Source organism: Schistocerca gregaria, chromosome 3 (genome assembly GCF_023897955.1).
Source record: "Schistocerca gregaria isolate iqSchGreg1 chromosome 3, iqSchGreg1.2, whole genome shotgun sequence".
Taxonomy (NCBI): Eukaryota; Metazoa; Arthropoda; class Insecta; order Orthoptera; family Acrididae; genus Schistocerca; species Schistocerca gregaria.
The window spans coordinates 865005920-865078008 of NC_064922.1; the positions used below are offsets into that span (position 1 = coordinate 865005920).

Here is a 72089-nt window from a genome sequence, read left to right on the forward strand (position 1 = left end):
GACGTATCTTACACTTTTTAATGAAAGTCTGTAATGGATATGGGAAGTTCACTCACATTATCTCTTCCTCCCACGCTGGTGTGTATCTTTCAAGCATAATAATTTTACTATGGTATTTTTATAAAAGAGAATTTTATTGTTAGTTAGAAATTCTTGCTCCATACGACGCAGTATTGCATGTTATAGGTGGGCTTCTTCGTCCAAAATTATGGTCCTGTGTTAGTTATGTTCTCGTTCTAGTGATATATGATATGTAATACCTGTTTAGGCATCGCATCTGTGTGTTGTATTACACCCTAGTATTATATTTTAAATTTACCGCCTTCTTTTGTATTTTTACTCCGTCATACTTTTTGGATAAATTAATGCTTGGGTGTTGCTTCTAGTAATTCTATCTTATTAATGTTTAGAAACAAAGATTCCAAGCGGGAAAGTGCCGGTAGATAGGCACAATAAATAAAACACACACACAGAATTTCGAGCTTTCGTAACCGGCGGCAGCTTCGTCATGAAAGAGGGAAGGAAAAGGAAAGATGAAAGGATGTGGATTTTAAGGGAGTGGGTAAGGAGTCATTCCAATCCCAGGAGCGGAAAGACTTACCTTAGGGGGGGGGGGGGGGGGGGAAAGGATGTGCGTGCGTGTGTGCGCGCGGGTATATACCTATCCTTTTTTCCCCCTAAGGTAAGTCTTTTCGCTCCCGGGATTGGAATGACTCCTTACCCTCTCCCTTAAAACCCACATCCTTTCATATTTCCTTTTCCTTCCGTCTTTCCTGACGAAGCAGCCGCCGGTTGCGAAAGCTCGAAATTCTGTGTGTGTATTTGTGTGTTTTATTTATTGTGCCTATCTACCAGCACTTTCCCGCTTGGTAAGTCTTGGAATCTTTGTTTTTAATATATTTTTCCCATGTGGAAGTTTTTTTCTATTTTATTTACATCATTATTAATGTTTTATGTGTATTATACTTATATTTATTTATTTGTCCATATAAAACTCAATTTCAGTACATATATTGTAAACAGGATATTGGACAGAAAACCTTTTTAGCTATTGGTTTTTCAAACGTCAAACATACATTATTTAAATTTTTATGACAAATTGGATTTATACAGTTAATAATTATAAATTTCTGAAATACTGTATATTTATAACTTATTTCTAAAATTAAAGATACAAATTACATTTTTTCTTGCATAAGATACTGTGAGATTGAATAGTAGCAGTTTTTCAGAAGGGAGGCTGTCACAGACTTTTTAAAGCTTTGTAGTTCAGAAAGAGATTTTATATGTCTTGGTAATCTATTGTAAAGTTTTGTTCCTGCATAATATACACCTTTTTGGCATAATGTTGTGTTACAATGATTAACATGTATGTCACTATCTGACCTGGTACTGTAATCATGGACACTTTTGTTTTGAGGGAAAAGGTTTCCTTTTCTCAGTATGCTTTTTTTCACACGCCTGACTACTTCCAGTATATACATTCAGGGAAGGGGTAGGATCTTTAGATCTTTAAAGAAAGGTTTGCATTGTTTTCAACTACTCGCTCTTTCCATTATTCTTATAATAAAAGTTTTAGTGGCAATGTATATTTGGTTTACGGTCTTTCATTCTTAACAGCAGCTGTGTGGCAGCGCCATCTAATGAAGTGATTCTGTATTAGGCATCAGTACTAGCACACGACACTGTGGTGCATTATGCTATCTACTAAAGCCCCATCTTATTCTGTAATTTGCTCCTGTGAATGAGTATGCGTTTGGAGTCACTCATGTCCATCTAGAAAGGTAAGGCCTTACTTATCTTAAGGCTTCGGCAATATGATTGTATTTCTGAGTGTCCGATCATTGGTCAGTTTTCTTATCTGTTTTTATTATTTTATATTTCTAGTATTTACTGAGGTTAACGAAGGCGATGTTGGCCTGATGTACTCGACAATGCCCTTTAGCTACACTGTCTAAAGGATCATCGTAAGAAATACCAAATTAAGGTATTTGCTCTTTTAGTATTTGATCTGTTTATACATGCTTTTAGGTTATCCATGTCTGCACAACACGATGGAAATCCTTAAATAGATGTACTTGTTCTCTGTTTTCTATGTAAATCCGCCTGAAGATGAATAAATGAAAAAAAAAAACTAAAATTGCAACCAAGATGGTTTTCAACTAATAACACCACAGCCTAACATATGTTAGACTGTGATAACATGACAGTGCAGCTTGCAGTGATACATCGATATCACCGTGTAGATCGACTGTGCAGCCATAGATCTATTTCTATGCATGTGCCATACCTCTTTGCTGCCGATTAACGTCTCTGGGGCCTTCTGTATCTGTGCCGCATGCGCAGTGGTGCGGTCCATGTCTTTAAAAGGACAGGGAAGTGCTGGAGCGGTGCTGCAGCCACCTGCCCAGCTGCCCCTCCAAAGTCTGTCCATGACTACCACCGTACCAATTGGGATGCCTACTGGGAATCCATTGCCTTACAGGTCGAAAGCCGCCCCCTCACCTTTCACCACCCTGATGACATCACCCATGCCTCTTCCTTCTTTCAGAACACCATCACTGACGCTGTGGAGGCTAATGTCCCTACCAAACTCATCCACCCTCACCGCCCTATGCTTCCTCCGCAGGCCGTCCTTCTTCTGTGTGAATCCTGCAGACTCTACCGCTCCTTCCTCCGCACTTATGACCGGGATACTCTCACACGCCACCGGCAATAACAGCGACGTATTCAGAACCTCCTTACAGCAAAGAAAAACCGGGACTGGCGCCAGACATGCACATGCCTCAACTACACCCTCCCTGTCAACTCCTCAAAGTACTGGTCAGCCTTCCACTGCCTTACTGGTAGCCATCCCACCCCGCATTACCCCATCCTACATGACGATCAACCCTTTCCCGACAACCTCAGTAAGGCTAACCATTTTGCTTCCCACCTATCCGAGGTCTTCTCCATTCCTGACGATCCCCATTTTGATTACTCCCTCTTCCCCACCGTCCTTGACTGCACTGACACCTCTGTCCCCCCACTCGCCCCTAGCTTCCAGTACTTGGATCGGTAACCCCCCTCAGACATCAACACTCCCATCACCACACAAGACATCACACTCGTCCTCCGCTCCAAATGCAACACCGCCCGTCATGATCGCATCACCTCAAGGAATCCCCTCCACCCTTCCTGTCTGTCCTTGCTACCCTGTACAATGTCCTCCTCTCCACTGGATTTTACCCTGACCTGTGGAAGACTTCCCGTGGCCTGCTGTTCCCTAAACCTAACAAACCCCCCTCCGCTACCTCTTCGTATCGTCCAATCTGCCTCACCTCTGTGTTCAGTAAGGTCTTCGAGGCCATCCTCTCTCGCCGTATTCACTGCCACCTTAACCAGCACCACCTCCTTCCTCTTACCCAATGTGGCTTCTGGCCTTCCTTCTCTGCCGACAACCAACTCCGTAACCTTACCAATCTTCTTTCCCTCCAACTTAACTCCCATCGGTCCGCTATCTTTGTTTCCCTTGATCTCCAGAACGCCTATGACCGTGTCTGGCATCTCAGGCTCCTCTTCAAACTCCAGACCTATGCTCTCCCCATCAACTTCGTCCGTCTCATTGCTTCCTTCCTCTCCCATCGTCCCTCCTATGACTATCCACAATTCCAACTCTCATACTTTCTACCCCTCTGAAGGTGTGCCCCAAGCTTCTGTCCTTTCCCCTCTCCTCTATCTCCTGTACACTGCTGGTATGTCCAAACATCCCCCTCCTGTTCATCTTCTCCAGTTCACTGATGCACCGCCTTCCTAGCCCTTTATCCTACCCTTCAACGGTCCCAACATACCCTCCAAACCCACCTTGACCAATTCACCGCTTGGTGCAACCAGTGGTTCCTCCTTGTTAATCCCTCCAAGACCCAGGCGATCATCATAGGCCACACCACCCGCTCCTTCAGCCTCCATGATTTCTACTTCACCATTTATGGCCGTCATATCCACCTCACACCTACCCTCAAATACCTTGGCCTCACACTCGACCGTCACCTCACCTGGACTCCCCATCTCCTTACCATCCAAAACAAAGCTCACAACCGCCTCCGCCTCCTGAAACTCCTGTCCGGCCGGACGTGGGGTCTGCATCCTTCCACCATCCTTCACACCTACAAATCCATGATCCGCCCCATCCTTTGTTATGCCAGCGTTGCTTGGATTTCTGCCCCTACCCGGTTCTATAAAGCCCTCCAAATCCTCGAACGCCATGAACTCCGCCTCGCTTTCCACTTCCGCCTTCCGTCCCCCATGTGCATCCTCTACGACCTCATCCCTTTCCCGCACCTTCTCCTTTTCCTTGAACACATCTGCACACTATATATTGTCTGCCGCCTTGATCTCCCTCACCCTCTGGTGTCTCCCTTCCTCTCCACCTGCAACCAGTTGCCGCGCCTTTACCGTTGTCCCCCTCCCTCTCTCCATCTCCTTTCCCAACACAACTTCCACCATCTACCCCTCCCGGATGATGAGCTTTGCCCTGACATCTACCCTTCCTACCAACTCTAACCCCCTCTTCCTGCCTCCTTCTCAGGGCTCCCTCTCCTTCCCCTCCCTCCTTCTGAGCGGCTTTCCCCTCCTACTCCCCCTCCATCTCTTGTGCCTCCTTTCAGTGTCTCTGCGCTCCCTCCTGCCTTATCTTCCCTTTTCCTCTCCCGCCACACGTGTCTCCTGCCTCTTTGTGAACCCACGGTTGCACCTCCTCTCTTCATCCCGCCGCTTCCCCAGCTGCCCCATGCTCTCCCCTCCTTTTCCATCCTCTCTGACCTTTCCCTCGGCACGTCCCACTTGGTAGTTTTATTCTTCGTCGTGTGTGCTCCAAGTGGGTTTTAAGTGTATTATTATGGAGTGTTTTTAATACTGTGGCCAACTTTTAACCTGTGCATGCACATTCAGTGTCTTCTCTGTGTTATAAGAATCGCCAACTGTGTTTTTCAGCTTTCTGGTGACTTTTTTTAACTGTCCCCCATGAACGTCTACATGTCAGTGTATTTTTACCTCCATTTTCTCCCCTTACTGTTTTATGTTCCCCTTTTTTTATTTCTTTATGTATGTATCATTTTATTCTTGTTTTAGTTGTCGTGTCACTCAGCTGAAGAGTGGCGGATTGTGCCGCTGACAGCCCTCCCCTGCCCATATGGGGCAGGGGAATGAAATCACCATAAAGAAAAAAAAAAAACTGCAGCGACAGTCACCTCGGCTCACTTTGAAGATGGGTGGAGTGTATTCAGCTGGAATATTTGAAGAAGAATTTGAATTTATGTGGCTGCACACCCAAAATTTTATGAATTGGACTGTATTTGCGTGCGTCTGTGGAATGGTTCGGAATGGGGTCAATCTGTTGTCAGGATATAGATTTAATTTAGAATTTCAATCCTTTGGATAGCACTGAAATTGTCGCCTCATCCAGTTCCTTGCTGGCCAAGTTGACGATGGTCCTCGAATCCTCGGTGGCAGCCTCCTGCCGTTGAACTTTGCACCGGTTCCGAGCACATTACCCTAACTAGAGATCATCAGCAGCGTCGAACAGGCCATACGTGGGCTGCCGTCTGAAGTTGCTGAAGAGGTGAGAAAGGAGACCTGCAGAATCCTGGACAAAGCGAGAATGCCGAAAACCAACATCTCGGCGGCGGAACGCAGGGTGATACTCAGCCTCAGAGAAGATGAGGATACTGTCGTCCTACCAGCAGACAAAGGCAACGCGACAGTGCTGCTAAGAGCGGCTGATTACTGGAACAAGATTAATTTGCTGCTGCAGGACCAGGCATACAAAGAAGTGGACAAGGACCCTACAAAAGCTGTAACTAGAAAGACCATCGCTCTTCTCAACAACTCAGGTCTGGACCAGAACCTGATAAAAAGGCTTTACCCCAGAGCTCCGGTTCCACCACGGTTATACGGCCTCCCCAAGATACACAAGAGGGAGGTACCATTACGACCGATATTAGACACGATCAACTCTCCCACCTATGGTATAGCCAAACACCTGGCACTACTGCTTAAGCCTCTTGTGGTTAAATGTCCCCACCACATCACGAATTCTACGGAGTTTGTTAAGACACTCAAGGAGTGGCGTCTTGACAAAAATGATATTATGGTCAGCTTTGACGCTATATCCCTTTTCACGAGGGTACCGTTAGAGGACTCCCTGAAACTACTGGAAAATCATTTCGATGAAGACACAGTGGAATTATTCCGCCATGCACTCACGACCACATTTTTCCAGTGTGGCGGCAGGTTTTACCAACAGGTGGATGGAGTCGCTATGGGATCCCCACTGGCACCATGTATCGCTGATCTGTACATGGAATACTTCGAGGATATCGCCTTGGAAACAGCACGCCTTAAACCCAAGGTCTTTTATCGGTACGTGGACGATACATTCGCGGTCTGGCCGCATGGCGAAGACACTCTAACGGAATTTCTCAACCATCTGAACAGCATACACGAGAACATCAGGTTCACAATGGAAATGGAAGAAAATGGGTGCCTACCCTTCCTCGATATCCTTATAAAGAAGAAAACGGACGGCACACTGGGACACTCGGGCTACTGAAAAAAAACACGCACAGACCTGTACCCCAACGCCAACAGCTGCCATCACCCAGCGCAACGGAAATCCGTGCTCACTACCCTGGTCCGCAGAGCTCATGACATATGCGACAAGGACAGTTTATATGCTGAGATTCAGCACCTGAAGAAAACCTTCCAAATGAATGGATACTCTGACACGCAGATTAGACGCGCTCTCCATATGAGCAAGAAGAAGAAGAAGGAGAAGAACCTTCAGGAAGATGAGAACAACAAAAGTCTGGCGTTCCTCCCATACACAGGACCACCCACAGCCAAGATTGCCAGGATACTGGAGAAAAACAAGATAATAACCATCTTCCATCCTCCAACAAAAATCAGAAATATGCTGGGCTCAATGAAGGACAACTTGCGTTTAAGAACTCCGGGTGTCTACAGTATTTCCTGTGAATGTGGGAAACAATATATTGGGCAGACGCAGCGTTGCATAACGCAACGCATCTCTGAACATGTGAGAAGCGTCCGCCTCGGACAAAAAGAAAAATCCGCGGTAGCGGAGCACAGCCTCAGTGAAGAACATATGTTTCAGTTTGAAGAAACCAAGAGACTGTGTAGAGCGAAAGGTTTCTGGGACTCAATTATTAAAGAGGCAGTGGAGATACGGGTTAGTGACAACCTGGTCAATCGGGACAGTGGCTTCCAACTCAGCAGCGCGTGGAATACAACATTATCAAGAATGAGACAAGAGCGCTCCGGTGGAGGTAGGTCGGTGGCGGCATATGGAATAAACAGGCTGCACCGAGACGAGACGCCAGGACCCGGCGTCCGCGGCTCCCCCCCACCACGCGCCGCCGCGCCGATTCCGCTAGCGCCTGATTGGCCCGACCCGCGTCAAGGATGCAGAGATGCCCGTGGTCCAGCGGCTATAAAGACCCGGACGAGACGTGAACCCGACACTTCGCCTGAAGATGGCAAGTAAGAAACTTACTGAAACGTCGCTGGAGAACAACGCATTGACTCGGCTGTCAACCCGAGAAGAATTTATCTTCAAGATTCGCCGAGAAAGCCTGCATTCTCATATAAATGCAGCATATTTCTTGATAAAATTATTTCCCTTTTAGAACATTGTTTTCCAAAGAAAATTACTAATTGTAACACCAAAAACTTTTCAAAGAAAACTGTATGAGACAGCAAGAACTAGTAAAGATCCAAAAGTTGTCTTAGACTATAAAAATTACTGTAACAAACTGAGAAAAGTTGTAAGGAAATCAAGAAATAAGTATGTTAGAGAAGAAATTAACAACTCCAGCAATAAAATCAAATCAATATGGAATGTTATTAGAAGTGAGACAGGAGAAGTAACCACTGGGGTAGGCAGTATTACTGTTAAGGAGACTGAGAACATCTTAACCAACAGTACACAAGTAGCACCAATGTATTTAACAATCGCTTCTTAAGTGTAGGAGAAAAAATTGGTGAGAATAGTTCAAAAGAAAAAGCCAGGCATTACATGGAAGAGACAGTTTTGAAAAATTTTAGTCAGCTTAAGTTTCATCTAACAACCTCTTGTGGAATAAGGAAAATTATTAAATCTTTGAAAAATAAATGTTCTGTTGTAGTAGATGACATCTCTAACAAGTTATTAAAACAATGTGGAACAATTACAGCTGATGTTTTGAGTCACGTATGTAATGCATCACTGACTCAGGATATTTTTCCAGACAGGTTTAAATATGCCATTGTCAGGCCTCTCTACGAAAAGGGGGAAACCACAGATGTCAATAATTACCGGCCAGTATCCTTGCTTACAGCATTTTCAAAAAACTTATGTGCTCAAGAGTGGTTAGCTATCTCAACAGTAATGGGATACTTAGTAAATCACAGTTCAGGTTTCAGAAATGCTGTTCCACTGAGACAGCAATATACAACTTCACTGTCCACATAATAAAGTCTTTAATTAGAAAAATGTCACCAGTAGGAATATTCTGTGATTTATCCAAAGCATTTGACTGTGTGAACCATGATATTATGTTACAAAAATAACAATTCTATGGTATAAATGGAACAGTATATGAGTGGTTTAAGCACGTCTACAGAACAGGAAGCAGAAAGTCTCTTTATATGCTTCAAGTGACTCAAAGGAGTTTGCCACTTCATCGAACTGGGGTGAAATTACATTAGGTGTTCCACAAGGCTCGATCATGGGTCACCTCCTGTTCTTGATATATTTGAATGACCTCCCTTCTTATTCCCTTCTTATGTGAAACAAGATGCTGGACTGACACTGTTTGCTGATGATACAAGCATAATTATTAATCCAGTAAAAGAAAATCCAATAGAAAATGATACAAATAAGGTCTCTGGAAAAGTTATTAATTGGTTTTCTGTGAATGGGCTTGCTCTGTACTTTGAAAAAACACAGTACGTCCAATTTTCTGCTGCAAAAAGTATAATTCCTTCAATAAACATAACACATCAAAAGAAGTCAATAGCCAGGGTAGAGCATACTAAGTTTTTGGGTGTACATATAGATGAAAATCTTAATTGGAAAATTCATATTTTGGATTTCCTGAAGCAACTAGTTTCAGCAACTTTTGCAATCAGAATAATTGCCAATTTTGAGGACGCAGAAACTAGTAAGCTAGCATACTTTGCATACTTCCACTTTCTGATGTCATACAGAATAATATTCTGGGGCAACTCAACACTTAGGCAAAAGGTATTTACTGCTCAAAAGAAAGTAGTTAGAATAATTTGTGGGGTTCATAGTTGCACATCTTTTAGGCATCTGTTTAAAAGATTAGGAATTCTTACAACTGCTTCACAGTACATTTACTCAGTAATGAAATTTTTTCTCAGCAACATGGACCAGTTTAAGATCAACAGCGACATTCATGATTACAATACCAGAAAAAAGAAGGACCTACACTATCCTTTACTTAACCTATCTTTGGCACAGAAAGGAGTAAAATATGCTGCTATAAAACTTTTTGATAAATTTCAGATGAAATAAAATGTCTGACAGCAGTAAGTTTTAAAAACAAATTGAAATCATACCTCCTTCTGTACTCTAGATGAATTCTTGAATATGAGTAAATAAATCTGGAGATTTAATATATGCATTTTGTGCCATTTGAGGGAATGGGATAGATAATAGAAATATTTAGGTATAACATAGTAAAAAAAAGGGATACAAGCTTGTTTCCTGTGCATTTGAAACGTTCCACATCAGAATGGTTTTCCGTGCTATTGATCAATGTGACACGTAACTAACTCTGAAGCAACGGCAACGTGTCAAAAGCATCCTTATGTGTCAGGTCACTGACACGTTGAAGTGGTGGTTCCTGCTAAGTTGCGTCATCAGCGTTAGAAAGTCCACACCCTGCTGTTCTGCCTTAGGTACTGTCTATGTCTATTCTGATACATTGTAATGTAGAGGGGGGGGGGGGGGGGGGGGGAGAGAGAGAGAGAGAGAGAGAGAGAGAGAGAGACAGAGAGAGTAACTGTGCCATTTTGCCATTAGTGTTGTTGATGGAATTCCACTTGTTGAACGTGGTAAAAAAGCAGAGTTACACCACTTGAGCTATAGATTGTACATAAATAAAGTGATGGAAAAGTAGTTAAAATAATTATCAGTGTGTATTGATTGACACTAGTTCTAATTTATTGCAAGTATACTTCCCTCAAATAGCTTGCAATGGCTTTTAATTGGATTTTGGAACACAATGTTTGAATGAATCTTTCTATGTGGAGAAATTTCCAATGTATAGCACAGTACGAACAAAAACAAAACATCATTGATGCTATTGCAGAATTTCTGGATGAGAGCTTCCCAGATAAGCTATTACTTCAAGCAGTTTCATGAAAATCATTATTATTCAGGTAGTTCATTGGGCTATTTATACACAGATTAGGAATATGTTTTTTGACACTTTCTTTAATTATATGAATTTCTGAGCTGTCTGCTAAGTTTCCTGACAACTGATTGTCAGACTGTTTGTGAACATGACACCTTTTAAATTAGAATACATTTTGTATTTTGTAATAAATCCATTCTGTGTTCAGGTATTCATATGTAATCTAATATACATGTAACTGTGTATAATTAAATCTACATCTTGGATGCAATCGTCAGTGCGTGGAATGTGAATTCAACAATCATTTTAGTTCATTATCCATTAGCTACATTTCTTGGTCAATATTTGCCATTACTTGGGCCATGTCTTGGAAGATTCTCCATGTCTGTGTAGCAATGAATGAATGAACAAATGAGTATTACTTTTGTTGATGGAATTTCAAACAAAATTCTACAGAGCTATTTTCACTGAAGTCGCTTCCTTAGTGATATATGTAATGCATAAGCAGAACAGGAAACTTTTCCAGTAAGATTAAAATTCTTAAATTGCTTTATAAAGAAGATAACTGGAAAGATTGACATAATTATTGTCCAGTGTCCTTACTACTGCCATCTTCTTTCAGAACTACTGAGACAGTAATTACCTCTACAGTAGTGTTGCATTTAAAGGTGTGTGTAAAATTCCAAGCCAACTGGCTCACAAGCCACTCACGAGTACACTCACTCACAAATTGTACATTAGTTGTAAGCCACCTCCTGTCTGCTTTGTTGGCAATTTTTTGTGTGAGAGAAAGAAAAAAAAAATCACAAAGGGAGTCTCACAAGTTTTAATTTTAACCCACTCCTATTTCATGTATGTGTGTTTGACCTCCCAATATGCCTAAAAATTAACATAATTTTTGAAGACTTTATCGAGCATTCAATTAATCCTGTTAAGACAGAAACAATGAAACCAAAATCACAGATCTACGTGAGGAACAACAGGCACCAATTACCTCAAAAGGAGGGGGAACACTCAAACATATGAAAGGAGGGAAGACACCCACAGATGGTCAGTAACTGTATCTATGATGGCAGTGCCAAAAATCAATGGAATGTACAAAACAAACCCTGCACCAAACAGAGTGATATGAAAACAAGGTACCCAATGACTGGAAAAAACAGAACTGTAATATGTGTATGAAAAATCCGGTAGAATGTAAATACTTTTGGATTACGGTATACAGCTTACCAGAAAGCAGAATCATTGATTCACCAAAAGGCACACGAAAAAAGCCAGAAAAAGTGCTAACCTTCCACAAGCTTTACTCTAGCTCAAGAAAGGATTAATTCGAAACCTAACAAGTTATCTGTCTTTTTGTGTGTGCCTATCGATGACTCAACAATTCTGCTTTTTGGTGAGGTCTCCTGTAATCCAAAAGAACTGCAATACTGATATTTAGAAAAGAAAATACGAAAAAGTGTACCAACTCTAGGAAGATCACTTTATTACTCAACTGTCCAAATATCTTGCAAAAGATTTTGAGAAATAAGTTGACAATTATCCTATAGCATCAACAGGAAGAATAACAACATGGATTTTGCTTTAACAGAGGATTAGTTGTTGTTGTGGTCTTCAGTCCTGAGACTGGTTTGATGCAGCTCTCCATGCTACTCTATCCTGTGCAAGCTTCTTCATCTCCCAGTACTTGCTGCAACCTACATCCTTCTAAATCTGCTTAGTGTATTCATCTCTTGGTCTCCCTCTAAGATTTTTACCCTCCAATGCTAAATTTGTGATCCCTTGATGCCTCAAAACGTGTCCTACCAACTGGTCCCTTCTTTTTGTCAAGTTGTGCCACAAACTCCTCTTCTCCCCAATTCTATTCAATACCTCCTCATTAGTTATGTGATCTACCCATCTAATCTTCAGCATTCTTCTGCAGCACCACATTTCGAAAGCTTCTATTCTCTTCTTGTCCAAACTAGTTATTGTCCATGTTTCACTTCCATACATGGCTACACTCCATACAAATACTTCCAGAAACAACTTCCTGACCATTAAATCTATACTCGATGTTAACAAATTTCTCTTCTTCAGAAACGCTTTCCTTGCCATTGCCAGTCTACATTTTATATCCTCTCTACTTCGACCATCATCAGTTATTTAACTCCCTAAATAGCAAAATTACTTTACTACCTTAACAATACCTAAAGGCGCTTATATTTGATACTGCCTTCTTGGATGAAACCCAATATGGAGTTACAAAAGAAATTGTAAAGTTCAAAGGGTTTGATTTAACTGTAAGTGAAAACAGAACAGTGGTAATGCTAATGAGTAGAGCACCCACTCTCTGTGGCCTGTTTGTGGAGTGGAAGGAGATTGAGAAAATGAATAATTTGACACTTCTTGGCCATCTGATTTGGGGAAGGCAGCCGGTCTTGCTTACAAGATGAAGGCAGCGCTCGCCATCTGCAGCATCGTTGACAGATTGAATAACATCGGTGAGAGGCTACAACCCTGTCTCCCTCCCTTCCCAACCACTGCTTCCCTTTCATGTCCCTCGACTCTTATAACTGCCATCTGGTTTCTGTACAAATTGTAAATAGCCTTTCGCTCCCTGTATTTTACCCCTGCCACCTTTAGAATTTGAAAAAGGGTATTCCAGTCAACATTGTCAAAAGCTTTCTCTAAGTCTACAAATGCTAGAAACGTAGGTTTGCCTTTTCTTAATCTTTCTTCTAAGATAAGTCGTAAGCTCAGTATTGCCTCACGTGTTCCAACATTTCTACGGAATCCAAACTGATCCTCCCCGAGGTCCGCATCTACCAGTTTTTCCATTTGTCTGTAAAGAATTCGTGTTAGTATTTTGCAGCTGTGACTTATTAAACTGATAGTTCGGTAATTTTCACATCTGTCAGCACCTGCTTTCTTTGGGATTGGAATTATTATATTCTTCTTGAAGTCTGAGGGTATTTCGCCTGTCTCATACATCTTGCTCACCAGCTGGTAGAGTTTTGTCATGACTGGCTCTCCCAAGGCCGTCAGTAGTTCTAATGGAATGTTGTCTACTCCGGGGGCCTTGTTTCGACTCAGGTCTTTCAGTGCTCTGTCAAACTCTTCACGCAGTATCGTATCTCCCATTTCGTCTTCATCTACATCCTCTTCCATTTCCATAATATTGTCCTCAGGTACATCACCCTTGTATAAACCTTCTATATACTCCTTCCACCTTTCTGCCTTCCCTTCTTTGCTTAGAACTGGGTTGCCATCTGAGCTCTTGATATTCATACACGTGGTTCTCTTCTCTCCAAAGGCCTCTTTAATTTTCCTGTAGGCAGTATCTATCTTACCCCTAGTGAGATAAGCTTCTACATCCTTACATTTGTCCTCTAGCCATCCCTGTTTAGCCATTTTGCACTTCCTCCCGATCTCATTTTTGAGACGTCTGTATTCCTTTTTGCCTGCTTCATTTACTGCATTTTTATATTTTCTCCTTTCATCAATTAAATTCAATATTTCTTCTGTTACCCAAGGATTTCTAGCAGCCCTCGTCTTTTTACCTACTTTATCCTCTGCTGCCTTCACTACTTCATCCCTCAGAGCTACCCATTCTTCTTCTACTGTATTTCTTTCCCCTATTCCTGTCAATTGTTCCCTTATGCTCTCCCTGAAACTCTGTACAACCTCTGGTTCTTTCAGTTTATCCAGGTCCCATCTCCTTAATTTCCCACATTTTTGCAGTTTCTTCAGTTTTAATCTACAGGTCATAACCAATAGATTGTGGTCCGAGTCCACATCTGCCCCTGGAAATGTCTTACAACTTAAAACCTGGTTCCTAAATCTCTGTCTTACCATTATATAATCTATTTGATACCTTTTAGTATCTCCAGGGTTCTTCCACGTATACAACCTTCTTTCATGATTCTTAAACCAAGTGTTAGCTATGATTAAGTTGTGCTCCGTGCAAAATTCTACTAGGCAGGTTCCTCTTTCATTTCGTATCCCCAATCCATATTCACCTACTACGTTTCCTTCTCTCCGTTTTCCTACTACCCAATTCCAGTTACCCATGGCTATTAAATTTTTGTCACCCGTCACTATCTGAATAATTTGTTTTATTTCCTCATACATTTCTTCAATTTCTTCATCATCTGCAGAGCTAGTTGGCATATAAACTTGTACTACTGTTTTAGGCGTGGACTTTGTGTCTATCTTGGCCACAATAATGCGTTCACTATGCTGTTTGTAGTAGCTTACCCGCATTCCTATTTTCCTATTCATTATTAAACCTACTCCTGCATTACCCCTATTTGATTTTGTGTTTATAACCCTGTAATCACCTGACCAGAAGTCTTGTTCCTCCTGCCACCGAACTTCACTAATTCCCACTATATCTAACTTTAACCTATCCATTTCCCTTTTTAAATTTTCTAACCTACCTGCCCGATTAAGGGATCTGACATTCCACGCTCCGATCCGTAGAACGCCAGTTTTCTTTCTCCTGATAACGACATCCTCCTGAGTAGTCCCCGCCCGGAGATCCGAATGTGGGACTATTTTACCTCCGGAATATTTTACCCAAGAGGATGCCATCATCATTTAATCATACAGTAAAGCTGCATGTCCTCGGGAAAAATTACGGCTGTAGATTCCTCTTGCTTTCAGCCGTTCGCAGTACCAGCACAGCAAGGCCGTTTTGGTTAATGTTGCAAGGCCAGATCAGTCAATCATCCAGACTGTTGCCCCTGCAACTACTGAAAAGGCTGCTGCCCCTCTTCAGGAACCACACGTTTGTCTGGCCTCTCAACAGATACCCCTCCGTTGTGGTTGCACCTACGGTACGGCCATCTGTATCGCTGAGGCACGCAAGCCTCCCCACCAACGGCAAGGTCCATGGTTCATGGGGGGGTAGAGAAGAGATGGGAGATATGATACTGCAAGAATAATTTAACAGGGCTCTGAAAGATCTACTGATAGCGTTGGGAGAGCCAGCCATGATGAAACTCTTCCATCTGGTGTGCAAGATCTGTGAGACAGGCAAAATACCCTCAGACTTCAAGAAGAATGTAATAGTTACAGTTGCTAAGAAAGCAGTTGCTACAGGTAGGAAATTACCAAACTATTAGTTTAATAAGTCATAGTTGCAAAATACTAACATGGGTTCTTTACAGAAGAACAGGAAAACTGATTTAAGCTCACATCAAGGAAGATCAGTTTGGGTTATGGAGAAATATAGGAATATGCAAGGCAATACTTACCTTATGCCTTATCTTAGAAGATAAGTTAAGGACAGGCATTTGAATGCTTACATAAAGCTCTTGACAACGTTGACTGGAATTCTGAGGGTAGCAGGAATAAAATACAGTGAGTGAAGGGCTATTTACAACTTGTACAGAAACCAGATGGCAGTTAGAAGAGTCAAAAGAGAAGCAGTGGTTGAGAAAGGCCTGAGTGGGAGTTGTAGCCTATCCTCGATGTCATTCAATCTGTACACTGAGCAGTACGGGAACCAAAGAAAAATTTGGAGTAGCAATTAAAGTTCAGGAGGGAGAAATGAGAACCTTGAGGTTTGCTGATGACATAGTTATTTTGTCAGACACGGCAAAGAACTTGGAAGAGTAGTTTAACGCAATGGGCATTGTCTTGAAAGGAGGATAAAAGATGAAAATAACGTAAACAAAATGAGGATAATGGAAAGTAGTTGAATTAAATCATGTGATGCCAAGAGAATTAGATTAGGAAACAAAAGACTTCAAGTAGCAAATGAGTTTTGCCATTTGGGCAGCAAGACAACTGATGAGAGTCAAAGTAGAGATAACATAAAATGTAGACACAATGGAATGAGAAACCTTTGTGAAGAAAACAAATTTGTTAACACTGAATACATATTTAAGTGTCAAGAAGTCTTTTCAGAAAGTATTTGTCTGGAGTATAGCCACATATGGAAGTGAAAAATGGATGATAAACTGTTCAGACAAAAATACAAAACAAGCTGACAAAATTTGGTGGTACAGAAGAATGTTGAAGATTAGATGAGCAGATCACATTACTATTGAGGAAGTAGTGAATAGAATTGGGGAGACAATAAATTTGTGGCACATCTTGACCAAATGGTATTGGTTGGTAGGACACATTCTGAGAACTCAAGGTATCACCAACTTAGTATTGGAGGGAAGTGTTAGGGGTAAAAATTGTAGAGGGAGACCAAGAGGTGAATATAGTAAGCAGATTCAGAAGGATGTAGGTTGCAGTAAGTACTGGCAGATGATGAAGCTTGCACAGGATAGAGTAGCATGGAGAGCTGCATCAAACCAGTCTTACGACTGATGACCACAACAACATGTATTTACATTACATACAAAAATGCAGTTGTGTTGTTTTTCATTTATGCATATTATGATGTATATTCCCTTGTTTTGCTGTAAGTGAGGTAATGTCTGGAGAAGTACTACTGGTGGTTTGCAGTCTGAGGGCAGCCTCTGGTGGTTGTCATTCGAGATCGATGTTTTGATTTGCAAAGATTTAATGCTGAGAAAAGTTGTTCACGTAAGTATGGTTGCCATTTTTCATGTGGTTGAGGAACTCCATCATGGGAAAAGTAACAACAGAACTGAACAATGTCATTCACCATTCTAAATTTCTCCTTAGCTCAGCTGTGAATTTTGTCAAATTTGGAAAGTGTGTAAAATTGCAGACCTGGAATTTATTTCTTTATATCTTCAATTTAATGACTTGTTAGGTTAATAACAAATGCTAGGTTAACAATCCACTGATGGCAAGAAAGCTCAGGAACAGATCTTTTTTCATATTCTTAAAAAGATTTACCTGGTTTTAGCAAAAGGAGGGGAAGTTAAAGTGTTTTATTCCTACTTAATGATCTTACCTGAAAAAAATAGGGCATATCATTGAAATCAGATTTCAGTGAAACCATTAACACTCTAAACTGTCTGCAGTTCTATCCTGCAGATTATACGAAATTTACAGTCTCAAGAACAACAACCATAACCATGTCAAATTGCATAGCCTTGGCACAAACTGCCTCTTGATGAATCTCAAAATGCACTGAGCGCCCTTTATATGCTCATTTCAACCTAGTCTTTATAAGTCCCACAAATCCCAAAATTTAGGTGGCTATATTTGAGGTGCCATCAGTGGCAACAGAAACCAGCATATTCCAGGGAAGATTCATATTCTCAAGATCATATTTAACAGGACTAAATATGTCTTCAAGTGTGTATGTATCTCTCACTATGATTAAATCCAGGTGATTTTTACTAATTTGTGCTGTATCAGTAATGTCGATACTTTCATCAAGGCACAGAGAATACACAAATAATTGTTGCCATCCCAACATTAGTAGTCATCAGACATCTGCACTAAGGTCTTCTATATGGCGTGCAATTGTATGATGAGACAGACAAACTGCATTAAATTGTAGTTTACTTGAACGAAATACAGATTCACTGCCAATGTCAAGGCATTCTTTTACAAACGGCCCAGTGGAGAATGGTCAATGTTCCTGAGCAATTAAGCGAGCTATTTTAAAGCAAAACCTTCACTCGACTGCCATTTGTAGCTTCAAATTCCTAGAAATAAAATTGTCATGTAAATAATATTATGACTACAACAATATTAAAAGGTAATTGACATAACCGATTTTGCTTCTTTGGTGACAAATTCTTTTAACTTTGCAATTTTCTGCGAATGCCCATCTCCCTGAACACTGTTATTCATGTCACAATGTTTAGCATGTTCTTCAGTTAGTACAAAAAAAATCACTGCTAGTTAGTTAGTTGGTTGCGTGTTCCATTGATCAATCGCACGGTACGGTAGCCGTTACAATGTGGAAAGTGTCAATGGATATTCCTATTGGGATTCTCACTGCACGCTGTTTGCACTACGATGTGACCTCTTCTCAGTAAAATCCATATAGAGCATCAGCTGTCACTGTAGCAAGGCAGTAGGTTTGTTTCCACACCCAAGGCTGATAACATTCAACGAGTCTGCTAACTTGCCACCCATGTACCAAGCAGCTGCCTGCTGGTCGAAACAACAAGTTTGAGGAAGAGTGCCCTCAAATACTCCACTGTGCTACTGGAATCTTTCTGCTGTTTTTCCCTTGTAGCAAGAAAAGTAAACAAAATGTTGATTCAACATACACACAATACCTGCCACATTTCTACATAGCTTGAGAAACTGTTTGATCTGTAGGTCACCAAACAACTATAAGAAGTTTTCAAAACTGTAATATCGGTCTTTTGGGGGAGTGCAATATTGTAACTTAGTTATTTGTAATAACCTTTAAACTGGCATAGTATCTGGCACAACTGAAAGTATAGTGCCACAAAATTTCAGTTTAGTTTTTATGCAATGCAGTTCCTGAGTCCTAGCCTCAAAACTGCTGAATTTACATTATCTCAGTGGTCTAAATTTACTGCATGGATCTCCTCTAATCACTTAAATATGTACATACACAGGAAATCTACATGTCTCTGCTTGCCTCAAATTTACCTCTTTTAGTACTTTGCCCTTCACTGTGGCAACAAATTACATTAACAATCAGACTATATTGTGTGAATGGTCATGTAGTGACACTGGACATTACATGTTTTCAAACAATTACTATCCTCAATAAGGTGAGAATTGTAACAAGCTAGTTCGTAAGTGATCATTACTCCTACCTTCATGAAGAAAAGCAAAACATTTCATCATCAGGTTACAAAAGTATGCTTATCTGCCTAGAATGACATAGGAGCATTTTCAAACCAACATGTATCACGTCAGGTGTACTGAATAATTAGAACTGACACTTTCATGGTCTGCCAACAGGTGTAACAAAATAAACACAAAATATGTTTTCGGTATTAATTTACTAATGGCAGTATCATTCACAGTATGTGATGTGAATAAGAGTCACAAATCCTTTATCAGACTTAATCCTGTACCACTGGAAATGACATACAAATTTCATTATTTCTGTTAGACTGACAGAATTAAATTTTAAACAAGTTTTATTTTTTTACAGTGTAGTACAAAACCTAAAAGTAGCCTGTCAAATACGATAAAAAAATTCAATGACTTTCGTTTCAAAAGACTAGAAATATTTTGCACATGGCATGTACCAAAAATCACTAGCAGCAGGAAGAATGCAGATATGGCACAAATGGTGTCCACAGAATTTTTTCACAATGATTTCAATGAGTTGACAGTAAAAAGCCTCAAAAACACGACCTGATTACCAGCTGCTTTGTACATATTGAAGAGGAAACTTCTGGAGGACAAAGTTTTGTACAGAGAATATAATAATAACAGTAAATAATCATAATAGAGAGAACACACATTGTTTAATGAAATTAAATTTGCACTAAATTTTGCGGGGAATGTTTTCTTTTTTTGGGAGGAGGGTGGGGACATGCACTCCAGAAATGCAGGGCAGATTTTTATTCTGTAGGCTAAGGACATATTAAGGGAACAGAAGGAACTATTATTTAATTTTTGCAGCTGGTAATTCAATAAACAAAAACCATATTGTTTGGACTGCCTGAGAACACTATCTCTGAATTTCTCATGCACACAGTGTAATTGCACAAGACTGAGAGAAAACAAAAATTTCTCCACTTAAAATAAAATGATGTTCTCTTCCTACAAAGAAAGCAAAAACTGTACAATGATGAACAACCTTACTCAGTATATAGTGTGCAACACCAGGGGTGGAAACAAAAACGATTCAAAATTTAACTATACAAAAAAACTGATGACATCTTCATATTAAAGGTTAAAAGTAACCTCAAAACTAGTTGTCCTTAAAACATGTATGTTACATTATTGGTGGTGACTCACTGTTGTTTAAGTAACAATAAAAATATTCTACACACGTAAAAAAAAAAAGAATGGTAACAGAATGGTGTAGAAGCCTATTCCTGATGAATAAAACATCCTTAATTCTGTACAGCAGCCCGTAAATGCAGTTCCAGCATATTACACAATTAAGAGGAACGAACGACTTTCGACAACAACTCTATTTCGCTCAGGACTTCCTGCTTCCTCGCCACTTTGTCCAACTGGTCCTTTTCGAGTTGTTTGTCCTGCCCCTGGGAGATCTTCTCCTCGATAGCTTCGATCTCACGCAGCCTCTTCCTGAGGTTTTTCAACCTCTTGCCAGGATCTTTCATTGATGTGTCATTCTGCTGCGATGGTTCCCCTCCGCTTTTGGCTGTAGGACTATTCTGTGATGAATTCTTGGCAGTTTTAGCACTCTGAGATGGATTCTTACTACAAGAATTAGTCTGCGTCGTATTTTTAACCGGACTGTTGTTCTGTGTCACTTCTTTTCCAGGAGATAAGTGCATTTTCTCCATTCCTTCACTGACTTCATCTGTATTATCAGATTTCTTTTTTTTCTTTTTCTTCCTGGTAGATTTGGCTGCAACTAGAAAAAAAAGGAAGTGCTACAGATATATTGCACAAAGAAAACTTGTAAGTGTAAATTTTAAAAAACTGCAAACGGAATATCAAATAGGACAGAGAATGTAATAATAGCCAAATTACACCATGATACAGGTGCAAGGAAAAAAGTAGATGCAAAGAAAACTGTTACAGAGAAAATTAACAAGATCAATTTTGAAACTGCACATTGTTGTTAGGAGTGTGAGCAGGATTTGTGAATTCAATCTGTTCCACTCTCTAATTGTTTTATACAAATGAATACTTACCTATACTGTTTCTTTCACAATTAGTCCTAATATGTCAGTTTAAACCAGAAATTTAACTCTCTTATAGTGCAATCCAATATGGTTCGCCTGTGTAGTATTTGTAAAGAACATGTGGCCAGTAATTTTCCCTCCTGTGCTGCAATTGTTCCCTGCCTAGTTCACCTGTCATGCCAATGGGACCACTTACCCACCTACAGTCACTGCACGAGTATCTAACAGCTTATCATTGAAATATTTATAATTAGTTCACTACTTTACTTAATACAGACCTCAACAATCTGCTCCACACTGTGGCATTAGTTTCAGTTGTAAATATTTGTCATGTGTAATTGTTTTTCTGACATGTTCTACACCCTAGAGAACCTCCTCACTAAGGATCAATTGGAATGAAAGTAAATCTAATCTAATCTCAATATTTGTCCATGAAACAGATATTTGTATGCTGAGCACACTGCATTTCTAACTGGTAGAGTAAAATTTATATTGTTGCCTGTGTTTTAAATCCAAAAAAAACTGATTTCACGAAATTGTGAACATTAATTAAATAAAGCATTTTTTCCAGAATGAAATTTTCACTTGCAGCGGAGTGTACACTGATATGAGGAAAGAAGGGGGTATGATGGGATGAAAATGCAGTTAGGGGAAGGAATGTAGCAGGATGGAAAGTAGGGGAAATGGGCTGAGAACAATTGGTAGGTGGACAACGAAAAGTACTCAGATTTGTGAGAGGTCTCCCGATTGGGACAGGGTGGTACAGTCTGTGACAACAAAGTGGCCAATGTTGTACCTGGACAGATGCTCAAGTAAAATTTACTGAAAGTTTACTTGCTGGCTCATGTGACATTTGGCCAATAGACAGTCGCGACAGCTGGCCTGACTGTCGCAGCTGGCACACAAAAGCACAATCTGTGGAAAGTTGTTAGACGGGAGTATGCCTGTTTGGAGTGCAGATGTTAGTTGTAATTAATGGGAGCTTTTCAGCGTGAAGGCATAACTTTAGTTGTAATTAATGGGAGCTTTTAAGCGTGAAGGCATAACTCCTTACTTTATGTAACAAAGGAGTTATGTTATCTGTCCTCCACTGTGGTGATGTCTGGTATAGAGAAAAGGCACTCTGTGATTAAGTTCCTAGCAAGTGCCTCCGTAGCAGGGCTGAGCTTTCAGTGTGGCCCAGGCTGGTAGGCTGTAATGCCAGATCCTGATGGGAGACCTGGCTGCCCAGCACAGGGGAAACAGCACCAGAGCTATAATATGAAAACATGTGGAGTTGCTTGCAGGTCAACAGCCTACCTGTCAGGGGGCTGTTGCACAAACCATCAGGCAATTTACAGCAAATGTCATTACTCCTGAAATGCTCTTTAGGAAATAAGCAATGTAGGAATTGTTGATGAGGTGGAAGAACAGCATGTAGCCTCATTAAGTTCTCTGCAGATGATGCAGCGCTTTTGTTTGGTAAGTCACATCTTTGTTTTTAGATATAAAATAATGAAGAATGAATGTACAGCTTACCACACTATGAATTGAAAGTTTTAAACTGATTTTTGGAATCTATTTGCACATTGCATTTATTAAACGAAGACAACAGTAATGTTTACAAACTGTAATAATTGTGCTTGAAAGAACTGTCAAAATGATGTTCACGAAAGATCACTGTCATCTGTGTTTCTTCCAATATCATCACCATCCCTTGAGGTCATAGTACTGATGACAACTTCATCGGTGGCCATTTCATTATTCCATCTCATGTTCAGTACTCTCGCTCCAGCTGCAGCTCTTTCTTGCAGTAAGCTTGCCAGTCCTGTGCAGTAACTGACAGGAAAGCAGCATTAAAAAGATTTTGCAATCTTTCCTTCGACATGTCACCACCAAGACTGTTCTCCCTGAAGCTGTGTTTCATTTTGGCCTATGCCAATTTTGTCAGAATTAGGTCACAGTTGTATGGTGGTAAATTCACTACACTGTGGCCTCTGCTCTCAGCGATCTTATACATGACGTACACTTTCATGGCTATTGTAGGTAACAGCTCGGCCTTCTTCACTGCATCAATGCAGTTTATTTGTCTATCTTGCAACCACTTTAACATCATAAACCTGCAATCATATTTATTATGCATTCTGTCAACCTTTCTGCTGTGGTATGGCACCTTATACAAACAATCACAGATATGAGTGGAATATTATTCATAACTGCATCTGCACTCCCCCCCCCCCCCCCCCCCCCCCCACCAATACATGTCCACTATTTTCATCAAATTCACGAAAATCAAAAGCTAGAGGAAAGTTTCTGGCATGAAACTTCCTGACAAAACAAAACTGTGTGCCAGATCGGGTTCCCAGGTTTGGGTTGTGGCCCAGCAAACTTCGCTGTAGCATGAAAATTCATTCTAGTTTTTTGCATCATGCTGCAATTACTTGCCGAATATGTCTCTTGTGGAAGTTGTTCTCAAACTTGCAAAAGCTGTGTGTGTTCAGTACCGGAGTGAAAGTATCTCTGTTGGAAAGGAGAAGGTACAAATACAGACGGGCTGAAACAAATGTACTATTGGAAACTCTAAACACACACAATTGGCATTGTCAGTCAAGGAAATGTGAAAGGAGTTTATGTATCAATTTGTTTCACCAGAAGGCAAAGTACAAGGGCAGTACAGATGTCTCTGGTTTTAGATGACTTTCTAATGTTACTGTAAACATATATGCTTAACATTTGTGATAGAAGTAGTAAATACTGCTTGAAAAAATTGAAGAGCAATTAAAAGGCAGTCCGTACAATTTGCAGTGCCTCTGTTGATCTCATTACAGTGCAAAGTTCCTGTGGACATGCATGCATGTCCAAAGGAACAGGTACTGTGCCAACCACAGCTGTTATGAAACACATCAAATGAATTCGCAATTGCGAGTAAGGACTACCATCAGCTGTAGAATGGAATGATGACAAAATTTGTGCCGGACAGGGACTAAAACCCAGATTTCCCACTTATCATAAATGGTTGCTTTACCATTTGTCTATCTGTGCTGGAAAGGAACTTTGCATCATAATCAGAATAACAGAGGCACTGCAATACTGTATTTACCTGCTGGTACCAGGCAGGCAACTTTCAAGTACAAAGTCTGACACATACAGGAATATACATAATGGGTTTACAAGTACAGGATGTAGATGAATGGTTGACAACATATGGAAGTTTGCATCTGGCCGTGAGTTGTGCATGGGTAGCCAACTAGTCGCAATAAGTGGTAAACCCGGGTTCGAGACCCGGTCAGGCACAAATTTTCATTATTGTCATTCCAGTAACAGCTGATAGTAATCCTTAATTCATTTGAAAGTACACGCTCTTGGTTAGATACTGACCCAAATTTTTGTTTCCTGTTATCAAACACTTGATTATACAATAAACAAGAGATGTTTGAAATTTGCATACAACATCGTCACAGTTTTTAATCTAAGTGAAGGCCTCAATTTTGGTCAACTAAATAGTGTTTCCTGGTAACATCAATCCTCTAATATATATATATATATATATATATATTTATTTTCTGTTTCGCCATGATTTTTAGTCATTTATAATAATGCAATAACAGTGGTGACTGCTCTGATTTTTAAGAATAACTGCACTTCTGTAACAAATACCTGCTGTGAGTTTCTGAAATAAACTTGCCCAGTGACTTGAAGTAAATTTGAGTAAGTTTTCCTTCTAATATAAACACCTCAGCAAGTGCTTACAGAAGTTATTTCCTAGAGGACTCGAACCTTTCGTAACACTTCCCATCTAGAGGCAGCTTGACAATGGCAGCACTCAGAGACAAACGAATGTCTTTCAAGTAGTGCCAATTTTCTCCGCTTCTGGTAGCACTAGCAAAATCGTCGATATCATGGCCAAACAGCAGGTTCTCTCATGCATGCCAATAGATATATTTTTTCAACTTAGCATTGTTACCACATTTTGGAACTTTCTTATGATTGTAATACAGTATGTTATGTAACATTTGATGTTACTAAACATAACTGTCTTGTACGAGAACAAATGATTAAATAAATATTTGCCTGTTTATTTTATTTAATTTTTTTATGTTTGGTGATTTCCAAGTGTGTATGGTTAGGCAGGAACCTAAGAAGACAGCTTAAACTGCTTCAAGTGAAACAACGAGCAATTACATTCATATACTTCCTTGTCACAAATATTCACACACTGCACAACCACTGACATAATGCCCTAAAGAGTCCTTGCTCCTGTCACTAACTCATCCATAAACATCAACTTGGCATTACAGCAATCAACAAATTGACACCCTCATTCCTGGTTGCCACAGTGCTACCACATCACGATTGCTTAATTTCCTGCAAAACATTGTGTGAAATGTACTCGACCCATCATCACTGCATGGTGAAGCCAAATGTTTTGTTGGCAATTATGTGTATTATGTCAGCATTTCCTCTCTCATGTCTCCCCTCTCTACAACGGCCTAAAATATTCCCTTATTCCCCACCACCACCACCACCACCCATGGTGTGAACCGTATGTCTTCTGTGCCACACATAACTCGTTCAGTCACATAAAATGTCAATAGGAAGAAAACAGGACAAAATCAAATGAGACGACAAGTAAAAGCACAGGACTGAGTACACCTTACTAGGAAGAAAAGCAAAATTAGGGAATTTTTTGCATTGATCTGACGGGTTTTTCACAGGGACTATGAATTTATTATATTGAATCATGGGAAATGTAAAATCAAAGTTCCGTGCAGTTGCTTCACTACAGCAGCGTTACCTAATTCTATGTCATCCATGTGGGAGTCTGTGCAACACTCAAATGATGCCACGTTTGTATGATCCTCCTGCATAAATGATTTCTTAAACATGAAATTTACAAGGGCACATTCCCTTCTGCTGTCTTCTATTGTCACACCAGACCGGCCGACAAGTGACTGGATACAAGCCTTCGACTTCCTTAGTGATTTTATGTATGGCCACAATTTTCTCAGGTTTGGCAAGATCTTTCACTAAGGTATGATGATGGAAGTAGTTGTATGCTTTGCTCATTGTTCTTCCTATGGATGCATGGATTTCTACTAACTTTTGCATGTTGACATTTGTGTGTACTTTTTTAAACAGAGTCCAACAATCTCGGTTTCCTCATCATTTTCTAAACCTGATTGTTTTAACCATGGTGTGTTTTTTCCATCCTTAATCAATTTACTCAGCACATACCAGGTTTTGGAATAGTAAACCTACTTCACATCCAATAATACCACAGCATTGTCAGTTTCACGAGCCCACTCACCGGCTCAGACATTTATACAAAATGTTTTGTTCGTGAGAAAAATTCCACATGCAAACTGGATTAATTTTGTAGGCACAGTCAAGGAACACATGTACGACACCTACACCCCTATTCGTTAGATTATAAATGCTATACAGGGTGTTTGGAAATTCCTGTTCCTTTTAGGACTTGTAGAGAGGAACAACTTCGTAACATTTTGAACACAAATCCATGTCTGCAAATGTACTGTTCCGTTCTAGGACAGTTTCCATTTATAAGTGTAACACATCCATGTCTGCTGGAGAAAAGAAAAAAGGCTCAAAGTTGCTCATTGTAAAACCATTGCATAAAAAGGGGGATACGTCGGATGTCAACAACTATCGCCCAATCTCTCTTCTGACAGCTCTATCAAAATTTTTTGAGAAGGTAATGTATTCAAGAGTAGCCTCCCATATATATGTAAAAATAAAGTACTAACAAAATGTCAGTTTGGTTTTCAGAAAGGCTTTTCAACAGAAAATGCTATTTACGCTTTCACTGATCAAATATTAAATGCTCTGAATAACCGGACATCACCCATTGGTATTTTTTGTGATCTCTCAAAGGCCTTTGACTGTGTAAATCATGGAATTCTTTCAGATAAGCTAAATCATTATGGTTTGAGGGGGGCAGTGCACAAATGGTTTAATTCATACTTAACTGGAAGAATGCAGAAAGTTGAAATAAGTGGTTCATTTAATGTTAATACAACAGCCGATTCCTCAAACTGGGGGGGCTATCAAGCACGGGGTCCCACAGGGTTCGGTCTTAGGTCCTTTACTGTTCTTGATATACATTAATGACTTACCATTCCATATTGATGAAGATGCAAAGTTAGTTCTTTTTGCTGATGATACAAGTATAGTAATAACATCTAAAAACCAAGAACTAAGTGATGTAATTGTAAATGATGTTTTTCACAAAATTATTAAGTGGTTCTCAGCAAACGGACTCTCTTTAAATTTTGATAAAACACAGTATATACAGTTCCGTACAGTAAATGGCACAACTCCAGTAATAAATATAGACTTTGAAAAGAAGTCTGTAGCTAAGGTAGAATTTTCAAAATTTTTAGGTGTGTCCATTCATGAGAGGTTAAACTGGAAGCAACACATTGATGGTCTGCTGAAACGTCTGAGTTCGGCTACGTATGCTATTAGGGTTATTGCAAATTTTGGTGATAAGAATCTCAGTAAATTAGCTTACTATGCCTACTTTCACTCACTGCTTTCGTATGATATCATATTCTGGGGTAATTCATCGTTGAGTAGAAAAGTATTCATTGTTCAAAAACGTGTAATCAGAATAATTGCTGGAGCCCACCCACGGTCATCTCGCAGACATCTATTTAAGGATCTAGGGATCCTCACAGTAACCTCACAGTATATATATTCACTTATGAAATTTGTTGTTAATAATCCAGCCCAGTTCAAAAGTAATAGCAGTGTGCATAGTTATAACACCAGGAGAAAGGATGATCTTCACTATGCAGGGTTAAATCTGACTTTGGCACAGAAGGGGGTAAATTATGCTGCCACAAAAGTCTTTGGTCACCTACCAAACAGCATCAAAAGCCTGACAGATAGTCAACCAATATTTAAAAATAAATTAAAAGAATTTCTAGATGACAACTCCTTCTACTCATTGGCTGAATTTTTAGATATAAATTAAGGGAGGGAAAAAAAACTAACTTAAGTATTAGTGTCATGCAATATTTTGTGTAATGTAATATCTTGTACAGACATCTTTCATACCCTGACATGTTCCACATCATTATAAAGTGTCGTATTCATGATCTATGGAACAAGTATTAATCTAATCTCTAATCTAATCTTATCTTATCCTGGTGTGCAGTAGGGTTGACAGGATTCTGAGCATTACATCATATGGTCACCTGATACCACTTAATGCCTGCCTTGCAAAGTTTAATTTAACTAGTTAATGGAAAATCTCATATAATGACGTGAAACAATTACTAACAAAGAGATAGAGGGGCTGGCCAGTACTTACCTCAGCTCAGTACAGCCGATAGAAACACAAAAAACAACCGAAAATTTAAGTTCCTAGCTTTCGGAATAAATGTTCCTTCATCCGGGAGGAGAGAGGGGAAAGAAAGGGAAGAAGGGAAAGTGGATTTAGTTACTCACAACCCAGGTTATGAAGCAACAGGGAAAGGAAAACAGGGAAGGTAGCAAGGATGGAGGATGGAGGATTTTTTTTGTATTACCTATTAACATAATCAGCAATTCTGGTCTTCTCTTTACTTCTCAGAGTAGTTCGTGGTCCCTGAGTAACTATAAATTGTAACATAAATTTCTCATTCAATGTGGGTAAAATGAAATGGAAGAAAACTGCACAACCATGCTTAATAATTAGAAAATGAGAATCTTAGGCATACTGCTAAACATCACTGCTAACCGGCCATGCACTCATATTGCAAGCACAAAATGCACGAGGTGCAGCAAACTGCCTGTGATTTCTAGCCATTAGCAATCAATCACTGTGACTTGCTCACACATGAGATATTGGTCACCCAAGGGAAGCATTGTGAGGGTGCCTTTACACACTTCAGTCTGTCAACATGCCTCATGGGGTCTTTTCAAACTAAGACTGAGCACACATTGTCACTTTGCAACACCACCAGCTGATTGTCACCACCTAAAAATTATGGTTTGCAGATGCTCTGCGGAGAATGGAATAGAGAGGGGTGGAGCCTGTTTGGAGACAACTGGGAGTCCATCCTGAACAAGGCAGAATTGAGTTGGCCACTATGCACGTATTATGGACAACAGTACAACCACCCATCTCTGTGGGACATGGAGAATATGGGAGAACTAACACACAGAATGGTACCTCTATAAATGGCACCAGGTTCTCTTCACCAAAGAATGTAGGATTTGTCTGATGCCCAATGGCACTTGTACAATTATGTGGAGATCGCCAGGTACCAATTTGTGTCTCAGGCATACTGTTCCGCAGGGCAACAGGGAGTTGTGTTGTGTTTTGGGCCAGTAACATGAATGAACCTCAGATGCCTCCGCACTGCTATTGCCAGCTGTATAATATCAGAACAGCATTGTTCAACATATCCACCAGCTCTATAGTTTTGGTGGTGTCTTTCAAAACAATAATGCCTGATCACTCTGTTCCCAACTTATGGAAACCTTCCTCCAGGAAGCAAGAATCCAACTCATGGAATTGCCTGTGCTATCTGCCGACAAGAAACATACTGAACAAGCTCAGAAACATTTGGAACTTGCAGAGTGTCGTTGCAGGACCCCTCCTCACATGTCAGATGATTTCTGGAGGGACATCATTACACAATGGGTTGAGCCTAAAGCACCTCGTGGTCAGCATGCAAATCTGAGCATGTAACAATGATTTTGACTTCAGTGCCGTGCAAGGTTTTGCATACTGTTTTGTTTTTACTTTAAAGTAATTTTTATAGTACTCTTATTATTTTCATTCTGTTTCCTTTGACTCCAACTTCTAACACATCTGCAGATATGTAAGTCATGCACAGTTTCTTTGAGTAGTTTACAAAGTATGAGGTGCTACCCAAAATAGCCAAGAATTTCACTGTACTAGTCAAACCAGTAGCAGCACAATGGTCTGCCACTAGATGTCTCAAGATACATGTCTTAGCTACTGCAGCACAAAGTTGCGTCATCTTTGGTGCATGCAGTTGTGAGTTGTTGTTGTTGTTGTTGTTGGTGGTGTGTGTGTGTGTGTGTGTGTGTGTGTGTGTGTGTGTGTGTGTGTGTGTGTGTGTGTGTGTGTAGTACAAAGGAGTGAAGGATTTGCATCAAATTCTGTTTCTAGTTGAAACCCACCACATGCTGACAAGGGATCTAATGAGAGTGCACTGAATCAAGTAAGAACATTTCAGTCATTCAGGCACTTCAAGGAAGACTGAGAACTGTGGAAGACGACAAACTATGTGAAAGATGATGAACTATCTAGTTGACTGTCAACATGCAAAACTCCGCAAATGATCATGAAAGTGTGTGATGTAATTCACGAAGACCAAAGGTAGACAAAGTTTGTAATAGACTTGGGCTGTTGTTCCGCAAGTATCAATGAATTCTAGCAGATGAATTGAAAATGAGACAAAGTGCAGTGAAGTTTGTCCCTCACCTTCTCAGCGTCAATGAACATAGCCTCAGGTTTCAGACATGCACCGAGCTGCAAAGAAGAATTTGAGTGTGTCCAAAATTCTTATCCACAGTGTAACAGAGTATCTTGGGTCTGCAGTTATGACCCTGAAACAAAGCCATCATCACAATGGGAAATTCCATCATCTCCAATGGCGAAAAAAGCTCGAAGTTCACAGCAACATGAAGTCAATGCTGATCTTTTTTTTTTGTTCGGAGAACAGTGCACAATGAGTTCGTTCCACCTGGTCAGACTTTCCATTGAAAGTCTTACTGGGAGAGTTTCAGCTAGCCAAGGGAAAGTGTCCAGTGCAAATGGCCACAGTTGCGGAAAACGAAAGGCTGGTTGGTACACCGTGGCAATGCACCCAAGTACACTTTGCCTATTGTGAAGGCATCACTGGCCATAAACAACACGGTGATTGTCCCCCGTTCTCACTACTCACTAGATTTAGCTGCATGTGACTTGCACCTGCTCTCCAAGATGAAAATTGTGTTGAAAGGGTAACATTTCGACTTGACTGAAGACATCCAAGTGAATTGCAACAGGTCCTGAACACCCTTCACATTGCAGACTTCCAGAAGTGCTTCCAAAAATTGGAACAATGCAGGGACTGTTTCTTACATGCTGGAGGTGACTACTTTGAAGCTGATGGAGAATTAGAAAGTAAGTATAGTCTTCCGATTTTTACAATGAAATTCTCATGTATTGTGTAGGACGACGTAATCTACAAGTAATTTCCACAGTAATCAGTGTGAGGAGATTGTCACTAGTTTAATTTGTTGTCCTTACACTTAACAGGAACTGACAGCAGAGACTGCTTCTATATGTTAAATAATTCTATCCATTTAATACCCCTCAAAGCTGTCAATCATGATGCAAGTTACAGAACACACTGTATGGATGCTGTAAACTGGAAAGAGAGAAGTTGCTCATTAACTAGAATGATTTTCTGAGTTGCAGTTTTGCCTCTGTATCTTTGCCATTAACTAGCTAACGCCAATAGGTCGTGGATGTAGTGACATTCGTGATGCTGGCATTCTGCTTTAACAAATGGTATCATTGCTCGTACTCTTTATAAATTAAGGTTGCAGTGACAGACAATGACAATGTCTACGGCAGGAGTGATAATTTCATGTAAAAGTATCAATCACTTCAGTATAGAAACAGCTTTAGACAAATTTTATACCAATCTCCAAAAGATATTATCTTTTAACAACTTTTTAAAGAGATTAATAGAAAGCTCATTGACCATATCACACAAATTGCTGAAACATGCATGGTGACCACATGTCAAAAGCCTGAATGACATTTAGCAGTGTGGATCGCTGTGAGCTGTGGAAGAAGAGGATCGGTAAGGTTCTGGAAAACACCAACAAGGATGCAGAGTCATGCCAACTTGCACTAGGATTCTCAGATGAGAATCTATGGCACGAAAAGATCAATGTGATCCCACAGATTCTCAGCTATGTGTAAACTGGGGGAGTTTGGTGGACAGGGGACTACAATAAACCCATCCTGCTGCTCTTCGAAGCATGCAGGTACACTGGGAGCTGAGTGACAACGAACTGCATGTAGATGTGGACATAGTTCCCAAGAATAGATGCACGCTCAGGTTGACTTATCATGCCTTCTAAAATGATGAAACAACCCAGGGAATGCCACAAAAACATTGCCAGACCATTAGGCTCCCTCCTCCGACCTGGTCCCTTCAGACGATTGTTGCATGATGTTTTGCAGCATAAAATGGGATTCATCTGTAAAGGCCACCTGTCACCACTCAGTTGACACCCAGTTGCAGTGTTGGCGTGCAAATTCCAGCCTCCTCCACCAGCGAACAGCAGTTAACATGGAAGCACGAAGTAGACACCACTGTGGAGGGAGGCCCACTCCACTGTGTCTTTTCACCTGTACACATGCCCACACCTGTTATGTGTGGCCTAAGGTGTATCACAGTTGCCTCGGCACCAATTTTGCATAGTGCATTTTGTCATGTACAGTTTACTTTAATCATGGTGGCGTGCAAAGAATTTCTTAACTTGGCTATTTCAGAAATGATTCCACACTTGGTCCAAAAGCCAATGACCATGCCCCTTTGGACATTAGGTCCCACATTACGACGACGACAACTGCACTGTTTTCTGTGCTGCTCCGAACTCACTCCCCCCCCCCCCCCCCCCCAAACATACTTTATATACCTTCCAGTGGTAGTGCTGCCACCATCTGTGAGTGGTTACTGTTGGTTGATGTCAAACACAGGCAGTGGTCGCATTAATGTGAGTGTACGACGTATATGCAAAAATTAAAAATAGGTACACCTTTCTTGCATAAAGTGGAAATTCTCTCCAAATTTTCTTTGAAAGTACAGAAACCAAGAAGAGGTACAGTAACCAGAAGACTAATATCAGAGATTTTAAATCATATAACTGATTTGTAAAACTAATGGTACTATTTCGTAAGTAAAGGATGAGATAAAATTTCCTGTACAACAGTTACAAAAGCTGCGCTTAAAAATTGTGTAGAGCATGACGGTTTGTAACAAAGCATAAATTCCTAGACAAGTCGAATGTTTGATACCACTCGCCTGCTTTGACCCATAACATAACTTTTGCGCTCCATCACAGTGACGTGGAGTATTTGAACTGTGCTGCGTTTGCAGAGGGCAAGTTGGAGCATGCAGAGGGGCCCTCCAGTGTGGAAGGTTTAAGTTTCTAAATTAACTGTGTGCTGTTTCTGATACTAGACTCATTTAGTGCTGTTTGTGCAGTTGCAGCTGTAGCAATTCTGAAGTTAATTTCTGACAAAGTTGTCAGTGCACTGTTTCACAGTTATTAAGTGGTCTCTCATGCTGTTTCTGATGAAATAAAGGTTTACTACACTTTTGGAAACATTCACCCACCATGTTTGTTTACAGTTGTTTGTGCATTGAAGTCATACAATAGCTTCCAGCTGACATTTCTTATTGTTTGTAGTGAAATATTTGGGTAAAACTTTCATTCACTGTGTTTAATTTTGTTAAGTGTTCCAGTGGTTGCTTGACCTTTTGATTTGAGATAAGAAATTGTGTGAAGCTTTTGTGGGACTGGTATTAGTTGTGGTTTAGTAGTATTAATAAAAGTAGTCACATTCTTAGTAAAGAGCGAAATTTGGTATCATTATCGTTAGTTCTATAAATAGTTCAACTGTTGTAGTTGAACTTAGGTAATGTAGAAGTTTAGTTTTTTCAGTCACTGTTAAAATTCTACCACAAGTGAGAAGTGTGGGATTTGTCATAGGTTTGCGAGTAGTGGGTTATGGATCTGGAATTTGTTCAGAGTATTTTCATTGGGGGGAATGTAGTGGGGAAGCCAGTGCACATTCTAGTGACAACCTTTCCTGGAAATGCAGTCAGATGCCGTAACAAGACACAAAGGAGGAACTAGGAGGGTGAAGGGCACTGGGGAATGGGAACTTGTGGTTGGTAAGATGACAGCTAAGGAGGAGGAGATATTCAGGCAGTTGTACTTTTCGTATGACCAACAGATTTGACCAACTGTCAGAGTTTAATGGGGAGGAACCTCTTGTAGCTGTAGGTGGAGGAAACATGCAGCAGACCTCAGCAGTTAGGGGGCCTAAGTCAGTTGCAAATTCTAACAGACAGAAGAAGTTTCTACAGCTAGGTAGGTCGCATAGAGGTGTGGGCCAGTGGCTGCAGGAAGTGTTGAGTATCAGGTCACCAGCATTGTGATGTCTAGTGCAGGGTTGACTCAGGTGACTTAACATATGGGAGTAATGTAGTTGTGTGATGTAGGTGGTGACCTGGTAAAGATAGCAACTCAAAACTGGAGGCACTAATGTGCACTTCACACAACTGTTTCAGAGTCATGATCGGCTTAATCTTAATGTTGCTATTAGGTGTGTTAACAAGAGGCTGGAGAAGGCAATGATGGTGGAGAGCCTGGTCTCACATTGCAGTGGTGGCAGCTGAGTCTATCACTAGATCATATTTCACTAGGTGTGGCCTGCACCTCAATAGGTATGCGAAGGGGAGGCTGGCAAAGCTTATAGGTATCCCCGTATCCCCGCTTAAAGGAACAGACGAATCACATTCAGTGGTGGTCAGGTATCCAAGTACTGAAAGAATTAGCATATTTCATCAAAATATAAGAGGTATTAGAAATCAAGTTAGTGAACTGCTTATAGATGTTGAGTCTGACATTACTGGTATATCAGAGCACCACTTAAGTAATTTGACAATTCAGAGGCGTCCTTTACCAGGATACAGATTAGCTGGCTGTTTGTCAAGGAGTTCTTTGCAGATTGGGGGAGCAGCCATGAGTGTAAAAAGCAATATTTCATTTGAGTCCATAGACATAACGTGGCACTGCACTTAAAAAGTATTTTGAATGTTGTGCAGGGGCAGCTGAATTTAGTGAAACTGAACTTCTAATTGTTGTTGTTTGTAGGTCACCTAACTCTGAATTTAGGGCATTTCTGCTCAAGCTGAAGAGGGTTCTTGGATCACTTTATAGGAAGTAACAAAAAAACAGTTATATGTGGTGACTTCAATATTAATTTTGTATGTGATTGTGCAAGAAAAAGGATGTTGGAAATCTAAATTCATACGATTTGATGTAGACCGTTTTTTTTCCAAGCAGTGTGCAGGGCGAATAGTCGCACAGCTATAGACAATATTTTTATTCTTTCTTTATTAGTAGAGGAGCATTCTGTTAGTAAAAGGGTGAATGGCCTTTCAGACCATGATGCACAAATTTTAAAACTGACAGGTTTTAGTACTCAAACAAATGTTATATATAATTGTAAACTATGTGGAAAAGCTAATACAACGGCAATAGAGAGTTAGTTTAAATCTCATTAAGGAACAAGAGTGGCAGGAAGGTAAGTTCGTAGTAAAAATATTTCCAGTGAATGATATTTCTGTAACAAAAATATGTACAGTATTTAACAATCACTTTGTGACCATTGATGATGCAATAAATAAAAACTTAGTTTCTACAGGGAATCGTAACCCTCTTGCAAAATGTCGTTTCGAGCTAGATTGATGTCTGAAATACTACTCCATGGTACTAACAGGGGAGAAAATGGGGGGGGGGGGAGATTGAGTGCATAATTAAATCACTTAAGACTAAGGACTCTCATGGATATGATGGACTGCCTAGCACAACATTAAAGTACTGTGCTGCACATGTTAGCCTTGTACGGAGCCATATCTGTAAGTTTTAATTTAAGAATGGTCAGTTTCCTGAACATTTGAAGTACTCAAGTACTCAGTAGTAAAGTCGCTTTATAAAAAGGGATAAAGTAGACAATTTTAGACCTATTTATATGCCATCAGTGTTTGCAAAAGTTACTGTAAAGGCTATATATGGAAGGATATTTGATAATTTTATTTCACATAAGTTGCTATCAAATGTATAGTTCGGTTGTAGAAGTGGTTTAACAACCGAAAATGCTATATTCTACATCTACACTCCTGGAAATGGAAAAAAGAACACATTGACACCGGTGTGTCAGACCCACCATACTTGCTCCGGACACTGCGAGAGGGCTGTACAAGCAATGATCACACGCACGGCACAGCGGACACACCAAGAACCGCGGTGTTGGCCGTCGAATGGCGCTAGCCGCGCAGCATTTGTGCACCGCCGCCGTCAGTGTCAGCCAGTTTGCTGTGGCATACGGAGCTCCATCGCAGTCTTTAACACTGGTAGCATGCCGCGACAGCGTGGACGTGAACCGTATGTGCAGTTGACGGACTTTGAGCGAGGGCATATAGTGGGCATGCGGGAGGCTGGGTGGACGTACCGCCGAATTGCTCAACACGTGGGGCGTGAGGTCTCCACAGTACACTGATGTTGTCGCCAGTGGTCGGCGGAAGGTGCACGTGCCCGTCGACCTGGGACCGGACTGCAGCGATGCACGGATGCACGCCAAGACCGTAGGATCCTACGCAGTGCCGTAGGGGACCGCACCGCCACTTCCCAGCAAATTAGGGACACTGTTGCTCCTGGGGTATCGGCGAGGACCATTCGCAACCGTCTCCATGAAGCTGGGCTACGGTCCCGCACACCGTTAGGCCGTCTTCCGCTCACGCCCCAACATCGTGCAGCCTGCCTCCAGTGGTGTCGCGACAGGCGTGAATGGAGGGACGAATGGAGATGTGTTGTCTTCAGCGATAAGAGTCGCTTCTGCCTTGGTGCCAATGATGGTCGTATGCATGTTTGGCGCTGTGCAGGTGAGCGCCACAATCACGACCGAGGCACACAGGGCCAACACCCGGCATCGTGGTGTGGGGAGCGATCTCGTACACTGGCCGTACACCTCTGGCGATCGTCGAGGGGACACTGAATAGTGCACGGTACATCCAAACCGTCATCGAACCCATCGTTCTACCATTCCTAGACCGGCAAGGGAACTTGCTGTTCCAACAGGACAATGCACGTCCGCATGTATCCCGTGCCACCCAACGTGCTCTAGAAGGTGTAAGTCAACTACCCTGGCCACCAAGATCTCCGGATCTGTCCCCCATTGAGCATGTTTGGGACTGGATGAAGCGTCGTCTCACGCGGTCTCCACGTCCAGCACGAACGCTGATCCAACTGAGGCGCCAGGTGGAAATGGCATGGCAAGCCGTTCCACAGGACTACATCCAGCATCTCTACGATCGTCTCCATGGGAGAATAGCAGCCTGCATTGCTGTGAAAGGTGGATATACACTGTACTAGTGCCGACATTGTGCATGCTCTGTTGCCTGTGTCTATGTGCCTGTGGTTCTGTCAGTGTGATCATGTGATGTATCTGACCCCAGGAATGTGTCAATAAAGTTTCCCCTTCCTGGGACAATGAATTCACGGTGTTCTTATTTCAATTTCCAGGAGTGTACATGAGTACTCTTTGCTATTCATAACAAAGAGTCTGACAGAGGGTTCAATGAGCCACCTTCAAGCTTTCTCTCTATCATTCCACTGTCACCTGACTGGTACACAATCTGGACTGGAGGCCTTGTCTTTATTAAGTGATTTTTAGCTGCTTCATTACACCGAGGATATCTACTTCTATGTTTCTCATATTGGCAGTTGTTCTTGATTGGAATTCAGGAATATTTACTTTATCTTTTTTGGTGGTGAAGTTTCGGAAAACGGTGTTTAGTAACTTTCTGTAGTGGCACTGTGATCAGTGACCTCACCATTGTTATTGCGCAGTGAAGGTACTGATTGCGTCTTGCCACTGGTGTGCTTTATGTATGACCAGAAAGTCTCTGGGTTTTCTGCCAGATTTTGAGACAGAATTTTGTTTTGGAAATTATTAAAAGCATCACACATTCAAGTACGTGCTCTATTTCGAACTTATGCAAAACTTTGTCAATATTCGGGATTTTGTTTTCTTTTAAATTTGGCATGCTTTTTTCATTGCTTCTGCAACAAAGATCTGACCTGTGTGTACCATGGGGGATCAGTACCATCACTTATCAATTTATGTGGTATATATCTCTAAATTGCTGCAGATACTATCTCTCTGAGAACATTCCACAACTTTTCTACACTTACATGATCAGATCGGAAGGAGTGAAGACTGTCTCTTAAGAAGGCGTTAAGAGCATTTTTATCAGATTTTTTAAAAAAGATGTACTTTGCCTTTGTTTCTGATGGTTGTAGGTGTTACTGTATTCAGCCCAGCAGCAACTGCCTTGTTGTCGCTAATCCCTATATTTGTCACAATACTCACTACTTGTCCAGGATGATTTGTTGCTAAAAGGTCAAGTATGCTTTCACAACCATTTATGCTTCGAGTGAGCTCATGAACTAATTGTTCAAAATAATTTTCTGAGAAAGCATTCAGTAAAATCTCAGATGACATTTTATGCCTGCCGCTGGCTTTAAACGTATAATTTTTCCAGCACATCGGGGGTAGATTGAAGTCACCACCGACTATAATTGTATGAGGAGGGTACTTATTTGAAATGAGACAAGTTTTCTTTGAACTGTTCAGCAACTATATCTTCTGAGCCAGGGGTCAGTAAAACGATCCAATTAATACTTTAGCTTGATTGTCAGGTATAACCTCTACCAATACTATTGCTCCAGAAGTTGGACCATTATGAAATACGGGGAGTAGCTCACATCTGGTTTACATCTTACTTTAACAACAGACAGCAAAAGGTCATTATCCACAGTGTTGAGAATGGCTATGATGTGGGGCCTGAGTGGGGCACAGTCAAATGGGTGGGTCACCAGGGATCAGTGCTTGGGTAACTTCTGTTCCTTATTCACGTAAATGATATGCCCTGTAGTGTTACAGGTGATTCTAAAATATTTTTGTTTGCGATGACACTAGTTGGTAGTGAAGGATGTTGTCTGCAACATTGCCACTGTTTCAAATAGTGCAGTTCAAAATGTAAATTCATGGACTGTAGAAAATAAAGTAACACTACATCACAGTAAGACTCAGTTTTTACAGTTCTAACACACAATTTCACAAAACCCAACGTTTTAATTTCACAAAATGGGCATATGATTAGTGAAATGAAACAGTTCACATTTCTAAGGGTTCAGATAGATAGTAAACAGACATGGAACCCCCACATTCAGGATCTTATTCAAAGACTTAATGCTGCCATTTTTACTATTCCAACATTATCTGAAGTACGCAATAGTTCATCACGAAAAGTAGTCTACTTTGCTTGTTTTCATTCCCTTATGTTGTATGATATTTTGGTGTAACTCTTCCCATTCTAAAAAGATATTTTTCGCCCAGAAACAGGCAGTTTAGGCAATAAGGTGTGCAGTATACTGCTGCATCCATTTTCAAAAAGCTACGACAAGTATTCAAAAATCTTAGCAATTATCCACACACTTTCAAACCAAAACTGAATTTTTCTCATTGGTCACTCCTATTCTGTTGAGGAGTTGATTGAAAAATTTCACCTAGTCCTGTGTTATATTGTTGATTGCGTTTACATAAACTTATGGCTTTCTTTTCTTTTAGGATTCATGAACATTTTACTTTTATCTGTTATTACTTTTATGTTATAATTTCATGTACTGACACATTCCATGACCTTTGAGATTTTCTCCTCAATTTGGTCCTAAGGAACTAGACATGTGAAATAAAATTAAAAAAAATATATATATTGGAAGAATTTGTGGTGGTTTGTTAGTGAATTATTTTGATGCTGGTAGTTATGAACAACAGATTCAGTTTTGGGTTTGGAATTATTAGTGCAGTGAATTGGGTAATGGTTGCAGATTCAATATGATGGCCTATTAGCTACAGATGTGACAACAAAGTACGAGTCAGTCCCTGCATGTCACAAAGGGAGTGACACGTTGAGCATAATTAAATTCCTATAGTTATTTGGTTTAGTTGCCATGTACGTGAAATATTAAATCTATGGATAAAGTATGAGACTGACCACAGGTCAAGGAACCAATACACGTGGCACTCTTGGCAGGGCAACATGTGGTGTTCTATCTGAGGAGTTCCTAGTTTAAGAACTCTAGGCTTGCTGTTTGAGAGGTTGTTTTGATGACATATTGTTTTGCAATTTCTGGATTTGTATGTAAGCTGAATTTGGTAAGTTTCCATATTTTACTTATTTATTGTAGAATGTATGGTATTTGTGTTTACGCGCATAACTGTGCGCTTCTTGCATACTGAAACTGGTGTGTACAGGTTTTTGGTTGTGTTGTTAGCTGCTGGCAATTAGCTTTCATTGTGAGTGGCAGATATTATGGACTTTATTTTACCTGCATTGGTGAGGTTAGGTTGTCAATGTTAGTTATATGACACAGTTTTGGCTTTGTGGTACTGTGGGCGGGTTGCAGTTGTGGATAATGCTTTTTGTTTGTTTTTGCAATTTTTCCCTGTATGTATTGTCTTGCTTTGTGATTGTGTTGTATGATATGTCTTTCAGGTTGAAACATATAACTCAACTGATGTTTTCATTACCATTTACAGTTTGTTAGCTTTCATTGTCCATCTTTTGCTTTTTGGAAACGGTTGCTCACTGTGCTGTTGCAAATGGTATATTTTACTGTTCATGTGATTTAGCGGTTGTTATGTTAGATTTTAGTTTTGACCGAAACCCCACTATCTTGCAATTGTCATGTTAGCTTAAATAGTTATTATTACGAATCTGTATTGATGATCACATTTTTGCACCATGGAAACATTTGAAGTTACTTGACACCATCTTGAAATCATGTCTGTGTTGCATCCACGGGCATGGTGGAGGGTACCCTGTGCCATTACCAGTCATTCCCTTTTCTGTTTCACTCGCAAACAGAGTGAGACAAAAATGACTATCTATATGCCTCTGTACAAATCCCCATCTCTCTTATCACGCCCTCACAGTCCTTACATGAAATGTACGTTGATAACAGTAGAATCACTCTGCAGTCAGCCTCAAATGCTGGTTCTCTAAATTTTCTTAGGTAGTGCTCTTTGAAAAGAGTGTCTCCTTTCCTCCAGTGAGTCCCATTTGAGTTCCTGAAGCATCTCCACAATACCTGCATGTTGTTCGGAACTAATGGAACTACTCTAGCAGCTTGTTTCTGAATTGCTTCAATGTCGTCCTTTAATCCAACTTTGTGCACATCCGGAACACTGGAACAGTACTCAACAATGAGTTACACTAGTGTCCTATACAGATGAACCACTCTTTCCTAAAATACTCCCAATAAATCGAAGTTGTCCACTCGTTTTCTCTAATACAATCCTTAAATGCACATTCCATTTCATACTGCTTTATAATGTTATACCTAGATATTTAAAAGATGTGATTGAGTCAAGCAGAACACTACAAATACCATATTCAAACACTAAGGATTTGGTTTTAGTACTCATCTGCATTAACTTTTTTATTTTATTTTATTTTTATTTATTTATTTATTTTTTTTACATTTAGAGCTAACTGCCATTCATTACACCAATTAGAAATAATGCCAGAGTCATCCTCCTACTGTCACTCAATGATGACACCTGTCCATACTTCACAGCATCATCAGCAAACAGCCACAGACTGCTTCTTACTCTGTCCATCAGATCACTTACGTATATAAAATATAAAAGCAGTCCTGTCACACTTCCTAGGGAAACATGACAGCTAGTAGCATCACGGTAAGTGTCACCCACCGTAGGTAAGATGTCGCAAGTTCCATTTCATTCGCTGCTATATTTTTACCCTTCGCCACACACCATCAGGTGGCTTGCGGAGTATGGATGTAGATGTAGAACTCCTGACGATACTCTTGTCATTGAGGACAACATAATAGGTTCCATTATGTAAGAAGACTTCAAACTACTCATGTACCTGGTAACCTATTTTGTATGCTCGTCCCTTCATTAACAGTCCACAGTGTGGCATTGTGTCAAATGCTGTACATAGGAGCCACTTGTTGCTCTGCATCCATGGTTTACAGGGTCTCACGGGAGAAAAGGACGCACTGAGTTTCGTGCGAGTGTTGCTTTTAAAAACAGTGTTGATTTGTGGGCAGCTTTTCCCTACCAAGGAATGTTGTTACAGGGTGTTTCAAAAATGACCGGTATATTTGAAACGGCAATACAAACTAAACGAGCAGCGATAGAAATACACCGTTTGTTGCAATATGCTTGGGACAACAGTACATTTTCAGGCAGACAAACTTTCGAAATTATAGTAGTTACAATTGTCAACAACAGATGGCGCTGCGGTCTGGGAAACTCTAAAGTAAAATATTTTCCACATATCCACCATGTGTAGCAATAATATGGCGTAGTCTCTGAATGGAATTACCCGAAACCTTTGACAGCGTGTCTGATGGAATGGCTTCACATGCAGATGAGATTTACTGCTTCAGCTGTTCAATTGTTTCTGGATTCTAGCGGTACACCTGGTCTTTCAAGTGTCCCCACAGAAAGAAGTCACAGGGGTTCATGTCTGGCGAATAGGGAGGCCAATCCACGCCGCCTCCTGTATGTTTCGGATAGCCCAAAGCAATCACACGATCATCAAAATATTCATTCAGGAAATTAAAGACGTCGGCTGTGCAGTGTGGCTGGGCACCATCTTGCATAAACCACGAGGTGTTCGCAGTGTCGTCTGAGGCAGTTTGTACCACCACAAATTCACGAAGAATGTCCAGATAGCGTGATGCAGTAATCGTTTCGGATCTGAAAAATGGGCCAATGATTCCTTTGGAAGAAATGGCGGCCCAGATCAGTACTTTTTGAGGATGCAGGGACGATGGGACTGCAAAATAGGGCTTTTCGGTTCCCCATATGTGCCAGTTCTGTTTATTGACGAAGCCGTCCAGGTAAAAATAAGCTTCGTCAGTAAACCAAATGCTGCCCACATGCATATCGCCGTCATCAATCCTGTGCACTATATTGTTAGCGAATGTCTCTCATGCAGCAATGGTAGCGGCGCTGAGGGGTTGCCGCGTTTGAATTTTGTATGGATAGAGGTGTAAATTCTGGCGCATGAGACGATACGTGGACGTTGGTGTCATTTGGACCGCAGCTGCAACCCGGCGAACGGAAACCCGAGGCCGCTGTTGGATCACCTGCTGCACTAGCTGCGCGTTGCCCTCTGTGGTTGCCGTACACGGTCGCCCTACCTTTCCAGCACGTTCATCCGTCACGTTCCCAGTCCGTTGAAATTTTTCAAACAGATCCTTTATTGCATCGCTTTTCGGTCCTTTGGTTACATTAAACCTGCGTTGAAAACTTCGTCTTGTTGCAACAACACTGTGTTCTAGGCGGTGGAATTCCAACACCAGACAAATCCTCTGTTGTAAGGAATAAACCATGTTGTCCATAGCACACTTGCACATTGTGAACAGCACACGCTTACAGCAGAAAAACGACGTACAGAATGGCGCACCCACAGACTGCGTTGTCTTCTATATCTTTCACATCACTTGCAGCGCCATCTGTTGAGGAAAATTGTAAGTACTGTAATTTCGTAAGTTTGTCCGCCTGAAAATGTACTGTTGTCCCAAGCATATTGCAACAAACGGTGTATTTCTATCGCTGCTTGTTTAGTTTTTATTGCCGTTTCAAATATACCAGTCATTTTTGAAACACCCTGTATATTTTAACCGGAAATAGTTTCAAGGATTCTGCGGCAAACAGATATTAAATATACTGGTCTCTAATTATGTACTTACATTCTATCACTCTTTTTATAAACAGGAATTACCTGCGCTGTTTTCCAATCGCTTGAGACTTTGCGCAGGTTGAGAGATTTGCAATGAATGCAAGCTAGGTATCGGGCCGATAGCTTAGAGTACTCTATGTACAACTAAAATAGGATTACATCAGGACTTGCTGACTAATATGCTTTCAACCCTTTCAGCTGTTTCTCTACAACAGGAATGCTTATTACTATACTCTTCGTACAAGATTGTGTGTGATGGTCAAATGATCGTATGTTTGTATGATTCTCCTGCGTGAACCATTTCTTCAATTCAAAATTTAAAATTTTGGCTTTACTTTTGTTATCTATACCAGACTGTTCAACAAGTGACTAGATAGAAACCTTAGACCCACTTAGTGATTTTACGAAGGACCGGAATTTTCTCGGGTTCTTGTCAAGATCTATTGGTAAGGTATGACGGAGGTAGTAGTCGTCAGCTGTGTGCATCAATCTTTTTACAGACTCAGGAATTTCTGCTAACTTTTGCCTGTAATCATTTGTGCATTCACATTTTAATTGAGAATACAAACAGCCTTTTCTTCCTCAGCATTTTTCAAATGTTGTCATTAAACCACAGAGTATTTTTCTTGTCCTTAATTCACTTCCTCAGCACATCCTTCTCCAACATAGTCTGTTTAAACTTTTTCTACATCCACTGTACTGGAACAAAAATGATGTCAATTCATTATTTAAGTGGGATGCTAACAACTGTCTAACTGCTCTTTTTAGCAGAGATACTCTTGGCCTTTTTGATTGTTTTATTAACTTTAGAACCCAAAATCACTGTGATGGCACATATGTCACTAATCCCTGTGTCTATAACAATGCCATTGATTAGGACAGACCTGTTTGTAGTTACGAATTACAAAATATTTGACTGCCTGTGGGTTATCAAACTAGTTGCTGAAGACAGTTTCTGGAAAATTGTGTTCAAAATATCTCCACAGACTGTCTGTCTGTAACTCCTGCAATAAATCCACAGAAATCTTAGTCTACACTTGGCAGGTTAACCCTAGAATGGTCGGGCTGGGGCTGTGAGATCCACTGGCTTTTGTTTCACTGAATTTATATTCTTATAGTTGCTGATTTGACTTGAGCACACTGCTACCTTCCTGAAACATCCGAGAGAAAGCTTTATTGCTGTGAATAAGCTTTTACCTTTTTTAGTCATTGTTTGGCAATTTTCAAAAAGCGCACGGTCTTTCAGACCCAGCCCGACCGTTTACATACCTAATTTCTGCCGGTGCAACCCCATTTTTATTTTGGTGTATCATTGATTAACTAGTTATTTTGTGAACTATATGTGATGTCCTAACACCGAATTATCATTGTCAGTAGCCTGCAGTATAACATGGCAAGAGAAAGTCTTTCTTACAGTGAAATTTGCAGAATTTTGTATGATGATCAGACTGAAGCAGACGATTCTGATGCGGACCCACACTTTGAAATAAACAGTTATCATGACAGCAAGAGCGAAATAAGTGGCGATGAAGAGGAAGATGTTCAGTGATCTGCTGACACCGATGCACCTGCTATTGCTTATTCAAGTATAGCTCTCTGACTGACTTAGGTACATCACGTATATGCTATTACAAAGGAATGAATGAAGCAACTCAATGGCAAAAAACCTATTTCCCACAAAGCGTTTGAACAAGACGTTACAACATAATTACAATGCATTTGCCTGGAAGTATTCGAGCTGCGATAGATGTACACTCACCGCTAGAATCATGGCAGTTATTTTTTAGCAATGCACTGATTGATACAGTTCTTGAATCAACTAATATCTATATTGATTCAGTTCAAAACAAATATGCAAGTGACCCGAACATGGCTAGGCCTATCAGTTTTGATGAACTGAAGGCATATTTTGGCCTACGTTACTTAGCTGCAACATTGCGTGGTGGTAAAATGAATATTGAAGACTTTTGGAATACAGATGGGACAGGAATAAAAATCTTTCATGCAAGTATGTCACTGAAGAGGTTCAGATTTTTGATTCGTCGTATCAGGTTTGACAACATCCATACAAGGGAAGAAAGAAATGCACAAGACAATCTTGCTGCCATAAGAACCATTCTTGATATGTTTGTCTCCAATTGCAAAGCATACTTTGCTCCACCAGAAAACGTTACTTTGGACGAAATGCTCGTTCCATACAGAGGCAGGTGCAGGATGTATATCACAAATAAACCTGCCTAGTATGGGTTCAAGGTCTTCATCCTGGCTTGTTCTAAAACATACCACATGAAACATTTGGAAGTTTATGCTGGTGCACAACCCAAGGACCGTACAAAGTCAGTAATAATACCCAATCATCAAAAAACTATTACAAGAAAAGAATAATTACTATTGTTGGTATGTTAAAAAAATTAGCCTGAAATTCTGTCTGACTTTTTACCAAAAAGTCTGAAGAAGAGTACTCAAGTATGTCTGGATTTCAGGAAGATGTCACATTACTTTCGTATGTACCAAAATGGAACAAGTCAGTACTCCTTTTGTTGTCAATGCATCATGATGATGAAATTGACAGTGACAGCGGTGGAAAGAAAAAAACCAAGTATAATAACGTACTACAACAAAACTAAGGGCGGCGTAGACGTCGTCGATGCTATGTGTGGTGAATATACTGTTGCTAGAGGGCAAGACGGTGTCCTCTGTGCGTCTTTTTTCAGTCGCCGAACATTGCAGCTCTCAATGGGTACATTGTGTTCAAAGCCAACAAAAATGTATAGTTAGATGAGAATACTTCAGAACACTAGGAAAGTCTCTCATAACACCATATTTGACAATGCGTGCAACCCAACCAAACCTCCCGTGCGATAATCGCAGGTTTGCCTCTAACTTCTCCAGTACCGAAGAACAAAGAATAGTCGAAGATCCACAACCAGGGAAAGGGAAGATGCTACAAATGCAAGGACTGCAAAACTAAATACTTTTGCAAAGTATGCAAAATTGTGGTTATGCTTGGCACATGTAGAAATGGTTTGCGCTGACTGTTTTGAAAAGTGATAACTTTAGAGGTTAATATTTCATGAACTATTCTTTAAGTTCATGATTTCTATTTATACAACGAAAGTTCATCATTTTTGCTTCTTATTTCTACAACTTAATCTCATTTATGCTCTTATTTCAGTCAAATTTACTTGTCTTTTCAGTTTATTGACATTTAGTACTACAAAGATTTAATTGTTTCAGCCCCCCCCCCCCCCCAGTAATTGTTGTATGATGCAGAAAGCTGAATTAATGTTGTTATAGCATTTAGTAGTTGTTGTTGTTGTTGTGGTCTTCAGTCCTGAGACTGGTTTGATGCAGCTCTCCATGCTACTCTATCCTGTGCAAGCTTCTTCATCTCCCAGTACCTACTGCAACCTACATCCTTCTGAATCTGCTTAGTGTACTCATCTCTCGGTCTCCCTCTACGATTTTTACCCTCCACACTGCCCTCCAATGCTAAATTTGTGATCCTTTGATGCCTCAAAACATGTCCTACCAACCGATCCCTTCTTCTAGTCAAGTTGTGCCACAAGCTCATCTTCTCCCCAATTCTATTCAATACCTCCTCATTAGTTACGTGATCTATCCACCTTATCTTCAGTATTCTTCTGTAGCACCACATTTCGAAAGCTTCTATTCTCTTCTTGTCCAAACTAGTTATCGTCCATGTTTCACTTCCATACATGGCTACACTCCAAACAAATATTTTCAGAAATGATTTCCTGACACTTAAATCTATATTCGATGTTAACAAATTTCTCTTCTTCAGAAACGCTTTCCTTGCCATTGCCAGTCTACATTTTATATCCTCTCTACTTCGACCATCATCAGTTATTTTACTTCCTAAATAGCAAAACTCCTTTACTACTTTAAGTGTCTCATTTACTAATCTAATTCCCTCAGCATCACCCGATTTAATTGGACTACATTCCATTATTCTCGTTTTGCTTTTGTTGACGTTCATCTTATATCCTCCTTTCAAGACACTGTCCATTCCGTTCAACTGCTCTTCCAAGTCCTTTGCCGTCTCTGACAGAATTACAATGTCATCGGCGAACCTCAAAGTTTTTACTTCGTCTCCATGAATTTTAATACCTACTCCAAATTTTTCTTTTGTTTCCTTTACTGCTTGCTCAATATACAGATTGAATAATATCGGGGAGAGGCTACAACCCTGTCTCACTCCTTTCCCAACCACTGCTTCCCTTTCATGCCCCTCGACTCTTATGACTGCCATCTGGTTTCTGTACAAATTATAAATAGCCTTTCGCTCCCTGTATTTTACCCCTGCCACCTTTAGAATTTGAAAAAGAATATTCCAGTCAACATTGTCAAAAGCTTTCTCTAAGTCTACAAATGCTAGAAACGTAGGTTTGCCTTTTCTTAATCTTTCTTCTAAGATAAGTCGTAAGGTCAGTATTGCCTCACGTGTTCCAACATTTCGACGGAATCCAAACTGATCCTCCCCGAGGTCCGTATCTACCAGTTTTTCCATTCGTCTGTAAAGAATTCGCGTTAGTATTTTGCAGCTGTGACTTATTAAACTGATAGTTCGGTAATTTTCACATCTGTCAGCACCTGCTTTCTTTGGGATTGGAATTATTATATTCTTCTTGAAGTCTGAGGGTATTTCGCCTGTCTCATACATCTTGCTCACCAGCTGGTAGAGTTTTGTCACGACTGGCTCTCCCAAGGCCGTCAGTAGTTCTAATGGAATGTTGTCTACTCCGGGGGCCTTGTTTCGACTCAGGTCTTTCAGTGCTCTGTCATACTCTTCACGCAGTATCGTATCACCCATTTCGTCTTCATCTACATCCTCTTCCATTTCCATAATATTGTCCTCAAGTACATCACCCTTGTATAAACCTTCTACATACTCCTTCCACCTTTCTGCCTTCCCTTCTTTGCTTAGAACTGGGTTGCCATCTGAGCTCTTGATATTCATACACGTGGTTCTCTTCTCTCCAAAGGTCTCTTTAATTTTCATGTAGGCAGTATCTATCTTACCCCTAGTGAGATAAGCTTTTACATCCTTACATTTGTCCTCTAGCCATCCCTGTTTAGCCATTTTGCACTTCCTGTCGATCTCATTTTTGAGACTCTTGTATTCCTTTTTGCCTGCTTCATTTACTGCATTTTTATATTTTCTCCTTTCATCAATTAAATTCAATATTTCTTCTGTTACCCAAGGATTTCTAGCAGCCCTCGTCTTTTTACCTACTTTATCCTCTGCTGCCTTCACTACTTCATCCCTCAGAGCTACCCATTCTTCTTCTAATGTATTTCTTTCCCCTATTCCTGTCAATTGTTCCCTTATGCTCTCCCTGAAACTCTGTACAACCTCTCGTTCTTTCAGTTTATCCAGGTCCCATCTGCTTAATTTCCCACATTTTTGCAGTTTCTTCAGTTTTAGTCTACAGGTCATAACCAATAGATTGTGGTCAGAGTCCACATCTGCCCCTGGAAATGTCTTACAACTTAAAACCTGGTTCCTAAATCTCTGTCTTACCATTATATAATCTATCTGATACCTTTTAGTATCTCCAGGGTTCTTCCACGTATACAACCTTCTTTCATGATTCTTAAACCAAGTGTTACCTATGACTAAGTTGTGCTCTGTACAAAATTCTACTAGGCGGCTTCCTCTTTCATTTCTTAGCCCCAATCCATATTCACCTACTATGTTTCCTTCTCTCCCTTTTCCTACACTCGAATTCCAGTCACCCATTACTATTAAATTTTTGTCACCCGTCACTATCTGAATAATTTGTTTTATTTCATCGTACATTTCTTCAATTTCTTCGTCATCTGCAGAGCTAGTTGGCATATAAACTTGTACTACTGTTTTAGGCGTGGACTTTGTGTCTATCTTGGCCACAATAATGCGTTCACTATGCTGTTTGTAGTAGCTTACCCGCATTCCTATTTTCCTATTCATTATTAAACCTACCCCTGCATTACCCCTATTTGATTTTGTGTTTATAACCCTGTAGTCACCTGACCAGAAGTCTTGTTCCTCCTGCCACCGAACTTCACTAATTCCCACTATATCTAACTTTAACCTATCCATTTCCCTTTTTAAATTTTCTAACCTACCTGCCCGATTAAGGGATCTGACATTCCACGCTCCGATCCGTAGAATGCCAGTTTTCTTTCTCCTGATAACGACATCCTCCTGAGTAGTCCCCGCCCGGAGATCCGAATGTGGGACTATTTTACCTCCGTAATATTTTACCCAAGAGGATGCCATCATCATTTAATCATACAGTAAAGCTGCATGTCCTCGGGAAAAATTACGGCTGTAGTTTCCCCTTGCTTTCAGCCGTTCGCAGTACCAGCACAGCAAGGCCGTTTTGGTTAATGTTGCAAGGCCAGATCAGTCAATCATCCAGACTGTTGCCCCTGCAACTACTGAAAAGGCTGCTGCCCCTCTTCAGGAACCACACGTTTGTCTGGCCTCTCAACAGATACCCCTCCGTTGTGGTTGCACCTACGGTACGGCCATCTGTATCGCTGAGGCACGCAAGCCTCCCCACCAACGGCAAGGTCCATGGTTCATGGTTCATTGGGGGAGGGGGGGGGGGGGGGGGGGGGGGGGGGCATTTAGTAGTAACTAATCAAAATAAAAAATTCATTTGCTCTAAACATACTGTTTGTCATTTGTTACAAGTGATTTATTTATTGGGTCCCACAGACCCAGCTCGGCCGTTCTAGGGTTAAAGTCATTTTCAACAGATACTGTAGGACCTGGGTTTTTCTGCACTACTGACTAGACTTTCTGGGTTCATTTTTATGGTAGTATTGCATGTGTGTGGTATTGGTGGTGACTGTGCTTTCAGTGGAATATTTTTCAGCGAGTTAACAATTTTGGTTTTGTTATGTCGACATTACTATAGTTTTTTTCTGTTCATTGTATGTGAATTTTGGTAAATTGCTTTGTTTCTGTCTTTGGTAGGTATGGATATGACTGACAAGGTCAACAGTTTTCAGTTGCCGGCGATGATGGGGGACAGTGCATTATCTCTAATAAAATTTCTTCAACTATTCAGATTTTTGGATGAAGCCGTGAACGGTTCAGTGTGTCACGAAGAAATGAGGCTTACTAAAGTTCCGGTGTCTCGGACCAGGGATGGCTATATGTGGAGATGACATAAGGATAACAGGTCCAAGGAAGGGTTTGATACCAATTTTGATTTTCTAGGCGTTTTTTATGGTAGATTCCAGTGGATATTGTTTTTAGTTGATTTTGGGAAGGTTATGGTCATTTTATTTTATCATTTTTGTCATTTGGTTTAGTGGCGTATGTTTATTTTTAGTTTGCCCCCACCCAAAAACCCCAAATTACCCCGCTTGTCCCATTAGTTTCATTATATTTTTGGAGAAATACGTGTTTGATGGTTTTTCGATCTATTTTTGTGTTGTCATGTTTACGTAATGACGTCATAGTCGCGATATGGAAGTGGTCGTGAATAGTCATTTCTGTCATACTGGTGACAAAGCAGATGGGTGGAATTGGACATTTCCGTTAACCCGACTTCCTGTCAATGACTAAAGCCATGACAGTGGAACTGGCTGGCCGGTAAAAACATCCAACAATTAACTTTATTTCACCTAGACCTATTATAAGTGACCAAGTAACTTCACTGTCATACTCAAATTCGCTCTCACTAGAGAACGCCAGAAGTTTCCCGGGGGGTGGGGGGCTGTAAATTCAGGAACAGATAGAAGAAACAAACTTTTCTTGCTGTTTCCAGTCATTCAACAAGCTTCTTATTAGTACCACATTGAGCATGCCTAAAGAAAATATGTTTGAATGGGATATGTAAGCATGTTTGCAATCCATCAAAAATTCCCCAACAGGCAAGTCAAATTCTGGATAGAAAGTGACCTGTAGACATTAGAGTGAAACCTGGTGTGTCCCAGGAGACTAACAGCACTCAAGGAACAATCTTCCACTCCACAGAGGACTGCAGTGACTCAACTACTGCCAAGGGGCATGTTCTGAGAAAAAAAATCTTTCATTCTGTAGTGAAATGTGTGCCGCTACTGAGCTTCCTGGCAAATGAAACGCTTGGAAAGTTGGAGAGAGGTACCAGATGTAGTAAAGCTTCGAAGGCATGTTGTTAGGCACACCTGGATAGCTTAGTAGGCATGATTAAGGAAGGTGGGGTTTCAGCTCTGAGGCCCAGTCCAACACAGTATTTCAATCTGCGAGGACGGTTAGTAGCACAGCATGTTACATTTTAATGACTCAGTGATGCACTTTATTGTGAATTCAATTCTGTAAAAATTGAAACAACATATAGTCACATGTAGATCTGGAAAAGATATCAACCTTTTGCAGAGACTGACAATTAACCCTCAGTGAAAAGTAATGCTAGGCTGTGCACTTCATGACACATGTATATATGGTGTTCTTTGGCTATAGGATTAGTGAGCCATAAGCAGTGTCAATAATGTCATACAAGTATCTAGGAGTAAACATGCATGGAGTTGTCAAATGGCATGAGAACATACACTTAGTTTTTGTTAAGTAAACAGAGGCTAATAATGATTTGCAGGATACAGTGCAAGTGTGTCTTTCTACAATAGCAACTGCATACAAAATAATTGAACAGATCATACTCTAATCTACACCTGTGTTTGAGACCCACATCACATCAGAAAATCCAGGGGGTCATATGATCGGTCACAGGCTAGACTAGAAGAAATGTCAAAAAATTTTAACTGGCAAGCACTAGAAGAAAGACACTACCTCTCTCTTATGGACTTAGACAATAGGCCACTGTGTAGTTGGAGGGTGACAATTTGGTAGTGAGTTGGTGAAATCAACAAATATGAATGATAAATAAGGCGGCTATAACAGAATGATCTTTAGCATAGCACGATTTTATGTTAATGACATATTTAACTCACTCTGCCATATTTAATGCACTTTTAGTCATAGACACTAAATCTGCAAAATAAATTCCGAAAACCAACATAAGAGGGAGGGCCTACTTAACTTCAACCGCCTTTCAGGACAGAAATAACAGATTCACTGAAACTTTAAATAGCACTTCAAAAACTTACCAAAACTCATCTTTCAATCTAACCTAGACCTCAGACATTGCTACAGATCAGTATGCTAGCACAAATAATACTCTGTACTTCGATCTACACTAAAGATAAGTCACTACAATGTGCACTTAAAAGAAAAGGCCAGTGTCTGTTCTCTTTCTGTCTGCATGTGTCACATGCCACAACACCCTTATGCCACAGGACAAAGCCAACATCTGGTACCAGCAGGTTCAGCTCACCCAAAATTAGAATATTTTACAGCCTCCCACATATCAAGAATTAGGCAAATAGCAACAATTTGTCCATATGTTTACAGGACTAATGAGAATACACGACAGGTGGGGTGTTTAGCATATAATTTCTGATATGACAGTCTCAAGCTACAAAAGAAATATCAAACAACGAAGTATGAAACATGGTAACACAAAAAGGATGGTGAATTAAAACATTAAACACAAAAACAGCATGAAGTAGATATGTGAATACACGAAAAGTGAAAACAATACTGATGCGGCATATTCAGGGACCTGCATGGCGAGGAGCAACACAGCCAACATATTAAAGGTATCTGAGCAATTCTGTATATGTCGACAAGATTAAATACTTTTAAACTAAATTATATATACAAGGGTATTGCAGAAGGATTAACTACGTACAATGTACCTGCAAATAAAAAATGTCCATATATGAAATGAACATACCTTCACTAGGTTCCTCCACCATTATACCAGAAAAGGGAGACTTCTCAAAATTTTCCTTTTTGCCTTTGTGCGCATTGACAAATTCTTCTGACATGCCAACGGGATATTTGGGTTTTGATTTTGCGAACAACCGGCCCTTGCTCTCATATCTACAAACATTGTTTTTTGTATACATGTAAAAAAACAGGGTTGCATAACGATCGTACGTTTTTTCCATTAGTATGCTCATACGTTGTTATACATACATTGGAACTTCTTCCTGTGGTACATAGCCATCCCTCACTCTTCTCTGCTTTCTCCATGTGCCATCTGGCCTTTGGCTAGCGGCAATAAACGTTGCCCCTGAACATTTAAATAATATAAAACAATAAACGACAACATCATGAACGGGAATGAGATTTACTTATGTGTTATTTCCTCTATGACTTATAAGTACGAAAATGTAAACACCACACAACACAGCACTTATCCGGATAACCTCACACACAAGCCCACAAGTGATTATTCGCTTATTCTTTCACTCAATCATTTACTATTTCAACAAAGTACACACATCTTTATCGTCCAATATATATATCCTCAACCAAAAATATTTATCTCTACCTTGCTCATCTTTCACGTATGTTGGTGGACTCAGCGCCATTTAAAATGCTACCGCATCTGCAGAGCCATCTAGCAACCGACGCTTCAACTAATTTGTTATATACAAGACGACAAGTATCGACCGCAAACTGATTGCGAAAAAGTCGTTAACGAAGACATACACACGTCAAAAACAGTTTTGCATCACATCGGTTCCGAGAGTTCCGGAACTTGTGCAGAAAATTGGAACAGATATCAACACAAACATCAGTTCCGACCTTTTTATTTCTTATGAAAACCAAACATTGCATGTTGTGCCACCATACAGCGAGACCTCTAATACCCAGTAGCACGTCCTCTTGCATTGATGCATGCCTGTATTCGTCGTGGCATACTATGGCCACAAGTTCATCAAGGCACTGAAGGAAGTCGTTCACAAGATGGGAACGACCGGGCGCGAAATGTCGTCCATGAAGACGAATGCCTCACCAATATGCAGCCGATATGGTTGCACTATCGGTCGGAGAATGGCAGTCACATATCGTGCAGCCTTCGATGACCACCAGCGGCGTACGTCGGCCCCACATGGTGTCACCTCTAAACAGCAGTGAACCTCCACCTTGTTGAACTCGCTGGACAGTGTGTCTAAGGCTGCACCTACATTACATCCGGAAGTCGTTCGTTCCGATCCGGTCCGGCATCAGCTAACGTCGGAGTAAAAAACAAACACCAGGTGGCTAATGCACGTGCCTACATTGGACGGAGAAGCGCAGTACGACGTCGTCCGGCACCGGACTACCGGATTGGCCGAACAGTCATGCTTGTTTCCAGCCCGGCAGTGCAGTCCGGCGGCGCACCATGAACGGTATGATCGACAAGGAATTCCTAATTCATCTCGTGTTGAAAGAACCTCGCTTGTGAGATCAGCGGAGTAAAGGCTATCATGACTGAGATATTAAGCGAGAACTGAGGGAATTTACTGAAGGGAGGGGGGTAACTATCAGTCAAAGGTAAATAACTAAATTATGTTGCAAAAGTTTTAATGCTTGCTTTCAAATTACCAAATGTTACTACAAATCAGTAGTAATTTCAGTGATATTACTTGCAACATATATATATTTTTTTATCAAACTGTCAAAAAGAAATAAGTTTTTAATAGCTAAAATACTGCTCGATGCACTCGTTTTGCCATAGAACAGCGCCAATTCTATTGAAGCATGACTTGAATTTGTCTCTGATGATTTGAGCCTGTTGTCATGGTCTGTTGAACGTGCTTGATGAACCACTTTGTTGACAGGGTTATGTACTTACTACGTCTTCTTCTAAATTTGCAGAGTTGAAGAAGCCACCACTTTCACAGTCAGTAATTATGTTGTGCAGTAAGCAGATGTATTTCGCTATGCTCTTCGCTTTGCCAGGTTCAGTTTCAATACATTTTCCCAGTAACCACCACTTGGCAGTCATGACAGTGAAGGCACACTCCACACATCTTCTAGCCCTCGATAGCATGTAATTGAAAAGTTTTTCTTCGTGTGAGAGATGTCGTTTGGAATAAGGAAACATGAGATAAGTTTTCAAAGGATATGTATCATCTCCAAGCAAGACAAACGTCATATCCGTAGTAATTCCTTTGACAGGAGAAGGTTGCGGTGCATGACAGTTCTCCAAGATTGCAGACAAAGCAGAAGCGGAAAACATTCCTCCATCACTCTCTTTCCCATAACCTCCCATATCTATAAAAATAAATGGACAACTTCAGTCCGCCACAGCTTGTAAAACTATTAAAAAACTTTTTGTAGTTAAAAAAACGTAATTCCACTTTCTTTTGGACAATTAATTCGGATATGCTTGCCATCAATACATCCAACTCCATGAACAAAATTCCACTGCTCATGGAATCCTCTCGCTTTTTCTTCAAAATTTTTCGGATTAGGAACGGCTAAATGTCGCTCACAGATATTCCTCCATATCGCGCTCACAACTACCGAGACACACTTACCTACGGTATACGAATTCAGTCGAAACGTTAGGCTCAAGGACCGAAAAGACACACCTGTTTCTAAGTACCTGAAACAGTGAAATGATATTGGAATACTACTCAGATGATGTGGGTAGCCTCTGTTAGTGATATTTTAGGAGTCTTAAACGTACATAAACAGTGACAGAACATTTGTTCCAAGAACATAGTACACCTCCTGTGCTGATTTTGTGAGATTATTTTTTACTTTTTCAGGTGAACAGGATCGGATAACGTGGCAGAGCTTGCGAGACTCTTTAAGAACAAAAATATAAAATGCAATATGACTCAAAGAGTGGTCAGCCTAGCTCAGGAAACTTGCCTGCCGCAGAGTAAGAGAACGAGCCTTCTCCACATGATTGAAGTCCCACTACAGCAAGTGAGAAAAGTACAAATGATGGTGAAATGTGTCTCTCTTCACAAGAACGAGAGGTGTCTGCTTCTACATAGTCTTCTGTGAAAGCAGACAGAAACAGGCCAAAACATCGTGAAAAAATATGATTATGATTCACAGGCGTTGAGAAAAGGAAGATTGATCTATTTGGGCAACATGTTTCTCGAAAACAGAAATATCAGGGTGATGACGACTACTCCTTCTTCATGAGTTTACTGCCATCAGTCAAACAACTGGATCACCTGGAGAAAATGAGACTATGTAAGAAAATATTTGGGGACGTCACCAAAGCCTTAGAAGCTCACAAATTCAAGAGCGATGAGAGGTCGTCAAGTTTTATGCAAACACACACTGGATGTCCTTTACCATCGTTACAACCGTCACATTGCACATCACCAGTTGCATCTAGTTATGCCCAAGATTCGTCTTCCTTTGTGAGTGTAGTTAAAATGTGTCCTGCTGCCCAACAACCTGAGGGCAACTCATTTTAATGTGCTATCCCTAATGTACTGTTAATATGTCTATATTTATAAACTAGACGTTTATTTTCCACACTTTTCTTCATAATATTCAATGCTGATATTTGTCACTCTTGAACCAAACAATTCTTTCATTGTGATTTTCAGATCATACATACATACTTGTTAATAGTTGCTTATTTGCTAATAATATCTAATATTGCTGTGAATGAATGTTAACAAATATTTATCTAAGTTAATAAATATATTTTATTGTAACTAATTTCAGAATTTATTTATAATATTCTAATATTATTTGAACAGTTTTGCCACCCACAGTAACAAAAAGGCTATTAGCTGTTTTTAGCGTTGACTTACCTGATTGTGATAGTAAGTTTTCTTTCTGGAGTGATCCATTCCCTGAAGTTGGAATGGCCAGTTACATCGGCTGTTATGCCTTCAAGTATATAGTCAAACGTTTCTATAGGCATGCAGTAGTACTCTTTGAGCTTGTCTGGAAAATTTCGCAGTGTCTGACAAGTTCTAAAGAATTCTCCTGCAGATCTGTCTTCATTAAGACGATGCACCCAACTTCTTTTCCTACGTCTTTAATGCGAACCTTCTTGCCTAGCAGCAGGCAAAAAAAAAAAAAAAAAAAAAAAAAATCATCATCCTAATCACTCATGATGGCTTCCCAACAACTGCAACTGCTGACCTATAGCGTGTAAATGAGTCCAGTGCGGAAACTCATGAATGACGACAGTAAACTGGGCTGACGCTCAGTGTAATTTCTTCCATTGTTTAAGTGAGGGCACCTGGCCGCCAGCGTCCCACCTGCGTCAGTTGCGGGCCGTTATCGGAGCGGACCCAGTGTAGGCATTCACGTCGGACGACGCCAGGGCACGTTTATCGCCCTTCACTGGACAGGTTCGGATCAGACGACTTCCGGTTACAATGTAGGGGCAGCCTAAGGCCTCCAGCCTAACTGGGTTGCCACTAAACACGTCTCCGACGGTTGTCCGGTTGAAGGCGTATGCGGCAGTCATCGGTGAAGAGAACGTGATGCCAATCATGAGCAGTCCATTTGGAATGTTGTTGGGCCCATCTGTACCGACCTGCATGGTGTCGTGGTTACAAAGATTACCTTGCCATGGATGTCGGGAGTGAAGTTATGCATCATGCCACCCTACTGCACACAGTTTAAGTCATAACACGTAGTCCTGTGGCTGCACGAAAATCATTATTCAACATGATGACGTTGCTGTCAGGGTTCCTCCAAACCATAATCAGTTGGTAGCGGACATCCATTGCAGTAGTAGCCTGCAGGCAGACTCAGCGACGCATGTCATCGACAGTTCCTGTTTCTCTGTATCTCCTCCATGTCTGAACAACATTGCTTTGGTTCATTCCGAGATGCCTGGACACTTCCCTTGTTGAGAGCCCTTCTTGGCTCAAAGTAACATTTCAGACTATATCGAACCGCGGTATTGACTGTCTAGGCATGGCTGAACTACCGACAACACTAGTCATGTACTTCCTTCCTGCTGGAATGACTGGAATTGATCGGCTGTTGGACCCCATCCATCGAATAGGCGCTGCTCACGCATGGTTATTTACATCTCTGGGTGGGTTTAGTTACATCTCTGAACAGTTAAAGAGATCTTCAAGAGTTCTCAGACATGGGGTGCTGCAAATGTTTTTGATGTTTGTAGTTTTATGGCCACTGAACTGTCATATATTATAGTAAGTGCTCTCAGATACAAAAGACAGATAATTCAGAAGTCTGCGAAATGCTTCAAAATACGCCAAGTACACTTTGAAAAATCATTTACAAATATCCAATTTTCTCTCTACAGCTACTTATTGACAGCAACACAAAAGAACACCTATGTCATGTTTGTATGATAGTGGTTGTACTGTTCATTTCCTGGTTTCTCCAATGCAGATGCAGTGAAGTACACATCCTCAGAGAAGGGATCAGTTGCAAGATTAGTTGTATGGATGTAGTGTTGGTACGTGGTAGCGTGTTTTTCTTTAGCTTTGTTCAATAAAGTTTTCACATCTTTTTTGAAGTGCAATATAACGAAGTCTCGTGTTATGGTTATATCATTGTTTATACTTCTTTTGCATATTGTAATCCCCTCATACACTGTGTCTCTAAGTCTTAATCATGTACTGTAGCGAGTGCAGTGGCTAAGTCAGTGTTGCATTGGACTCACATTCAGGAGGAACAGGATTCTTGCCCATTTAGTCATCCTGATCTAAGTATCCATTTTGCCCCAATTTGCCAAAGAAAATGTTTAGATGGTTCCATTAATAAGACCATAGCCTGCACTATCCTCACTATATCATATCCCACTTTGTATATATATATATATATATATATATATATATATATATATATATATATACACATATATATATATATATATATATATATATATATATATATATATATATATATATATATATATATATATATATATATAATGTAGAGATGTATTTTTTTCTGTAATGTATCTGAGATGTCCAAAACTATTCTGATGAATTAATTACACTATGTTCTTCTATTGATTTTATGGTTATGTTATTATTGTAAAGCATATTGTAACCTAGTTCTGAACTACAATACGTTTTATGGTACTGTATCCATATTAATATCATAGTAATATTAAACAGTATTCATTTTATTGTTGTAATATTATTTTATCTTGGTGCTGTCTGTCCAGCCATGGATTCTGAAAGGCACAAAATTTGTGATAAATAGTAATAAATAAATTGTCAAAGTTCTGAGGATAAATAGATAAATTAATTTTATCTTTATTAAGATCTAAAAATTTTATAAAGTCAATTTTTTTTATTAAATTTGCTTCACTTCTGTCCATACGTTGATGGAAGTGAAGTCGGGGTTGTAGTTTCAAAATTTAAAACAAAAATTCAATATAACAACACTTATAAATATAATCACTTTAAAATTTAAAGATATCAAGAATAATGTATTCCAGAAGAGCATGATTCCATTTACAGATAAACACCACACCAGTTTTAATATGATATGACTTTAAGATAACTATAATTGTAACTGTTGTTGAGCTCAACAGTTTATCTACTTACTATTTATTTAGATCTGCTTAACTATTCATTAATGTTGGGTAGAGGTTCAAACCTTATGTAGCAACAAATTAAATAAAATGTGCTTTACCTTAGTTTGTTGACAGGGTATATGTATAGAAGTAATTACCAATTTCAAAGAAATTATATGTATGTGGTGTCTGTTCTTTCAGACATGTAATCCTTTGTGTCTTCATTGAAAGAAGTTTTCATTTAATTTTTCTGGAAAACACGTTGAAAGACTATCGTTAATAAAGTAAGAGATCCTGGGAGGGGATGCCAAATGAAAAGCTTCTACTCGTGTTTCTAATCTAGACTGTAATAATAAAATGGGAAGGAACTGTTAATCAGAACTCAGGGAGAAGTTGTGATCTAAATCACAATGGATTTATTCTTTCTTAACATTACAAGATGAAAAAATGGCGAAAGAAACATTACACAAACATTTTTTATTTAACAAACGCTTTCACTAACATGGGGTCTATGGTGTACAAAGTGATCACCTCGGGATCGACACACGACACTAACCAGAACACTAATTGGTCTGTCTGACTTCATAAACATGAATCCGGGTTGTGGCACAAAACTACGCCACCACTAAGCATCTATTCTATTCAAAAAAGAAAAATATGGTTCGAAATAACAGGGTGCTGTGAAACATATGTTAGAGTCCTACACAGCAGCAGCGAATTCTTTACCCTCCTGCTGGTCTAGGCGGCACACCACGATGTGTTCAGTGCCTGAAGTCGTGGACGGTGGCAATATGTTATTAATGGTGTGTTCCCGAAAAATGTTAAGTACGTGGTCTTGCATTCGGTTAATTGGGAACACAGATACTTTTCTATGAGCCTCTGAAACCCCGGCGTATTCCAGTGTGCAGGTGGACCCGTTTGCTGGTCTGCCAAACCAATTTGTCTTTGTGCCACTACTGTGCGTGACGGAATATGTCAAATGTTTAGACGGCTGACTCAAGACAAATAAGTACACCCACGCTTCACTTGTTGTGAGTGAGGTGATATAAGCAGTACCTCTGATGGCTCAGAAGGTGACTGGCACCGGCTGTAAGTGGCATATTAACAAAGGGTACAAGTCACACCATTTAGGTAGAGGCCTGCAGTTCTTTACTAGCGAAACGCCAGTACAAGAGAGAGAGCTCTTCCTTTCAGCTCGCTTCCTCCTCAGCTTGGTACCAAAAGCACATAAACATTTTAGACTCCCTCCACTTTCGTGCAAACCAATCACGAGCTGGAGCCTGCCATTCTTAGCTGGAAGATCGGCCTTTGCTCTGCAAACAATACTTTGACCAATCAGAGACTTTAAAGTTAATTGCGAGAAAAAGGAAAAAGGATTCAGCTTCACAGCCTCTTTCCCACGCGTTTGCCGTGTCTTTTGCTAACTTCATGCTCAGGATGGAAGCACAGCCCTCCATAAACAGCTTGTTATCTCCTCTGTTGTGTCAATTTCAAAGCTTCCAAAGAATGGCCATAAACTCGCTAAAAGCCTCGCGCTTTGACAAATATGTTTTGAAACAGAGTCTGGACGCCTGGGCGCCAGTCCCCCTGCCCAACGGAAATTCGCAGAACGTTCACTGTTCTTTTGTCATCTTCCTACATAGCAAGGGCCCATCCTCTGCCTTTTTGGCCGCCTACAAAGCGCTGGCCAGTGCAGCAGCAACTTCTTGGCGCTAGTCTGTACACCTTGACGTGCCTGTCTCCTGCCCAGCGCCTAAAAAATGTGTCTTCACAATGAAACTATGGAACTCGGCCGTCTGGAAATGTTCCGCACGTAGAACGCGCTTTACTGAGTACATTATTGCCGCAGCTTTTACTGAAGTCGTTTAAATCGGTACCCTATTCCTTTGAATGCAGATAACGCTTACCGTCATTCCTTCCCTAGAGCACGCAAACAAGACCATTAACTAATGCCTAGTATTTCGTCATAATGTATGAAGTCAAACCGCAGTAAAGATCATATTCTGTAAGAACATGAAGTGGCATAACACCGAATGAGAAGTGAGAGTGCCCTGCAATCTCTCACAATCACCGTGTTCCTCTCAAATTTATTCATGGGGAGTGTCACACTTTAAAAGGTTAGTGTGACTTGGATCAGAATAAGTTGTGACACGGAAGCTGGGTCTTATCAAAGACATAAGCATGAATCAATCTTTGTACACCATAAATACCAGTACAGTGTTATATCCTGTCTTAACCACATTCAACCAGGGGTCATCCATACCCTCTCTACAAAATTGTTCAGGGTTTAGTGGCCAGTTGTTGACAAACTGCCTATTGGCTTCTGATCCGGTTCTTCGGCCGACGTTCATCTAATGATTTTACTAACGTTTCGCCAGCACGAGTGGCTAGCATTGTCAGAGCTTCACCCTCCATTGCTTGTGGTGAACTGGAGCCGAGCTCGCGGCCCCAGACTATATGTACCTGGAACGTCAACGTCCGAGGGCTTCTCCGCGGTCATCTCCTTTTGTTGCCTGCGACGGTCGTTCGCTGCAGTACGGGAAGCCAGTATCCGTTTACCATAAGGCTTTCCTCTTTCTTCTTGAAGCTGTTCGCGTATTTTTGTATTTATACAGCTTCTCTAAACAAGCGGGTGTGATAGTGCTTCTCTATAGCCAGAACTTCCGTGTTGGTGAATTTTATTACATGGTCGGTCTCACTGAGCGCGTGCTCTGTCACGGCCGATTTCTCCACCTGCCCCAACCTGCAATGTCGCTTATGTTCTTTGATCCTGGTGTTGATTGATCGTCCAGTCATTCCGACATAAACTTTTCCGCATGCGCATGGTATACGGTATATTCCCGACATTACAAGTGGGTCCCTTTTATCCTTTGATCTTACTTGTCGGTTTGAAAATTGTCTGTACCCCGTGTTTGTGCAATATACGGCCGATTCTGTCCGTCACTCTGGGAATGTATGGCAGAAAGCCCGTACCCGACTTTTCTTTTCCTGATTTCTTACTTCGCCGAGTGTTTGGTTCTTTTACACTTCTAACATAATTCGTGGAGTACCCATTGCTCCTCAGAACACTTTCCAGATGTTTCATTTCGCGTTCGAGATGCTGCGGCTCAATATTCGTTCTGCTCGCGTTACGAGCGTATGAATCATGTCTCTTTTCTGGCTCGGGTGGTGGTTTGATAGTTGTGCAGGTATCGGTCCGCTGTGTCCCAGCTTTTCGCCGTCCCTTGTTACCAGCACGTCTAGTAATGGTAGTTTTTTGTCCTTTTCCACTTCCATAGTAAATTTTATGTTGATGTGGAGGCTGTTCAAGTGTCTTAGGAAGTCACCGAGCTGTTCTTCACCATGGCTCCACACAACGAAAGTATCATCGACGTACCTGTACCACACCTTAGATTTACAAGTCGCCGAGTCCAGTGCCTGTGCTTCGAAATGTTCCATGAAGAAGTTGGCCACCACTTGACTCAGAGGACTACCCATGGCAACGCCTTCCAGCTGTTCGTAGAAATAGCCATCCCACGTGAAATAGCTCGTGGTGAGACATGCATGGAAGAGCTTTGTGATGACCATGCACATGCGTAAAAGTTTATGTCGGAATGACTGGACGATCAATCAACACCAGGATCAAAGAACATAAGCGACATTGCAGGTTGGGGCAGGTGGAGAAATCGGCCGTGACAGAGCACGCGCTCAGTGAGACCGACCATGTAATAAAATTCACCAACACGGAAGTTCTGGCTATAGAGAAGCACTATCACACCCGCTTGTTTAGAGAAGCTGTATAAATACAAAAATACGCGAACAGCTTCAAGAAGAAAGAGGAAAGCCTTATGGTAAACGGATACTGGCTTCCCGTACTGCAGCGAACGACCGTCGCAGGCAACAAGAGGAGAACCGCACCGGAAATGACAGCGGAGAAGCCCTCGCACGTTGGCGTGCCAGGTACATATAGTCTGGGGCCGCGAGCTCGGCTCCAGTTCACCACAAGCAGTGGAGGGTGAAGCTTTGACAATGCTAGCCACTCGTGTTGGCGAAACGTTAGTAAAATCATTAGATGAACGTCGGCCGAAGAACCCGATCAGAAGCCAATAGGCAGTTTGTCATACCGTCTCTGCTGCATGCCCACAAAATTAAACAAGAACAATAGTGATCCAGTTTTTTGCACTACTACAAAAACTACAAAAGGATCTACAGGAAGGTACACAACATTATAAAAAATTAACCAACGATAGCTTTATAAATTTATCCAATAATAAAAGTGAAGCTACATGGGCTGTAGTGAAACAAGAAACAGGAACTGTGCAGCAGAGAGGTACAAACATACAAATCAAGAACAAGGAAAACTTAGAAAGTAACCTGAAATAAATAGCAAATTGTGTGAATATCTACTTTAGCAGCACTGAAACGAAGTTACAGAATTTTTTTGCAAAAAGTACTAATCAACCAATACACAAGTGTATGGCAAACTCAATGGTATTGCTTCCACCTACTGAGGAGGATGTATATAATGTTGTAAGACAATTAAAAAACAAAAACTCGGCAGGTTTAGATGAAATCCCAACGTGTGTTCTGAAAAAATGCATAAATGGTATCAAAGCTCCACTAACAGAAATCATAAATGAATCCTTCAAAACTGGTTGCTTCTTTGACTATCTGAAGAACGCCCAAATTTTACCAGTTCACAAGAAAGGTGACGTAGAAAACGTTGAGAACTACAGACCAGTAGCCCTATTGTTATGCTTTTCCAAAGCGATAGAAACAATAATAAAAAACAGGCTTATGAGCTAACAAAGTAACTTAAACCTGCTCTGCAATGACCAGCCTCGTTTCAGGCCTGGTAGAGGTACAGGATCTGTAACAGCATGATTTACAAAACCAGTTTTAGAAGCAGTAGATGAGAACAGCTATGTAACTGGCCTTTTCCTAGACCTATCTAAGACATTTGATACAGTTGACCATCAGAAGCTGTCACATACGTTAGAGGCAACAGGAGTAAGGGGAGTGGTTCTCAAATGGTTTCGTTCATATCTAGAAAACAGAGTACAGTCAGTAGAGATCGCACATGTCTCTAGAGGATCAAAATACATCGAGAAACATATATATGATCCACAATATATAAATATTGGGATTCCTCAAGGAAGTGTACTGAGCCCAGTATTGTTTCTGGTGTATATAAATGATTTCCCACAACATATCAGCCATGGAGAGAAGATATTGTTTGCTGATGACAGCAACATAGTAATCACCAGTAAGACACCAGCACAAATGCTGGAAAATTCTTACTGAAGTACTGAGGGATGTTCACAAATGGTCTCAGGGAAACAAACGCAATATGCTTTAGAATGAACAGAAAACAGAGCCCCTTAAATTAAAAACTAGATAACATCTTTATAGATGATGTACCTACAACAAAATTCTTAGGCTTGCACATTGACAGCCAAATGAAGTCGAATGAAATGCTGTGAAACTCTCGAAAAAGATATCCACAACAGGTTACATACTTAGAGCCCTTGTATCCACATGCAGTAATGAATGTTTGAGAACTGTATACTTTAGTTATGGTCATTCAGTAATTAGTTATAGTATCATTTTCTTGGGAAACAGTGCTCAGAATTTACAAACAGTATTTCGAATGCAAAGGAAAGCAGTAAGAATTATAAAGAAAAGCAGTAAGCAGGTCCACTTCAGAGAACTTTTCAAAATGTTAGAAATTCTAACTGTTCCTTGTGAATTTATATTCTAAACCAGAAAATTATAGCACAAATAGCAGTTTTCATAACTATAGTACAAGAACAAGTCACTGTCTTCACCTAGACAGGGAGAATAAACATAAGACTAAAAACAGCTTATTGTATGAAGGTGTAAAACTGTTTAATAAACTGCCACAGAAAATAAAAGAAAAAGATAACATGTACCACTTTAGGGGAAATCTTAAATTGTTGTTGCGGGAACACTGCTTTTACACTATAAGTGAGCTCCTTTGTGCAAAATGATTGTAAAGAACTCTTGTTTCACAATATTTAACTATATGTAACATTTTGATAAGGATTGTAAATAACTTATATTTAACTACATATAACAGCAAACTGTATATATATATGAATGTACACAAACTGACAACATCCATATGCTTTAAAATGTTCACAGATGGCTAAATAAATAAAAGCCAGTCTGATTAAAAAAACAAGAGAATACGTTGTTTCAAGCGAGACAAGCAGGAATGACGTTTACATTCTCTCTTGTCACAAATACTGGCTGTTTATTTGCGAATATATCGACATTTCCAAGATTGTATATATAAATAATATGCATAAAGACATTTCCTCAAATATGGAAACATGTGTTGACTGTAGTACGAATGTAAACATTATGTTAAACTGTAGTCAGTCTCTTATCACAACCTCTATTTAGGCTTCACATTTGTTGCCTTCACCAGTTCACAACCACAATATCACTTTCCAACATAACCCAGAACTCAAGCTGCGCTACACATCAGTCTTGTCACCACAACCAAGATTTCAGGTTGAGGGGTGGGGAGCAGGTGGTGTCAAATAGCAAATGTTTCCCCATTTCATTCCAAGGTGAATATATCGGTTTTACAGAATAATTAGAACATCCGTTCATGAAAAAAGGATAGACTCTTCAGGTTTCCGAAATCGGTCTTTTGTGTACAGTATGTATACACAACACCAAATGAAAGCCATTGCTGAAAAGAATGTGTTCAAATGGAGTATGATGCATACACAATCAGTTATCCCAATTTAAACAAATTTGTGCAGAAGGTTTTTTAAAGCCAATATGTTATAAAGTAACATTTAATGAAATTAAATGCAAAAAGAGTGACGTGGTTGTGATAAAATGAGACCATAGAGACACCTATCAGATTTCTCTGTAGTCGGGCGTCCCCACTCTGTTAGTGCTGTATGTGTGTGTGTGTGTGTGTGTGTGTGTGTGTGTGTGTGTGTGTGTGTGTGTGAGCAACAAGAGAGAGAGAGAGAGAGAGAGAGAGAGAGAGAGAGAGAGAGAGAGAGAGCATATATGAATGGATTTTTTTCTTTTCTTTGGGAGTGGGGAGTTGGTGGTTACTCAGTGCGAGATGTAGAATGTGAAATATGAATGTAATAGCTGTCAGAGAATGGTTGAAAGTTTTGGTGTTTAGCTGATTTGAGTTTTGGTCTAAATGTTTTGTGGAGAGGTTCATGGGCAAGTGAGAGAAAGTCTTTGAGTATTGTTATTATTATTATTATAATCCTCTGTTGTAGCAATACTCTACTATTTTAGCTGTTAGTGAACAATGAGCTGTTTGGCATATGCACTTGATCATTCAACAGGGTTTTCTTTTCTGCTTCAGTTTTCAGTATGTGGTAATTTTGTTGCTTGGTTAGAAGGTATTATTTTATTGTTGATTCTAATTATTTTATTTCGTCATCTCTAGTGGTTGGTTTGTGATTGTGTTCTCTTAGTTATTCTGCAAATGTGTAGTGGTTTGTCCCTTACTTCCACACTTTCATGTTTTCTTTGTATCCGATATCAAATATTCTGCCTGTTTATTGTATGTATCTGCCGCCCCAAGTGTTTCACGCTAAGGATATATACCTGCTTTCTGGTATATGTCTCTGTTTTTTGTCAGTTTTGAAATGTATTTTTGGATAGAATTGTTTGTTGTGTATGCTATGTTTACTCCCTAACTTTGAAAATGTTGATAATTTTATGTGTGCTTTTGTGTTTGTATATCATTCTATGCCATCCTGTGTTTTTGTTTACATTTTATGATTATTCTGTGTAGATGTTATGGTACTGAGTGTTTGTGATATTGTCAATGGTTTTGTGATTTCTACTTTTATTTTACTTTTAATTTAGTCATTTAGCTTTGTGACTTTGTTAATATTGTAACCATCGTTTTGGGCTATCTGCATTATTATATCAAGTTATATTTGGCAGTTTTCTTTGTTGAGTGAGACTGTATTGAGTCTGTGGAGCATGTGTTGAAATGCTGCTTGCTTTGTGGATGTGGGTGGTTTGAGAAATGGGGAATGATAGTGTCAATTTATGGTAAATTTCAAACATATGCTTATTGTTGTTTTTTGATAGTTGTATCCACAAATATAATTCAGTTGTTCTATTATTTTTTCCATAGTGAATTTTATATTTAAAGTACCTTGTCAATCTTAGGATGTAATTTTTAAATTATTGTTTGTAGTTTGTTGATTAAGCAAAGCATGTCATCCATATATACCAAACAATACAGTATGTTATATTCTTTTGCTGCTGTTTTTGTGAAAATGGTCTGTTCAATGCAGCTCATAAAAATATTTAGTGAGACTCCTGACACTGGGGAGCCCATTGGTAATCAATTTTCTTATAAATATTATCCATTATCGAATTGGAACTAATATTGTTCTGTTATGAGCTTTATTAATGTGAGTATTTCGTTAATCTGTTCATTGACTATGTGTCTTCAGGTTCTTATCAATGATTTCTATTGCTTCTGCTATTGGTGTTTTGAATGTGTGCTTTCTATATGAAATGAAAGTAGCGTTGCTGTTTCAGATTTTTTTATATATTTTATTTGTATTAGCTGTTTAGTGTTCTTAATGGTTCTGTCTTCCTGCACTATGAAATATTGAGACAGTAATTTTGACATGTATCCAGCGAGATTGTAAGTGGGGTATTTTCCGACCCCATTGTTGGCCTCAAGGGAAACTTAGTTTGTGGAGATTTGGATGGCTTCAAGGACAGATGCAGTGGAATTAAAATGTGTCAGCTTCCTTATATGTGTGTAATCCTGTGTGTATTTTTCAGAGTGTTTTTCTACTTTTGTCTGGAATCTATTTGTTGGGTCTGATTTTAATTTTGTAATGCTATTTTGTGGGATGAATGCTTTTTTTTCAATGTGTTGTTCTTTGTCTAGAAGCACTGCTATGTTTCCATCATCTGCTTTTGAAATTATGACATTTTCCTTTTTAAGTTTTTTCCTAGGGTTTTTGTGTGTTGCAGTTTATTTGTGTTGCTGTGGTTTCTTATTGGTTCATATATCATGGTTTATTTTTTCCTAGTTCTGTAATTAATCCAATGTCGACACTGTGTTTTTCTTTCCTATCTTCCCTTGTCAATACACTTTCTGCTTCTATAGTTACATTTTTCACATATTCTTCAACTATTTCTGAGTTTACATTGTACTTTAATCCTTTCTCGAACAGTTCTCTTTTTGTACTGTGTGTCTGTAAGTTTCACTAATCTTGAGTAGAATTTGTGTGTGAGTGTTACCGTTGATTGTGTGTAGAGTTATTCTGTTCTACACTAACTTGCAGCATGCTGAAGTTGAAAAATATGTCAGAAACCTATTTTGTAATTTAAATAAATACTTGTAGCTTGGTCATAATTTGCATTGAGAGCATTGTTTTTTATTTCTTGATGGTGACTAGTTTTGGACACTTATGTCCATGTTCATACTATCTGTGCTGTAAGTATGACAATTACAGGCGATAGGCCATGTACAGAAACTGCCACTGCAATGATCAAAGCGGTATAATGTCACATGCTGTTTATGTTACTGGAGAGGCAGTTTCCATATATGGCCTATCGCCTGTATTTGCCGTGCTTACAGCCTGCACTGTTTGAAAATGGACACAGCTTCCTGGAACTAGTCACCATCAAGAATTAAAAAGTAGATGCTTCTCAATGCAGTTTATGACAAAGGTACAATCATTTGGCGTTTTCTGAGTTGACTAATCTTTCTTCTATGAACTGTTTCCTCTCTTTGTACAACAGTTTATGTGTGACTTTCGACTGTGTTGACCAGATGGGAGAAAATGGCCATATTCCAGAATAAGATTTTCACTCTGCAGTGGAGTGTGCGCTGATATGAAACTTCCTGGCAGATTAAAACTGTGTGGCGGACCGAGACTCGAACTCGGGACCTTTGCCTTTCGCGGGCTTGTGCTCTACCATCTTAGCTTTCCATGCATGACTCATGACCCATTCCCACAGCTTCAATTCTGCCAGTATCTCGTCTCCTACCTTCCAACCTTCCAAACTTCACAGAAGGCCATCTGCAAACAATGCAGAACTAGGGAAAAAAAGCTCTAAGCACTATGGGATTTAACATCTGAGGTCATCAGTCCTCTAGACTTAGAACTATTGAAACCTAACTAACCTAAGGACATCACACACATCCATTCTGAGGCACGGTTCGAACCTGCGACTGCAGCAGCAGCGCGGTTCCGGACTGAAGCGCCTAGAACCGCTCGGCCACAATTGCCGGCTGCTGAACTAGCTCTCCTGGAAGAAAGGATAATGCAGAGACATGGCTTAGCCACAGACTGGGAGATTTTCACTCTGGAGTGGAGTGTGCACTGATATGAAACTTCCTGGCAGATTAAAACTGTGTGCCCGACCAAGACTCGAACTGGGACCTTTGCCTTTTGTGGGTAAGTGCTCTACCATCTGAGCTACCCAAGCATGACTCACGACCTTTACTCACAGCTTCAATTCTGCCAGTATACAGAGACATTTAAATTCCTATGTAGCCTCCGTTCCATATAAAAACATTAACTATGTGATTCCTTTAAGATACTTCTATTAGTTTTTAGGTTATTTACTCACAACGAAATCTGAAATGAAAACATCCTTATTCATTGTAGATTAAGTATTATCTGTATTTGTTGTAGAAAGCTCTACTAAGATTACTCGATTACAATAATGCTATAATACAGCTGTGACAAATTTCGAGAATGTAATATAAATAACAATCACTATGAGGATTCTTAAAGAGGCAGTTCAGAGTTCATGTTCTACTGTCAGTTCCGTTCTAAAAATTCTAGCTGCCAAAGTTTAAATGCAGTCGAGCTAAAACCTTTTCAGTGACTAAAGCCAATTTATCTCGATTCATACAAAAATTAAGAAAATTTTAAATTGTTACATGCCAGAGATATTAATTAATATGTGTCTGGGGAATGGACCATGTAGATGCTGCTACTTGTGTATAAGGTGGTTGATAGCAGATGTTCTGTTCGGTGATCTGCTGAACCCATATATAAATACAGCCAGTAAGACAGAGAGAAAGAGACACTTCGCATCAAGATATCAATTTATCTTCATCAGTCAAACGTCTATATATGCTGTGCTTGGATGACAGCCAGGTTACTACCAAAAGTGCTTTTGGTAAAAGTAGAAAGAGAACTCGCAAGGGCTATCACCACACTGGATCACTGAGTGTTAATGGAAGTAACTGTTTGTGTGCCGCCCATAACGCTGAGTCTCAGTCCAGCACATAGTTTTAAGTCTGCTAGGAAACTTCAACTTCTGAAGGGACTTGAGCTTTCACGGAAATTGCTCCAGTGCAGAAATTTAACTTTCCCATTTGCATTTCGGAATAGAGGCTAGACAGTATGAGTATTTACTCGTCGCCTCCCATCTATTGATGTGTAAATCATCAAACTAAATTCTGAATTATATTGAGATGATGATTATTTCATGTATTATGATCATGAAATGGACCTAGTTTTTTGTTCATTTTGGATGACTATTTAGCTTGTGCATTCTGATATCATTCTTGTAATGAACTTATCATACTTCGTTCCATTTTTATAAGGTTATCTTTCTCTCTGTATTATAGTTGGTAATCACTGGACTACTTTTCATTGATTGGAAATGGTTTACCTGAATGAACATTATTCAACATAGTTTCCTAATGTTGTCTAAATGATTCAAACATTATAATATAACAACTTTTCTTAAATATTAGTTCATATATTATTTAATATTCTTAATTATTTTATTAATTTGCAGTTCTAGCCAGTACAGGGACTATTTAACTGCATGATCACAGCTGCAGGTTACGACTTGCAATAAGTTAGTTGCTGGGCTTGAAAGCAGATGTGTCAGCTCAGCACTATGACTTCATCGTGGCATCCTTTTAAACAGAGCCCTTAACAGCCCAGTTATGTAAGATACAAGATGCCGCAGGTAAAGTTACACCTATCTGATTCCACAATATTGGGAGAAAACGCCAAGAGCTTTGGACTGAAAATTGTAAACGGTTGGGATCGAATAGTT

General features: G+C 40.1%; 1 protein-coding gene across 1 annotated transcript; it reads right to left on the reverse strand.

Moving 5' to 3' along the window:
* Positions 1-19254: 19254 nt before the first annotated feature.
* Positions 19255-54212, reverse strand: LOC126354884 (partner of Y14 and mago). The gene is made up of 4 exons (XM_050004930.1): positions 54105-54212; positions 53747-53843; positions 53502-53650; positions 19255-20832 (listed from the first exon to the last, which is right to left on the reverse strand). The coding sequence occupies exons 1-4, from the start codon at positions 54142-54144 to the stop codon at positions 20390-20392; spliced, it is 729 nt and encodes a 242-aa protein (XP_049860887.1). The 5' UTR covers positions 54145-54212; the 3' UTR covers positions 19255-20389.
* Between the last annotated feature and the right edge of the window lie 17877 nt (positions 54213-72089).

Excerpts from the sequence above, each read along its gene's own strand:
- LOC126354884 (XM_050004930.1), bottom strand. The coding sequence starts at position 54,144 with ATGGCGCTGAGTCCACCAACATACGTGAAAGATGAGCAAG. Across the intron at positions 53,651-53,746 it reads CCACAGGAAGAAGTTCCAAT|ATATGAGAGCAAGGGCCGGT; the intron begins GTATGTATAACA and ends CAATGTTTGTAG. Across the intron at positions 20,833-53,501 it reads GGTGGAGGAACCTAGTGAAG|TTGCAGCCAAATCTACCAGG; the intron begins GTATGTTCATTT and ends TTTTTTTTCTAG.